The 72089-nt window shown below is 38.6% G+C and overlaps 1 protein-coding gene, 2 long non-coding RNA genes and 1 other non-coding gene across 7 annotated transcripts; 2 read left to right on the top strand and 2 right to left on the bottom strand.

The window, feature by feature from the left end:
* The first annotated feature begins 25 nt into the window (after nt 1-25).
* trnal-aag lies at nt 26-107 on the top strand. Its single transcript has one exon. It is a non-coding gene; the product is annotated as a tRNA-Leu (tRNA).
* Nucleotides 108-8537: 8430 nt separating this feature from the next.
* Nucleotides 8538-9942, top strand: LOC121901690 (general transcription factor II-I repeat domain-containing protein 2B-like). 2 transcript variants are annotated; one of them, XM_042418605.1, is made up of 3 exons: nt 8538-8667; nt 8760-8853; nt 9122-9942. In XM_042418605.1, the coding sequence occupies exons 1-3, from the start codon at nt 8632-8634 to the stop codon at nt 9595-9597; spliced, it is 606 nt and encodes a 201-aa protein (XP_042274539.1). In that variant the 5' UTR covers nt 8538-8631; the 3' UTR covers nt 9598-9942. The 2 variants fall into 2 exon arrangements, with proteins under 2 accessions (XP_042274539.1, XP_042274537.1); XM_042418603.1 differs by having other exon boundaries at nt 8538-8853.
* A 21557-nt stretch (nt 9943-31499) lies between these two features.
* On the bottom strand, nt 31500-58477 carry LOC121901695. 2 transcript variants are annotated; one of them, XR_006097359.1, is made up of 3 exons: nt 54554-55106; nt 33197-33334; nt 31500-33042 (listed from the first exon to the last, which is right to left on the bottom strand). It is a non-coding gene; the product is annotated as an uncharacterized LOC121901695 (long non-coding RNA). The 2 variants fall into 2 exon arrangements; XR_006097360.1 differs by lacking the exons at nt 31500-33042; nt 33197-33334 and adding exons at nt 47762-49003; nt 58022-58477 and having other exon boundaries at nt 54554-54730.
* Nucleotides 58478-60997: 2520 nt separating this feature from the next.
* Nucleotides 60998-64775, bottom strand: LOC121901696. Of its 2 annotated transcripts, XR_006097362.1 has the most exons (7): nt 64741-64775; nt 63466-63551; nt 62839-62945; nt 62616-62683; nt 62451-62500; nt 62301-62379; nt 60998-62054 (listed from the first exon to the last, which is right to left on the bottom strand). It is a non-coding gene; the product is annotated as an uncharacterized LOC121901696 (long non-coding RNA). The 2 variants fall into 2 exon arrangements; XR_006097361.1 differs by lacking the exon at nt 64741-64775 and having other exon boundaries at nt 63466-64104.
* Nucleotides 64776-72089: the final 7314 nt, after the last annotated feature.

The following is a 72089-nucleotide window of genomic DNA, read 5'->3' as shown; positions in this document are numbered from 1 at the left end:
AGCTGTTAAAGAAACCTTCCTGTAAGGTAGTGTGGCCGAGTGGTCTAAGGCGCTGGATTAAGGCTCCAGTCTCTCAGGAGGCGTGGGTTCGAATCCCACCACTGCCAGTCAGATGTTTGCACTTCATCCTTCAGCTAAGTGTCCAGAATGGTCTTTGCTAACTGAAAGCTTTGTCTCAGCCTACGTGCAGTCTCTACCAGCGTGGGTTCAAAATCCACCACTCTGACCTTCAGCTCTTGAAAGTTTTCTAGCCATAAACGCAGGAAGATGGGAAAAGTCATTTAAAATTCTGAGCAAGGTCTTGTGTAATTGCTTGTTTGCGCATACCATTAAAGGGAAGCCGATCAATTCTTAAAGCACCTACTCAGAGCTTTTCCATCAGTATCTTCAGAATGAAAGAATCTACGTTCTTATGACAAGGTTATATGTCAGATTGAAACATTTCCACTTTGGGGCATTGCTTCCAAGTAGATTTGCATAGGAAGAGCAGTTGCCAATCTGTTCCTCCTTTTGGGAGGTCCACTTGATTAAATGGAAGTCTCCAGGTGCTCTGAGATTGGTTTGAATTCAGCGATATGTTGGTGAAAGCCATCACATTGTTAATGGAGAGCAGAGTGGCGCAGCGGAAGCGTGCTGGGCCCATAACCCAGAGGTCGATGGATTGAAACCATCCTCTGCTAGTTATACATTTTTACAACCAGCAAGGCTCCATGCAGTCTTCATGTTATGCAGTCCCACCGTTGCCAGTCAGACATTTTGTCCTTCGTTGTTCAAGTAAACCTTTCAAGTACATCTCCTGGTGATCATGAACCCAATGTCAGTGGTGTTCAAAGGTGAATATTTGAGTTGGTAATTGTGAAGAGCAGGAATTTCTAAATCATGAACTTAATAATGTTCAATAGCAGCAGTGCACATTTTTGATGTCGCTATGGACAGTCGGACACACGACAGTCGGACACATGACCGTTTAAATAACATCTCCGTACACATGAGGACACAAAAACGAGTATAAACGCTCAAACAAGCATATCGGGCCAGTGGGTGGTGATAAAGTTTACATCAATGATATGTCAAACACCAGAGAAGAACGTTCTGAGCATGCGTAGTGAGTTTATTTTCCTTTGGCAGTAGTCTTAAAGGTCCATTTTACATGTCCACATGGATACACAGAAATCAGAGTTTTAAAAAAATCTGCATTTCAGAGGGCATATTTTTAAAAAATCTGTCTTAGTGACCTAAAACACCATTTGTGTGTGGATGAGAGGCCAAAACTTGAAGGAAAGTCTGCATTAGTGTGGACAGGGTCTCAGGCAACGTATTTAGGCTGCTGTCTCTATGATCTTCAGAATGAAGGACAGTAAAAATTCCAACTATTGTCTCATATTATGGCTTAACTATGCATTCTGTGAATGGGAAGGCAATGGATTCCTGAATTTCGCAGTGCCACTACTCTGTGGTTTAGCCCAAAGCTCACCCGACTTGCCTCCAAGTGGGTTGCAGGGATGTCTCACTGACTGTGGCCAGCCTGTGACAACCCCCCTTCTCCTGCAAACAAGCTATGTTGTGACACTGAACTCATGTCTGTGCTGGAGACCAGAGAGAAAGATGTTTAAACTCCTCTGTGTTTTCAACTCTCAGTACTTTTGTAGCTTCTAACTGAATCTCTGCTGTTTGAATTTTAGTTTCTCCTCCTGTTTGTACTTTCATGTATCTGCTTCTTTTTACTGTTTCCTGGTCACTTTCATCCGTGTCAGAGCTGTGTTAAGTTACTGCAGATGAAAACATTTCCTGCTGCTGCTTCATATTAAAAGCTCTTGAATAACAAAATAACAGGGACTTTTATTGTGAGGAATTTATAGGAAATGAAATGTGTTTATCCACCATTTTACAGTTGCTACTTTGACCACTAGTCATAACTGTGATGTATACAGCATGCTGCTTTTCAACTCAAGCACGTCATCAGTTAAAATAAGTTAAAAAAAAAAAAACACCCATCTCCATAATGGGCTGCAAAACAAGACATGTGCCCTCCTTCATCTTGCATTAGCAATGTCTTTTGAAAAGCAACCATCAAATAAATAATTGTAATTTATTTTACACTATGTGTTATTCCTCCATTACTGCATGATTCCAGTGACAGAATGTTCATGTGGTGGAATATCAATCATGCTGTTAAAGAGAAAGATGTATGCACACATCTATAAACAGTATTTTATACAAAATCGTTGATAGCCATCTTCCATTTGCCACTTTGTTAGATCCCACTCAGCTAAAGTCATTCCTAACAGTCTACTTGGTGTTTGTTTGTTTGTTTGTTTGCTTTATTAAGATCAGTTTATGTGTGGACAGTGTATTGTGTGTGTCATTCACAATATTGTCTTGTGTCCCAAACAAGTGAAATATGGACATAGTAATAGTGTAACTACTAATGCAGTTGTAGTACAGCTGAACTTGACGTGACATAATTTATTGTTACTTTTCTTTCTTGTGACCAGTTGGGTTGAGATTAATGCATGGATAACTTTTTACATAATCTAAAGACAAAACCTAACTTTTTTTATAGAAATATTTCATTGAACCGACAGAAGCAGGACTGAACAAACTTTTTTGAGTCATTCATCAGAATTTAAATGAGAATCAAGGTTGCTCTGTGTCCTCTTGCAAAATGTTTTACATTATAAGTTAAGTGTAGAGGGAGAGCACGGGAGCAGAGAAGGAAAGCGAGAGACAGAAAAAAAAGACAATAAAATAGAGCGAGGGAGATAGTTATTTTGTTTCACATTTGAATTCTAATAAACCCCACCACCCACACACACAGAATAGGCCAGGGTAACTGACTACTCTGAGGACACAGTGTCCCTAAAATTACACTCTAATCCTCAACCCACACATCTTATTATGGTGCTGGAAAATACTCTGCACTACTTCTCCTTTTTCTCTGATTTGTTGTCTTTCTTCTTCCTCTTAACCCCTCAGTGTCTTTCATGTTCAGTCCTGCACATAATATTCTTTCCTCTCTTCATCTGTATCACAGTCTCCTCCTGTTTTCAGTATGCTTTAATACCACTTTCAATATCTTTCAGAATGCATCAGAAAAGAGAGGAAATGTGTTGATACGCATGTGTAAACTTATTATGTGAAGATTTTGTGCAAACTTTTTATGCTGTCAATATCTGTTTGGTTTCACATAATAAAGTGTCAATCTAGAGCCAACTCAATTCAGTTTTATGTTTTTCTTTTGTAAAAACAAAATCCTTTGGTACACGATTAAAGAACAGGTTCACAATTTTTCAAGTCTGTCATAAAACAACAGTCAGGTGCATAAATTAACTGTGAAATAGGTTTTTCCTGCCATAATAATCCTGTTCATACTGGCCATTAGAAGATCCCTTTATAATGCACTTACAATGTAAGTTAATGGGGACAAAATCCACAGTCCTTCTGTGCAAATATGTATTTAAACGTTTATCTGAAGCTAATATGAAGCACCTGTTGTCCAAATTAGTCAAATCAAGTAGATTCAATCTTGCAGTCTTTTTAATGCCAAAGTCCCTCTTTTTGTTACTATACTTCCACCACTGCTCAACAGGGAAACACAAAGAGGGAATTTGATGCTAAAAAGACGGTAAATGTGGCAGATATCCACTTGATATGACTAACTCAGACTGCTGAAGCCTCATATAAGCTTCAGATAAACTTTTAAATACATTTTTGCACAAAACGACTGTGTGGCCCCTATCACATACATTGAAAAAGCATTTGAAGGGGATCTTTTAACAGCCAGTATGAACAGGAGGAATCATTACAGCAAGGAAAACCTCTTCTTTCAATGTTCATATGGGCATCTGACTGTTGCTTCAACACAGACTTGAAAAACTGTGAAATGTGTGAACTTATCTTTTAAGGAGAGATGTGTTTATTAGTGTCTCCTTTACAGAGCTTAGAAGAAAGGGTAGTTAGCACGATAGTGATAAAAAAACTAGCAAAGATGAACCTGAATTAGCTGCTGGTGAAACTGTAGCTGGTGGTGAAATCGATGCAGCAAATAGCAATAAATGCACATTGTGATATGAGGGTGGTTAGCATCTTGACATACAACTAGAACTACTACTACTAATTCTACAGCAACTATTCAGTGTTAACATGCTGACATTTGCATGCTAGCATGATAATATTGGCGTTGGCACAGTTAGCATAGTAACATACTAACATTTAGCGTGTTAATTTTAATGGTCGAATGTTATCATTCATTTCAGAGTACAGCTGAGGCTGATGGGGAAATAAAGTTTCTTACACCTTGTCCACCCTGGCTGTGTAGCCAAAGCAGCACAACAGTCACTTTAACTCTCCTTCAGTATCCACACTATCTCTGCCCAGCCACAGTGCTACTCCTAGTGCTACTCTCTTTCCACATCTCATGGTCTTCATCAGTGAAAGGAGTTTGCTCTCTCGTGTGGTTCAGTTTTCTGTAAATTCTATTAACTGATGAAGCTAAGAAAAAAAGCTAAGAAGTGGACCTTAAGTACTGAAGATTTCACTCTGGACTGATAATACATCCCTTGTGCCACTCTGCTAATGTGGCTAACAGGGCCCTTCCAGAATATCACTTAAGCTTGGTGAGTAGTTTCATTGTCCTCACAACTCATTTTAGGAACACAATCAGAAATTCCACCAGGGACATTGACTAACAGTAGGCTAGTTTAAATAACATGCAGGGAGCTCTGCACGCAACGGTCCATCAGTTTCATCTGCACAGTTGTCTTTAATCAGAACACATACTGTAGATTCACTGGCATAGATCTAAGCACACACAAATCCTTTTATGTTATTGCTTTTAGTTCTCCAAGTCTGTTAGATTGCACTTCTACCCTACTGCTGCCCTCACACTAATTTTCTTTCCCATATGACTCAGGCTACAACATCAAACTCTGCACATGTAAATTCTGCAAGCTTTCTGCATTACACATAAAGCAAAGCACTAAGTACTCAGCTGTCATTGTTGGCCAATTACAACTTTAAGCTTCCAGGAATCAGACTAAATATTACTGATTTGAACTATGCAGATTAAAAAAGTGAGCGTATTATGTTTCTTGTGCTTCACTCTATCTAAAGGAAGAGAACTTGTAATCCATAATGTAATATGTGGCTATGGGAGTTTGCATTCGTGTGTGTGTGTGCCGTTTTCTATATATAAAATCAAACTCATATCCCCACTTGCTCTATTAAGCCGGTGATTAGCCTCTGTGACAGACAGGAGCAAGCTTAGTGCTAACTCTGCTCGCCTTGATCAAAGACACACACACGCATACTGGCAAACACGTACATAAAAGTTTGTGTGTGTGTGTGTATATATGAATATAAAGTAATGACACTTGGATACTAATATAGGCACACATTCACACCATAAATACAATGATGTGTGTAATTACGTACTTGTACATAAACATAAAATGGACTGTAATTGCAGGAGTGTGTGCTTGCATTAATGCTATTTCTTTGTGCGTTCGTGCAGATACACTGGTGTGATTCCATGCCCTTGTGTGTGTGCCTCTGCATATGAGTAACATCTATGGTAATGAGGTTGGACTTTCCTAACAAGTGGTTTTCCTTCCTTCTGTCGCCTCTAAAAAAAAAAAAAAAAAAAAAGATAAAAAAATCTTGAATCTCCATCCTCCCTCATCAAAGAGCAAGGGATTATGGGGGGAGGGTAAAAATAGCCCACATGAAGAGAGACGGATAAGACCTTTTAGCTGTGGGCTGATAGCAAAAAATCTGGCCTCAGTCCTTCCCTTTTCCCCTCACTTTTATCCCCCCTTCATCCTACACTCATTTCTTTCTAAGCTTTGAGTATTTCTTTGGCATGCTGCAGAAACCTTGTAGGTCCAATTTGTGTTTTATTACTGTATTTGGAATCAGTAATATAATCCACCGAATCAGTCAAATTTAGCTACATAATCTTATTATATTATCACAGCTGCCAATGAAATGCATCGACGTCATCTTTTGTAAGGTGTCAAAGTCTGGCTTCTATTCTATCATTTTCAGCCTTATTATTCTGTACTGTAAATACACTGAATATTCTGGATTCTTCTGGGGATGTTAATGAATATAAACAAATTTTTCAGATATGAACGGATAATGCGCTCTAAGCAGAAACAAACAGCATCCCAATACCACCTGACTGACACAGTTTGCCACAAATGTTACAGGATGTTTCTTCTTGAGTCAACTCAAAACACATAGACATCATACACACACTGGTAACTCAGTCTTTACAGCAGGACCAGGATCTCCAATGCTATCCAGGATCTATAAATTTGTTTAGAAGTTATAAAAAAGGCACAGTTTAAACTTTAGACCTAGGCTCATAATCATCAGATTCAGACTTTTGTTAATATTAATCCATCAAATGTAATCTAGGTGAATGTTGTCTCTACAGTGCAAACAGGAACTGCTAGCAGCCAAATCAGTGTGGTTGTCTGTGATATATATTTGCCATAATGTAAACAAATAGGCCATAGGTTAAAAACATGGTGGAGTAAAACAAGGTCATTGACTTAATCAGTTTTCACCAGAATAGTGGTGCAGTGCAAGATAAAGCTTGACTGATGTTGAACAGGTATGATTTTCACTTTTTACTAGTACACAGGAGTCAAGCTGAAGTAAGGGACTGCTCTCATTTTTAAATCATAGGCATGTTGAACCAACTTTATTTTCATCTGGACCTCCTTCCACTGCACGCACAACCTCTTTTTTTTAAATTATGCAATATGGTCCAATGAGCCACTGTGGCCTGTTTCTTGTCAATGTCTTTCTCTTTATACTCGTAAACACTTTCAATCAACCTCACATTGATGTGAGCCTCCTCTGATTGTATACACAACCTCCAGAATTCATGTTACTTTGCATACTTTGTTGGCAGCTAAACTTATGAATGCATGAGTATAAATGGCAGAAAATAACACAGTCTAGACAATTTCCAACAACTATACAATGGTATAACCCCTACTTTTAGTATAAATCTGAATACAGATATTTTTCAGTGAACTTCCAAAAATTACTATTATTATTATTATTGTTATATTATTATAAGGCATCCAGCAGCAAAAACATATTTGGTACTAAAATGTCACAGTGTTTCATCATTTACTCAGTGTTTTATCAGTCCCTGTGAGTTTCTCATTGATTTCACCATCAATGCAACATGGCAGAGCAATATGATGAATTGTTCATTGTTCATAAATAGCTTATATCCTCACTTTTAAATGGCTAAATCTCTCTATTCCAGTAGAGAAACTACCATTTTGTTTGGTATTTTGCCCTTCTGGGACTACTGAATAACTGTGTAAAGGAAAAGAGCACTTTTGTTAGAAGTTTAAACTCTTACTTTCATATGTAGTGAATTGAACCTTCAATACATAGGCCTTTGAACACTTGATAACCTGATGGAGGAGTGAATGGACAAGGTCTAAAGAGGACAGAAGTCACCTCTCAGCTTTGTGAGAACTTAAAGATACAGATAAGGAAAAGAAGTAAAATGAAAATCTTTCACAGAAAGATTTTAGTCCCTGTGAGAAAGAGAGGGATGTCACATTTGCAGAACTGTACTGATAAAGGTGCCCAAAACTGTCTGGTGGACACAAATAATAAAGAACAGCAATATGGAGGGCAAGGTATGATACAGTGTTAGGAATTCAAATTAGACCTGCAAGGTCTAATCAGACTTTGTTCACTGTGTAAATAAATTACACATGTAAAATTAAGATTAAGGGAACCAGACAAATGAGGCTACATTTGTGCAGGTGTGTACATAGTTGCATGTAATCAAGAAAGTATAGTTTAGGTGATGGAACAAAGAGTTTGAAGGCTAATCAGACACCAGAACACACAACTGTTTATAATGGTGTCAGGCTGGATTATCTAACTTTGGAAAGTTATCCAGTGACAGTCATTTTGTTCTTCAGAAAGATCACAACACAAGTAAAAGTAAGATTACACCAATTTTGAAGTAATCTGACAGGAATGTGATTTATCCAAATTTGATTGGCCAGGACAGCGCATTGCCGTATGACATTTCTTTGTGTTGTGGCAAAGTTGAGCCAAGATCAACTTTTTGCCAGCATGTGGACCCAGCTGTGTTAATGCAGAGGTCACATTGAAATGAATGAGAAAGGTGTGGTTTTTGACGTAGAGCCAATGTTGGCTTTTCAATGGCCTAATGCACCTGGACAAAGTTTATACATTTTCAGTTTTTGTTGACATTGTCAGAAAGGTGATAATTCCACTTAATGTTTATTATTGAGGTTGTCGTGGGTGGTGGTGGTGTGCTGGACTGCATTATATTGAAAAATGTTCCTAATATTTTACCCTCCTCATGTATGTTAATGGAGTGGACAAAATATTAGCAACACCATTCAATATAAAGCAACCCTTTCTCTCACCTTTCTGACAATGTCAACAAAAACTGAAAATGTATAAGCTTTGTAAAAGTAGAATTTATATGGCGGAGCTGTTGCATTGGATTGCATTAGATTGCACAGGTGTACCTAATGAAGTGGCTGGTGAGTGTACGCTCCAAGGAGATGAGATGGCTGAGCCGAGGGAAAGTTCTCCGCTGGTTTTTTGAGCTGCATGATGAGATCAGGATGTTTCAAGCAAGAAAGGAAGGTAATGTTCAAGTGCCCACGGATAAGCAATGGATCTCTGACCTGACTTTTCTGGTAGACGTCACAGAGCTGCTCAACATTTTGAATCTTCAGCTCCAAGCGAAGGACCAGATAATCAGCCAGCTGTCTGATCGTGTCAGAGCCTTCAAGCAAAAACTACTACTGCTCAGCAGACATCTCTCAGCAGGTGACATGCCTACTTATAACATTCAAATGATCACAAAAAGTAATTATTAAGCATAGTATTATTAATTGTGTTTAGTATGCATTGAGTTGTGGGACCTTTTGTATTTTTGTTAATCAAGCTTTTAATTATTTTATTATTTATATTTAATTACCATAGTTTAATTTATCTCCTGGGCAGTTTATCCCCCATCAGCTTTTATATACTTGTGTTTTTTATGCTCAAATTCTCTTTCACTGGTCTTCTCTTTTTCTCTTGTCTCCACATTCAGGAAATTTGGCCCATTTCCCCAGTCTTAGAGAGGTAGGCTTGATGGAAGAGAATGTACCAAAGTACATGAACATTCTCAGCAATCTTGTGCTGGAGTTTGACAGGCGCTTTGAAGATTTCAAACACAATGCAACAGTCTTTGAGCTATTTGCTGAGCCCTTTTCTGTTAATGTGAACACAGTCAGTGAGGAGCTTCAAATGGAATTAATAGAACTGCAGTCTGACTCACAACTTCAAAACAAGTTCACAGCTGTTCCCTTACTGGACTTTTACAGATGTGTTCCAGCAGACAGGTATGCAAAGATCTGCAAACATGCACAGGTAATGTTGTCCCTCTTTGGAAGTACCTACCTTTGTGAGCAGGCTTTCAGTCTGATGAAGTGTAAGCAGAGAAACTCACTCTCTGACTCTCACCCCCATGACATCCTCACTCTGTCAGTAAGTCAGCTGGAGACTAATGTTGAAAGACTTTTGTAAAACAAAGACAAGCGTCATGTCTCCCACTGATACTGTAAGTGATAAATGACTGGACAAGGCATTGAGGAATGTAATACAAGGTCTGTAATATGTGGACATTTTGTGATGATGTGTAACTGAAATGATGCTCAATGATATTGATTTGTTATCTAGTGTTGTCACTGTGATGTTTAACTTTATGATATATATATGTATACATGTATGTCAATTTTTCAAGCTGAAGTCAAATGTTCACTCTTGATCACAAAGGTAGACAATACAGCTGTTTCGATCTTAATTTTCTAAAGCGCCTGAATTTACATGCACTTTCTGTAAGAAATGTATCTTTCCTTTTAAATATGTTTATGCTTCCAAAAAGAAGCATACAGATAATTTATGTTTTAGACAATCATCTCTGCAAATTAATAAAATTACTGTTAAGCAGATTAAGGAGTAGTGTTTTTATTATTTGCGATTTTACTTTAGATTTAGAATTTTAATTTTCTATAAAATATAATACATTTTAATGTAATGTTATTTCACATAACATCAACATTTATTTTTGGCCCGCGACCATCCCTCCAGATTATTTGTTGGCCCTTCATAGGAAAGACTTTGGGCACCTCTGATCTAGTGGATGGCTGAGTGAGAGTAAAGAAACACAGACAGGAGGGAGACTTAATGTGAGTTGAACTCTACTTTCTGGACTTGCTGTTCCATATACACTTGCCCTCTGTGTAAACGAGGCCGTGGGGACACATAAAGACAGATATGTGGTCTATCCCATTCTGCAGGAGAGAAAAGGGGAATGAACAAAGTGCTATATAAGAGACTGAGCTCAGAAAAAAAGGCGATTTACACACACAAATCCGCACAAATAACCTACAAAGTGTGTGTCTCTCATAGTTCTGCAAATCTGTTTTTTTCTGTGTGTAGAATGAGTTGTTGCTGTAGCCGCTGGAGCACAGAAGCTGTAAGGTGAAAACATTTTTTTTCTCATAGATCTACTCACTTTAAAGAACATAAAACCACACAGATATGCACAGTTCCACACACACATCCACACCATCTTCATATTGATCAGTAAAGCTGAAGAAGCAGCTTCCATGTTCATTAGCTGCTGAAGTTTAAGTCAGCATGAAGGTGAAAGAGATGAGATTTGTGTGTGTGTGTGTGTGTGTGTGTGTGTGGGTGTGTGTTTGCATGTGCCTCTGTGTATTGTTAGCCTGCAGAGTTTCCATCTCTCAGTTGTCATCTGCATCTCATTCTTTCAGAATCCTTTAAGAGGCTTTCACGCCAATCACTCCCTCGCTCCATCTGAGCTTCTATGTGTCAATCTCTCTCTGCCACCTCTTCACCTCTAGAAAACACAAATCTACAGAGTCATGGAGAGGACTTTTTCTTTGCATTAGCACATCATCGAGCTCTCTTCAGCATGCTGCATCCAAAGCTAAAAACTCACAGGTGAAAGCCAAAAAAAGACTACCTGCATCTACATTCTCCAGCAGTGAGAAAAAATGTAACTGAAACAAGACAGAGCCAAGACAAGTCACCACCTACATATTTGTGAGTTCAGAAGGCGTCTGGTAGCATCCTGAACCTGCAATGTTTGTGAGTAGAAAACAGTATGGACTCCAAGAGTCAATGGCAGCCAGACATTATAATGAGGCCACAGTGACAGCAGACATAGAGAACCCAGTTGTTGTTATCTGCTTTGTCTGTTTTTTGGTGACATTTTGCATCTGGACTTGACCTGACCTGATTGTAGCTGATGGTGGAAAACTGCTGTGTGGCCAAGGAGTTTGAAGGTTGCAGGTACAGAAAAGCTCTGACCCCAGTATGTTTATGCTGAAGATTAAGTCAGAGTTAAGGATTAATCAAGGTTGATAAGATGTCCATTTTTCTAATGATGGTTTTAATATGCGGTTTCATTAAAAGACGTCTCCAGTGTTCTACAACTGCACTTCCATAAAGTAGCTGAGAAATAAATGATCAAAGGTGAAGCAGAAGAAGCCGAGTTATCCTGACTTTTAGTCCCTAGTATGGGTCAAGCTACAAAAATGGGATCTCACACTTCCCATAATACACCTTGAGAGTTTATTTTTAATTGACCCTCCCTGCCTGGTAAATGCCCACATCTGTTAAATACCATGCCCCCAATTTGTAACACAGGCTTTCTGTTAAACATTCTCTTAAACCAATTTGAGATTACTCAAGTTCTGTCCCTTAAAGCTGCTCTAATCATTTTTTCATATTCACAACAGATCAAATGATTACGTGTAATGTGAAAGGTACATAGAGAGGAACCCACCAAGAATTATTACCTTAAAATGTATTGCTTTGGTTCAGTTTCACTGCTCTTATCAACCTCGTTTCCAGCTGTGACAGGCTGCACTTTTTAGTGGAAAAAGCTCAATAAACCCACGGTTGGCTACTTGCCCAACACCACATGGCAGACAGACAAAGTTAGCAACTAGCTGGTGTTGAAAGTGGAACATTGAACAGCTAAAGAGTCAAATATATCCCTCAGGATTTAGAGGAGACAAAAAGAGAGCTAAAATGACTATGACTAATGACTACCGTGAATATTAGCCTTAAATTTCACATCAGGAGTCAAGAAACATGACTCTAAATGAATGATAATGTTTCTCCGTATCTGCTGGATGTGTCAATAGGCAGCTGTTTGCTGACACATTCAGCATTAACAACTTAATAGGCTGACAATATATCAATGTTGTTTACTGCTTACAAAACACAACAACAACAACAACAAAAATGAGTAATGAAGGTTTAAATAATTTCCTCAGACTTGACAAAGATCCCCCACAGTTGCAAAAGACAAAAAGAAGATTAAATGCCCCTTTAAAAGAGCTCAAACTAAGGTGAATGCCCAAAGTGAAAGTGTACAGGTTTGGACATCAGCAGCACTGGGAATGCAAACCAAACACACTATCCTTTCCAACATATTCATATCAGGCTCTATCTACTGATGTACACCGGGAATTGAACCCTCAACCCAATGATTTGCTATTAAAGGTTGCTGTTTTTGCATTAGAGCTTTGGTGGTGGATTAGTACTACAGCAGCAGATGAAGTCCATCATGTATCAGTCCTGCACTATGTCTACTGCAGCTACCCATAAAGGATTTGACATTCACTGATGTACAACCCAAGTGGCCTCATTTTTAGGATTTTTTGGTGTGATGAAAAAGTATATTCCATTATCTCAATAATCAGCTGAACAGTGAGAGAATTTAGCCAAATAGTTTCAATTTTCAGGTTGGTGCCTGCACCAATGTTCCAATCCATATTGTGCCACAGTGTTTTGAATATTTTGAAAACTGGTGCAGACAGGTGTACCAATATTTATTCAATGTCAAAAAGTTTCCTGAAAACTGAAAAAGTGAGAAAAGAGTGGGAAAGGGGAGAGACTGTGTGTCATAGAAAAACAGAGAGAATGTGACACAGCATTTTTACACTAATTGAAATGTTTGGTTTCATCTACATCTACGTTACATGAGGACCGTGATGCTGTTTGATCACATATTTATTAACTAATTTATTTATCTAACTTGTACTATTCAAAAGACTTTTACTGTAGCCACTGTTTGTTTAGAAGCCATCATAAACGCTTTTTTATTGTCAGTGCTGACTTTTACAGGGGGTATTCATTTTACTCACAGAGGGAAGTCAAATAAGCCCTCTGCCTTTATTTAAACATGCTCCAATCTCCCAATATATGATTTTTCAATTCTACCAGAGCAACAGTCTGTTAGAGCAACAGTAGGTACCTGCTGCCTTTAGTTCATGCAGTACAGTGTGGCACTACTGTGATGGATTGATCTGCAGTGTGTCAGGCAGATATGTGCATTTTTGTGTGTGTGTGTGTTGAGTGTCTGACTTCCTGTGATCAGTCTTTATGATGTTGGTTATGGCTTTTAACTTTATGACCCCACAGAGGTCAAACACACCATCTTATCCCTCTCTCACACACACACACACACTCACTCACTCTCATTCCATCAGACGCTGACATGTCCCGTGATGTGTTTCATGTGACAAACCGGACATTATGTTGAGTAATCTTTGAGGACATCGGCTCAGAGAAATGACTATTGATCTGAAGGATGAGACAATTCCTTTGAATTTGAATTCCCTTTGATTCTGGTATAGTTTAAAGGATTTGGATGGCAATTTTCTATATTTTTCTTATCGTCAACACTTAGCTACCCAGAGCTGGTGGACCTGTCAACAAATATGTTGCATCCCAGGTGAAGGAAAGTACTGCCACAAACAGATGATATTCATTTCTAAACAGTGTTAATTTTGTCGGCTATTTTTTCATATAGTCCTAGTCCTGTGACAAATGTCCTTGTTAGTTTTTATCATATTTCATCAATCTCATCCTGCTTTTTTTTGTTGTTTTTTTAGTTAAGTTTTAGTTGACTAAAAGTCTGGGCAACAACTGTAACTATGTTAGTATAGTTTTAGTCAATGACAATTGTTGACATTTTAGTCTTCTTAGCCATCAGATTATTCTGAACATTTCAGACAATCTAGTCTAACAAAAACCAATAATTTGTCATTTTAGTCAAACTTATTTCACATAAGATTTTATCTTGTCATTATCTGATGAAAAACACAGGTTGAATGATTAAGAATGAAGCTTTGCAGAGTGTCTGGTCTGATGGTATCAATTTAAAGAAAACATCCAGACATGGAACATTTATTTTGAACTAACATGATTCAACAACTGGGGCCCAATACTCTCTTTAAAACTATTATAAACAACGAGAGCTGTACAAACAATAAAATGTTTTGAAAATGATTTTTTGGTTGCCCAAAGTACAAACTTACATAGTGGGTGTGTGTAAATACTGTACACACACAGACAGCTGACTTCCGGTTAGCTCTCTGCTAACTTGGAGGTGGATAAAATAATTTAATTGTGTGGCTCTTTTAGACTTTCCAAATCTTATTCGACCGAATGGATCAACTTCCGATGTGAAACGAGTCATTTCGCAGGACTTGTGTGACGCTCAGAACAATTTATCCACCGTTTTACAGCCGCAACAGTAGTGATGGAGTAGGCTACGGCGGAGCCTATGACATAAGCATAGGCAATGTTTTTGTAATTACTCTCACTGCCAGAAGGGGAGACAAAAGTCCCGTACTCCAGCTTTAACTTTTCTTTTAAGCTTCTGTTGTTAGACTTTATCAGCACCTACCCTGCTTTCAATGTTAATACCACCAGAACAAAAGTTTATGCTCAGCTTTGAATTTGTAATATTCTAAAATTAATGAAGTGCTTTCTTTCCAGGATATCAGCTAAGTAGGAGGTCAAATTGAGTTTCAGGTTATTGACTACGCAGAAGAAAAGCTGCCTTTGTTTCTTTTTTTTATACCAGTTTGATTCCACTGACCTCCATTGCCAAAGGGCTTGGATTAGTGAGGCACTGGCGCTTCATCAAACAGGATTTTCCATCAGCAGTGGGCTGACAGTGACTCATACAGGAGAAGCCTGGGTAGAAGAGCAGCTTCATGGCAATGATTTCCTTATCCTCTTTGTCATTTTGTGTGTCTCGTTGTCGTTCTGCAATTTCTTTTATTCCCTCTTTGAAAAGCCCTCTTGCTCACACCACTATCTTGATCTGTGTCTGCACTGAGTGGCACTAATACTATTACCTTTCCAATAATGTGAAGTGTGAAGAATTCCTTTTTAAATTCAACTAATTATATTAGAATTACTATTCAAAGGAGGTAAAATAGTTTCGAAACTGTATGGATCTCCAGACTAATTTTCAGCTTCTCTAGCACTGAATCAAAAAAACAAACAAACAAACAAAGTGGTCTTACAACCTGTCTTGATGTGTTTGAGAGTTGCTGGAGTAGCTTTAGGGGTGGCAATGTTGGTCTGTTAATTGGTCAGTTGAACAGTTAGTTAGTCCAGACTGAAATATTGCAATAACTATCAGAAGGATTGTCATGAATTTGTTACATTCATGCCACCCTTAAGGATGACTTGTGATCCCCTGACTTTTCATCTAGCGTCACTAGCAGGTCAAAATCTTTATTTGTCCACCACTTTTGTTTGTGACCAAATACCTGCAAAACTAATGGCATTCCCAGCCTCAGCTCTGCTTTGTGTTTAGTGCTAATTAGCAACTGTTAGCACGTTAGCACACTAATCTAGGACAGTGAACATGGTAAACATTATACCTGCTTAATATCAGCATGTTAGTGTTGTCATTATAAGCATGTTAGCATGTTGATGTTAGCATTCAGCTTAGATATCGCTGTGCATAAGTGTAGCCTCATACAGCTACTAGCATGGCTGTAGACTCTTAGCTTTTAAAAAAATTAATTTTCACATAATTATTTGTCATCTACAGAAAAAAATGTGATGCCAAATGGCAGAAAAGTTGACATTACTGAAGTTTAAGAGACCGAGTATAAGGACAACACATTTATCTGCTTTCTTTCTGATAGTGAAATGAGCAGATAGATATTATCATGTGCATGAAGTGCAAAGCTGGAGTCAGGTTATGTTTAGCTTAGCTTAGCATAAAAAATGGAAACAGAAACAGTGATAATAATTATAAATTTAAATAAATAAATATAAAATAATTAATATATAAAAATAATAATAAAGAATAATACTCAAATCAGCATATTTCAGCATATTTCCCCAAATAAATATGTTCCTTGAGGAACATTAATTTTAGAGAAGATACAGTCAGCAATTTTGCAGATATACTCCCTTTATGAAAATCAACATTATATGAGATGTAGTGTGATAAAAAGGTGACATAAGTATATTATTGCAAGTCATTTTCATTAACACACCCAGCTCTGGTCTTTGTGTCCCTCACTGTTACATATTTCATGTTATTGTAGATTTTGAGTGAGAGTAGAGAAGGGATGGTTCTGCTTACATGTTGGATTTGAACAGACAGGTGTGTATATGTCTTGTGACAAGGCCTTGTTTTTCATCCATATTTTTGTGAGATATTTTCATAAAAGGTCACCGGCAAAAAAGTCAAACTCTTACTGCACTCTCAGTAATGTCATTTCCAACGTTTTCTTCATTCTTGTAGACCAGATTTTAAAATACTTACAAAATACTTATAACTTATAAATATTTAACGCGCCCCTGATTTATTCCAGGTAATGATATTACATATAGTAATATGGCAAAACCCTTTCTGTCTTCTACTCTGTACCCTTACCTGCTTTGTAACCTCAGACGTTTACTGGAGGGAATGTTTTTCTGTGATTCACTAACTGACAGAGTCACAACACGGCTGTGAAAAGCTGAAAAGCTGCGAGCAAGGTGACCTGCTGGCTAAAAGGGTGAAAAACACAAAAAAACACCAGAAAACTGCATCTTGCAGAACATGTAGAAGTGTTACTTTGTAGCTACTGTAACTCAACCATGCATGCTAAAGTGTTAGTGATAAGTGTTCTCAGCATTTAATGGCCAAGTTGACCAAAACACCAATCCTCCAAAAACTTTTACAGTAATACATCCCCTCTCTCTCCTCCATCTTCTCTCTTTTTTATGATGACATTCATAATTCTAGCTGTCTTACATTATTTATATATTTGACTGGAAAAAAGAGAAAAAAACAAAGAAAGAAACAATAAACAAAAGAACTAGTGCATAAATGAAAATAGGGGGAAAATATAAAGGGGGTACAAATACAAAAAACAAGAATTACCTCATACAGAAAAAAGAAATAAGCAAACTAAACTAAATTTTGATTGTATTTTCAGTGTCATAAAGAATCTTGTATATTTTCCACAAATGTCAAATTTACGGTTTTTTTCTATTGCTTAATATATATTTTCCCAGTCTTCTTTTAACTGCCAACTGGGTTCTGAGTTCCACTTTGACTCAAATGTATTTTGTATTTTTCTTCCTTTTTCTATTTGTTTTTCCCTTATTTTATCATAATTATTGTTAAGGGATGCTGCTCCTCTTGGTACCCTTTTCTTTTTTGGAACATTCATGACAACATTTGTTAACATTTATCTATGAGTTGTAAATATTTATAGAAATTTGATTGTGCCAAGTTAAATTTAGTTGATATGGCTTCAAATTAATTAACCACATTCTTAGTTAAGTTATTTGTGAGCACAAATTAAGTAATTTGCATGCAGAAATTAGTCATTTGAGAGCACAGATTATCAAATTGTGCACAAACACCTCCTGGGCTCTGTATATGTATGCATAATGGAAAACAGCTACCTGAAATTCTTTCATTCTTCTGGGCATTGACTGCCTCTGTCTCTGTCTGCAATCAATGATATGATAATATGATATTTTTCATTGTAATGCGAGCTACCTGTTGTGTGAAATAAATAAAGCCTTGTCTGGCAAAGTTATTGAAGATTTCCAAATAAAAATACAATGTCATCTTGAGATCTTTGCTCAAAATATTGACATGTTTCTGAGGATAGAATTGTGTCTTTCAGGAAACAGTGATGGGGCGAATTTCCAAGAACAAAGCCTCTTCGAAAAAGGACATAGCATTTTTCAGAATGAAATTATTCCTGGTTTGTTACAATCTAAAAAGAACATCCAGGATTTGTGAGATTATCCAAAAGCTGTATTTCTGATTAAAGTTGATTGTGCATGTTATTAAAGTTCAGATTGTGTTTCTGTGCTTTTACCTGAAACATGAATTGCAGCTGGGGTTGTTTAGATTGTGGTAGTTCTTACCTTGGTTGGCAGCCTGATGTACCAGACTGTAGCACATAACACTAAATCTGAAAATCTGTGGCAGCCTGTAGAGGTTGCAATACTGTTGCGCCCTTTATATATCACAGTTGTAAGGAGCACACAACATACTGATGATTGAGCTAATTCTGCAGCCTTACCAGTATTGGGGTTAAAATATCAAATTTGTCCTGAGAGTGGCATTAGAGGAAAGGCCATGCGGTCATTTAGAAGAGTTTATCCTATTAGAAGAATTAAAGCTGCACTTATCAATATTTTAATATTAACAATGGATCAAATGATTACATATAATATGACAGGGGTCTTTCATAATTATGAACTCACAGAGATTTATCATCAAACTCTCTTTGCTCAGAGACTGTCTAAAATGGAGGATGGTCATCCTCTGAGAAGTATAAGTAATATCAGTTATACAGCAATATCTAACATAAATTTGCTAATAAGCTGCTGGTCATACCAGACTAAGTAAGGCTGTAGCAGCAAAACCCCTAAGTGCGTTGACCTGAGTAAGGGCATGACTCATTGTTTATGTATTCAACTTTTTATTTGTAACAGTAGGAATGTGTTATGTCCTCTTTTGAAAGTTACATAGTCTCATTTTAAGGTCTGCAGTCGGGGAAAATCAGCTGTTGACATAAACAAGTGATGGAGAGGGGCAAACATTCTTCCTGTAATCTCTATGTTTGACTTGTTCTCTGGTAGAAACACAAAGATGTGTGTGAGACACAGTTCAGGTAAGGGAGAGGAGTCCATTCATCCACATCTGCTATCCTGCTCACACTCATCAATCACTCCTGCAGGTTTGTCCACTTACACAAAACCAAATTTTCAGCTTAAAAGCCAAAGCTGCTGAATTCCAGCAGTGGCAGTGCTCGGGGCTTCTCACAGCACCAGAGCAATTCAGAGCACCACAGGGGACATCTCCACCTTCCTCTCCGGTCCAATGAGTGACTGTTTATGCAGGCAGAGGCTGATTAGTGATTGCTGGCAGCGCTGCAGCAGTGCGGTGTGGTTGTTTGTTACCTTGCCCAGAGACCGCCCACCTGCCTGCAACTGACTGCTGTGTGTGTTCCTCCTTGACACAAAACACTCTCCACCCAGCTCTCTGTCACTTCAGATTCTCCATTTGTACCACAGTTGATAATTCCCAAAGATGCTAAGGCTTTTTCTTAAAAAAACAACAACTTTCTGTCTTGTTCTTTGTCCGCTTTTCACGCTCCCATGTTCCCTGTATCTTCTCTTTTAATCCTATAAGATACAACAGAAAAAGAAGTTCACAGATGCTCCTTTCTTGAAATAAAGAAAAATGTCTATTTCTCTGATGTGAAAACTTTGTTTGTAGTTACTGTGGCATGTAATTATACATCACAATGAATTCTCTTTTAATTTATGTCTTTCCCCCTCAATTTTCTAGTGAAGCCTGCGTTGTTTTTGATACTGTCATCTATCAGTGTCATCATTAATCACTTCTGGAATAATGGATAAATATGGGCACTGGATCAGAACTGAAGCAGAGGAAGTGGGGATGCCATCGAATATAAACAGGCCTGTAAACAGTTCTGAAGCTGTCACACTCCCCGCCCTGTTCCCTGACTAATCGATCAGTTCATTACAAACTAATTGCATACGTTTTTGATAATCAACTATTTTTTCACCTGTGCAGGAGGAGCATATACAAAAGTTGCATTATCCTTTAAATATTGTATTATATTCTTGCATTTGAAGATACAATTTTTCTGCTGGTGACATCTTAAAAACAACCTGCACTCCTCTGAGCAAACGTCCTTGGAAGCATATTCAGTACAAGAAGTAAAAACAGCACAGCCAGCTTCAAACAGGTTACTGTCCACAGAGTAGCCTGAAGAAGAAGAACACTTCTTTCTCCCTCTGCATATTGTTTACCATTCAGCTTTGCCTCCAATCTTGTAGGTCATTAGAAAGTGATTGTTTGATAGAGTAGATTTTCATTGAAAATGTTACATAAACTCAACACTGAAAGGTGAAATATGTTGGAAAGAGACCCACACATACATCTTGACCTTGTCAGAAAAATCAGTTTGTAGAGGAAGTGGCCAGTGACTCATTCACCTACAATATATAGAGTATGTGTTTAGCCTTGGATGAACATACCACACATAGACACAAACTAAATACAGATACTTTACATAACATCCATGCTTTGGGGAGCAGTGGCTTTGGGGTTACAGCTTAAATTGACATTGATCAGTGAATGTAAAGACACAAACGGCAACAACATAAAGTGATTTCACTGATTCACTTGAATGCTACCAACTTTAACTGTTACAGTTAAAGTTAAGAGCTACAATGTGTGACTATCTCACATACATTGCAAGTTTCAAGAAGCTAATCAATGAAATTACTCTCTGTCCTTGATTATGAGTACCTGCAGGCTCTAGGGTCTACATAAAAAAAATAGATGGCAAGTGACTTGACTTGGACCAGAGTACTTTGACCAAGCAATAGAACACAGCGACCATCATTGCCATCATGTGCTCCACAGTGTTCACCATGATGTTATTTAACTAATTCATCCTGTACTTATTGATCGACGAGACACAGAGCCAGATTTACTAAGAAAATGCTACTGTGCAAATGTGCAATGCAGTTTCCATTGAGTTTGCGGCAGCAATCTGCCCGTCTTCAGCATCCGATTTACTAAGACAGCAGCTCATTACACAGTCAGCTCCTGGACTGCACCTAGGAATGATCTCCAAGAAAAACTTTGTGAGGGAAAGAGAGCTTATAGGTTCAGTTCAGCAGTAAACACGTTCATGGGAGACAAATAAGAGATATAGTGATATAATAAGACAGATCAAAAACACATAAAATATACAAAAGCCACCACAACTGGTGGAGAGAGATTAAGAGAGACAGAGCAGCAACAGTTTAGAGTCGAACAGGTGAAGATGCCGTTGATATGGATGCTAATAATGAGGTAAATGCAGCCAAACACACACTTTAATATCTCTACAAAAGAAAGAACAGGGTTGTTGCATTGTGTGTAGTGATTTTACAGTCCATTGATGTTCAAGTTCAAATTCAAGTTTTATGACCACAAATCAGAACCCTCGTCCCCCACAGCTTGCTGCATCTACTTGATAAACACAGCATGTGTTTGTGGCAGAATGTGTCACACCTGTGTCTGAAAAAACAGTGCAAAACCCCTCAGTGGCCTTAAGAGTCAAAAGCCATGCTAGCAGCTCCGCAAGGCTGTACTTGCTGTACTACTTGTTGACCTGCTGATGTTTAGCAGTTAATGTTGACCTTGCTAGATCTTAGTTTAGCTTGCTAACATCTGCTAATTATTACTGAACACAACGTAAAGCTGAGGCTGATGTTAACATCAGTAATTTTGCAGATAGTTGGTCATAAACTGCATTAAAATCCTGATGATAACCCACCTAATAGTTTTTGAGACATTTGACTAAAAAACAAAAATTACAAACTGGTGGTGCTACAGAAAAAGACAGATCACCACAGTTGTATAGTTAGAGATGTTTCAGTTTGGACCAAAGTGGTGGACTGACTTTTAGCCTGACATTGCCATCCCTTGAGCCAGGCCACCAACGTGGTTAAAAAAAAAAACAACAGTAATGTACACTGTACAGTTAATTCAGTTATAGACATACTTTCAAGTATTAATAAGCAATCCAAAATATACTGTATATTTGTATGACAAATCAATCCCAACCTAATGTCCACTTATTATTACTATTTACAGTGCTTCAACCATGATCATACGATCTTTAAGAATGAATTTTCATGCTTAACTTTAAGCCAACATTAACAAGAGGTCAAAGTGCTATGGATGACTTCGTATCGGCTACTGAGCTCACATGTCAACAGATCCATCACTATGACAACTGAGCAAACTCCATCTATTGATGAAATTGTGTGATATGGTCTAAAGCTCTGGAAGAAGCTGGTAAATGGACCTTGAGTTGAGATTGTTTTGTCAAACTAGTATTTCCAAGGTCAGGAATGGATATTCATGCCTAAACAGTATTGTGTAAATTTTATCCAATATTTGAGTCAATACTTGACACATTGTGAAGTATGTGTTTTTTGGATGGGGCTCTCAGGGATAAAGAAGCATCTTGTCCATTTTATCTTAAGTTCTTAAGCCAATTTTGTATATAAGGGGCAAAAGAAGGCTGGAGAGGGGGAGATCCAGTGAAGAGAGATCTGGGATCTAACCGCGGGAATCAAGCCGGTCCTCTTCTCTCCTGTCTTCTAGTCCAGTTAAGGATCAGACACCAAAGTTTGAGAGAATGAGGAAGTAAAGGACTTACAGCAGAGAATATAGCAGCAGGTTGCTGACTGAATGAGTGAATTTAAGATTGTAGGGAAATATAAGAACCTTCAAATGAGTGAGAGGAAACATGCACAGAGAGAGGGAGGGGAAATAAAAGAGCTTGCTCGTCTTCTTATCTCTTGCTTACAAATCCACTTTCAAATCAGAGACCAGAGAGAAAGAGAGAGCGTGAGAGAGATCCAGGGCAGGGATGAAGCAGTAGGTAGCAGGCTGAAGCTCTTATCTCCTGTCTTCAGTTGAGTTTGAGCGCCAACAGACGGTATTGTAAAGCTGTCATCACTATAGCGCTAATAGAAAAACCTGATCCCATCATGCAAAAGAAAAGATGCAGAAAAGAATAGAGACCTTTCCTTCTCCTCTGTCTGTTCTCTCTCTTTGGCTTGAGCCCACTCCATCAAATTTAATCATATTGTATTACTTCCTTCCTTAAATCATATTACATCCTTATTTCATATCCTCGAGCTCCGTGGATTGAATGCCTGCTAACGTGGATGGCTTCTGTAATATAATGTGTATTTAAAGGATATCATCTGCTGCTTGCTACAGTAAAGCACACCCACACTCCGTATCTCTGCGTGCAGTGAATGAATGGAGGGCTATTGTGTCGCGTGTGAGAGTTTACTTTAGAATTACATTTTCATGGCAAGATAAGCTGCTGAATCTAATCCCATCATATCTACTTCAGGCTGACCTGCATTGAACGGGTATCACAGTGGATCGCAAGTCTTTACAAAACTATTATTCGTTTGTGTGTGTGTGTGTGTGTGTCAGAGTGTGTGAAAGTCCTCACTCACTCTACTTATAATATCTGTTTTTGGTCTTTCTTTCTCTCCATGAAATCAACTTTTAAATCCTGAACTACAGCTGTATTCTGAAATAGAGGTAGAAAGGTCATCAGGCACAGCTTGCAGAATCATCTTAAAGGACCGCACTGACTTAAAGAGTTTGACCCTTATGTGGTACCTTATCTGATAGTTGAATCATTCCACTTTAATAAGCCTCTATTGGCCTGTCTCTAGAAAAAGCATAGTTGCTGTTTGCACTTCAAAGCAGTTTTAACCGTGGCCTGCGTAAACTGCCAGTGTACCAAAAATCTGACATCTTTTGACCACCCTACCAACGAGAAGACGATCAGCATTAAGGATTTCGTTATCTGCAAAACTAAAAATGTTATTTATATGATACTGTGCCCATGTGTCAAAATATTAAATAGCATCACAGAACATAGGAGCTCCATTAAGAGGAGTGATATAACTAGTCCTGTTGCAAGACATTTGAATAAAATGAAACATCACATGTTGTGTGATTAAGGGCAGCCAAAGAGGAAGTAATGCACTTTTCTTAAAGTTTAATTCCAGAGGTCATGAATAAGAACTTCTCAAATAATGAGTATTTATAGTTTATTAGTTCTTAAACATATCCAGATTCATTAATTATGTATTTCCATAATGTACCTTGTTGCTCTTCCCCTGTTTATTGTATTTTGTCTTAGTTTTACATTTTTTGTATTACAATTTTAAGATACTTGCAATGACTATATAGCACTTTAGAAATTGTTTTAAGTGTAATCCACATTGAATAGATACCTTTTTGAAAGACCTCTTCTGTAAAAACTTGGATACTGCCCTGTAGATTAATTTCTCCTGCTTATGGACCTAATATGGCATCACCTATATGTCCATTATTGAGCTCACTCCTTGCCTCTCTCCACATCAAGGTCATTTGATTATGATCAAAACCAGAATAAGTCTGATAACCAGGACACTAGTACGTAAACACATTCATGGACTTGCAATATGTTTGTCTCTCCAATTTTTACCAGCATCCACCTAAATTGTCCTCAACTTTAAAAAGCTCTTACTTTTCCATCACAGGTTTTCATTCTCCTGACTCTGACTCCACTGGTGGCATCACTATGGTCAAGTGTTTCAAGTAGCACTAAATAAAAGATGATCTACTCACTTTTACTGTTTTAGTTTACAGCAACTTGGTCTAAAAGAACTTTTATAAGTATTGTATTTTATAGTTAGCTTTAGTGTCAATAAATACTTTCTTTTTCAAACAGCAAAGAAACACTTTTGCAGCTTCACCAGCTCCTCTACTACAGCAGTGGGAAGGTCCATGAAACCACCGCAGGCAGTTCTCTGCCTGTGTGCTTGTTGATTAATAGACTATTTTAAATTGATGAGTCGTGACAGAAGCATAAAGACATGTTCCCAGTAGTGTCCTTGGTGCTGAGCACAATACAATACAGCAAAAAATAGCCACTTTCATTTTTTTTACACTCACATCCAGTGTTCAATGTTGAAATGTAGAGAATAGTGCTGATAAAAGAGTGAAGAAAAAATTAAACCATTAATCCATTAACCATTTAAATCTGATTGACACAAATTGTAACAAGAATTGCACTCCTCCTGTTCAGAGTCACACTTTGGTCAAACATGTAGGTCAGACATGCAGATGTAAAACTCGCATTCTTGGAATCAGCACAACTTACTTTTTCTTTGATGTTCATGGGGGATAAATATTCATAAAGACACTCACTTCGTTGTAATATTTAGATGTTTTCTTCAGAATTGAGAGTAGTCAAGTGACAGCTGTCTGGACATTGATGGTTACAGTGCAAACAAAACTGTACTTAATGCAGCATGACATTTCAACAAACTAAAGAAATATAATCTAATAAACTGGGGCTAGACTAGCTTTGCTCTTCCTCTCCATGGCAACAACTTCCTGTTTACATCACCCAAAGACTGATGGGAAACAAGGGTGCTAAAATTGAACTGAATTAATAAGAAAAAGAAAAACAATAGGAGTGACAAAATACATGAAAATTAACTTTAGGTTTTACACTTCAATGTGTTTTTTAACAGGTCTGCTACCTGGATCAGACCATTTTGTTGTGTGAAGCTTCACTTTTGGTTATTTTAAAATAATAATTTATTAAGAAATTTCTCTCTTAGTCTTGGTCTTCTCATTAGCGCAGGTAGTCTTGCTTCTAATTTGACAAGTTTACATTATTAATTTCTAATTGACATTGTGGGCGTATGTGATGTGCTGTTGTGTGTAGCTTTGTATTTTGTATTTTTGTATGGTGTGTTCTGTGTGTTTTTTGCTTTATGCTGTTTGTTGTTGTGCTGTTGTATGTTTTGATCGTGGGAGACTGCGGATGTAAATTAGCTTTGACTAACTCCAGTGCAGTGCATCTTTAATCTTAAAAGCTGTACACTGTCCCAATAAACAAATACAATCAATCAATCTCTGTCTCAACTAAATGTTTTTGTACATGTGAGTTGTGTGTTGCCAGTAGATACATGATGCTCAGCAGGAAGATGGTAAAAGACCTTGTAGAGCGTAGCCAATGTGTTGCATTAGTCTGGTAAGTAATGGTTGAAGATGGAGTTGTATTCTGCCAATGATTTAGGGAAAGCGTTATAATGATCTTGCTGTGGGAACAAATAAAAACCCCACCTGGCTATATACAGTATGGAGATTGCACCGCTATTCTGACATATCAAGAGTTCCAAACCTTTTTGCACCACGGACCATTTTTTTAATTACAATACTGTTGCAGAGTAGCCTGATAGCTTAGACTTCTTTATGATATTAGGATAGTAGAACACTCAGTCTCCTTTATCTCCACTACCTCCCCCAAATAAACTCTTTAACTCGCTCTGCAATTCCAGTGTTCTTGGTTTTTACTAACATTAGCTATTTGCAACAGTAATACGTACACAGTGGTTGGTGACAGACCTAGTCACTCGTACTAATGACCTACTTTAGTTTGTAATCAGTGTCATGGTGGACAAAACAATCCCAACTTAAGGACTACAAACTAGATTAAGTTAACACTGGCTTAGGGTCTTTCAACTGTATCACAGAATCTTGTGTGTCAATTCAGTAAGTGGACAAAAAGGCTAAAGAGTGTCAACAAATGTACTGTACTTCAAAACTACTGTTAAATGCTGAAGACTTCCAATATGGCCACTAAAGAATGTGTTACAATGCATGTGTCAACTAAACCCCATAATTGGATTGACTTTTTTTTCTCTCTTTCCTTCCTTATTTCCTTTATGCTCCCTTCCTTCTCTTGTTATTTCCTTCTTTTTCATTGACTCCTTCATCTTCCCTGCCTTCCTTCTTTCATTTTTCCTAAATCATTGATTGTATTCGGCTGGTTCCTTTTCAGTTACCATGTATTTATTGATTCAAAACATCTCCCGTGTATTTCCAGGTAACCCTCTTTCCCTACACACAAATACTCTTTCTCTCTTTCTCATTTACCATTTTACAAACATGCACCATCTTTGGTATTGTGTTGAACTATGTCAGTGTACAACAATAAAGCAGTTATGATGTAGGCACTGTGAAACTGCCAGTGGAGACATAATAGTCTATGGCCTGTACAGTGTGTGTGTGTGTGTGTATGTGTGTCTGATTCTGTGCCTTTCTACCATCTCATTTCTTCTCCTCCTCTGCTCCACTTAGAAACAAGATAAGTTTGTTGAAAACTCTTTGCTGTTGTCTCCTGTGAGTAACTTCATATCCACAGTGATAGATATGGCTAGACCCTGAAGAGATGTATGAGTTAATTAACTTAATGGTGTGTGTGTGAATATATGGCATGAGTGAGCCTGTGTACAGTATGTGTACATGTACACTGTGCGTGCATTTAAGTGTGTGTGTGTGTTGTCTGGTGAATTGAGAAACATAAAGAAAGAGGCTCATTACCTCAAAACCAGGAAGACAAATTGGAACCAATGGTCTGATTATTCCTCAGCTTATAATTAATGATGCCGAGTGCTTTCAACCGGAGAGCTTATCCCTGGACTTCTTCATCACGGATCCACCTTTACCACACGATTTAACAGGAAGCATATTGTACAGGTGGCACCGCTGCTCTTTAGCTGACAGAAATGAGCATGCAAGCGGAAAGTTGCCAGTTTGAATCTTTGCACCAGCTGGAGAAAATATGGGGAGGGGAAGGGAATTAACAAAAAGGCAGACTGTAGCAGACTGTGGTGGTATTGGGCAGCTGCCAGCTGTGAATTTGTATTAGTGTGGATGTGGAACAGAGCATGACTGGAAAACAGTATGGAGTTTAGTTGACATTCATCACTTAATTATGCCAAATAATAATAATAATAATAAGACTGTAGCAAGTTCATGGAAAAAAGTTACATACTTGATTCTTCATAACCATTACAGCTGATGATGTTCCAAACCTGTGTCAAATGTGACAGGTAATGTCTCATTATTTTTTTTTTTTGTGTGTGAAAAAAACAGAAAGAGGGTGAGGGGGTTGTTTCTGAAACATTTTTATCCATGTAAATAAATGAGAACCACAGTAGGCCTACATAGACTCTCTTGAGGCTGTTTTTTTTTTTTTTTAATAAAATAATATAGTTATGAACTTAATAAAACAATAACAAAATTTGAACCTGACCACTCAACACACATTTGCAGGAATATTTTAATCAATTTTCAAAAATATATATAATTCATCACATTGCGCAATATTTTCCCTCTCAGTGATGTGATGTAAAGTTTATGCCTTGTCCTTTCCTCATGCAGACACATAGGAGATGTGATTATATACAAATGCTCATTTACTGTGCCATAATTAAATCCCCCGATGCTCCTTTCAGTATAAATATAGATTTATTTGACAAAATTGAAAACATACATGACATTACTGTGGATAGAACCACTCTGCCAGACGTGTCAGTACACTCAATGTCATTATTGCAAGTCACTGTTTAATTCAGCTCTATGCGCAGCAAACTTCAATACTGAAAAGAAAATAATAACAATATGCAACGGACCAGCATGTTGTCATCATAAAAATAAACAGGCTGCAGTGCGTGCCTACTTGTCAGACTAAGAAAACAGTCTGCTTGATGATGGACTCTGTCTTCTTTTCCTGCTTTCCTGTGGAGGGTCATCTGCAGCGTCTTTTACCCACATCTCTGCAAATCTCCCAGCAGGAAAGGAAGCAATCCTTAATTCATTAACAGAGTCATCATGTAGCCTAGACGCTGTGTCATCTCTGTTGTCATGCGAGCGCTGACAGTGAAAGTCCATTTCTGATTTCATTGTTGTTTGCATGAATGACTGTTCTCACGTTGCAGTATTTTACTTAGACTTTTTTTTAAATAGCCTATTTTTATTTTAGATATTTTATATGGTCTATGGGTGAAGCAGTCCCCACCAGGGATAAAAAAATAATTCAGCAGAAGCAGGGATAGATGGACCGGGGGGGGGGGGGGGGGGGGGGGCACACGACACCATTCCAGCCAATCAGCAGGGGGCGTTCGTGCTTGTGCACAGAATAGGGAGAAGTCATCAGAGCAGCTGTCTGTGTGAGGACATGACAGTCTCCCGTCTCCCGCACCTGCTGAGTGGTGGGGGAGAGCTGGTGAACTGGAGAGAGAGGTCATGACAAATTCACATAGAAAGTGATTTCTCACGGAACAGATAGACTTCCATTTTATTAAATGCATCAATCCACACTGAATCCCAGACAAGTCTCATTCTGTTGTTTAAATCACACAAATATCCTGCTGTATATGTGTTTTGAATGTATCAATTAATCATTAAATGCAGACGGCTGCTTCTGTGGACGGAGACGCTGAACGCAGGTCGAGTGAGAAGCGAGGAGGCTGCAGAGAGGAGGAGAGTGTGGATGGACTGTTGTGCTCACATGAGATAACGTTTTTTTCCACTCGTTATAATGTGTGAGAGGAACAGAAGTGACTGACTCTACCTTTAAAGTCCAATGTGAATGAATACTTAGCTGCTGGTTCTAGGTCTTGAATCCTAGAATCTTGGTATCTGGTTTGCTGCTTCTGTGTTAAGAATGGAGATACACAGATCTGATACATTGGATCAGTATCGGCACCAGTATAAAATGGATGTGGTATCAGCCCAAAGTGACTGATACAGTTTCTTCATCAATGCCATTATACAACACAAAGATTTAAAATCTGGAAAAAAAGAGCACTAGTATGGGATTGGTTCTTGGTATGGTATTAGCATTGGTATTGTGGAAAAAGCATATTTAGGCTATTGAATACATTGTTTTTTGACTAGGACCCTGATTGAAATAAACAACTTGACAGTCAGTGTTGGAATGAATAGACAATTTAAGATATTTATAAAGTGACAGTCAGACAAGCATCCAGTGGGAAATGCCAGGATTCAACTAGATGATATTTGGCTCAATAATGGGCTGAACTGACATGGGGTATTGCAAATGAAAATAAGAAGTGAGCGTGACAATTGGACACTTCTGCAGTGTGTTCTGTGACACTGACAACTATGAGCTCAGAGCTTGTCTCACACACAACTGTAAGTGTAAGGAAGGAAAAATGAAGTATGTTTTGGGTGCTGTCAGGTGGAACAGTGAAGTTGGTCTCTGGCATCTCTGACTTCATCACTTATGTTTGTCATGTGAGTCGTGAGAGATGGCAAGCTGTGATTGGTCGGGGGCCAACATGTAGTCTATGTCACAGCAATAATTTATGATTGCCTACGACTGCCTGTCACACAGTGACCATCTTGAGAGGCAAAAATATCACCTGATCCAAATATAAGGCACAATAATAAGGTATTCAGATGACAAACAGGCCTTCGGGCAAAAACAGTGTGACCTTGTAGGGGTGGAAATTTTGTGTGTATCAACCAATCACACCTGACATATTTACAATAAATAAAAGTTTCTTATTATTTTAGATAAGCTAAAAGGGTTTTTTTTAAACTGTGTTTTAACTTAACTACTCCAATTGCACCACAAAAGAAAAAATAATTTTCAAAGTCTGATCTTATATGAGAAGATCAATCTCCTCAATACCTTAAAATGGTCTCTATCACAGTGTTTTATACCTGCATAAGAAATGATGAATGAGATATTACATTTATTACAGGTGTGTTACAAGGTGAAACAATACGTTTAGCTCTCTCTGCATTTTTTTTATCTTGTGCTGTTGCCGCCTTTATGTTAATCTGATGGTCTTAAATTCAGACTTGTGTGGTGTTGAAAGTGACACAGAAATGTTACTGGGTCTGAGCTAGTAATATTGCCGTTGTGACTTTTACATAAGAGTGACCAGAGTGCTTATTCAGACATGGAACATGGTGTAAATTGCCATCAGATAAAAGGGTGCATGTCTGAAAAAGTGTATAATCTACAACAGTATGGAATAATAAACAATAGTTTAGGCCACACACACACACACAACACAATCACACACAAAAAGGTTGTTCAGTGGTGCTACGGAACTGAAGGGGATTCCCTTTGAGTCTGGAGAGTTGTGATTAATGAGAATGTGAGTAATGGAGACTGTGAAGGACTAACTGTCATTCTGACTTCTCAACAGCTGTGAGTAATATATCTGTATCTCATTCCTGTCCATCCTCCAAGGACTGTTTAGTATATGTTAACTATGAGGGTTCACCAGTCAGTGAAAAAACAATTATATTTCCATTAATAGTTTTTCTATCAAAAGAAATTTTACAGTTTATTTTTTGTGGACTCTTTTTCCTGATAACATTACGTGTGCTTTTTAAGAACAGAGTGTGCATACTGACAGAAGATAGGAGAGATCCAAATTAAGATTAAGATATTGACATCAGCAGCAGATTGTGGTCTGCTTTGCAAAAAAAAAGCAAAAAAAAAAAAAAAAAAAAACCACCTCAATAAGTAAGTGAATCTCATATTCAATATTGAAATTGGATTTTTATGAAAGCAATAGAGGGTTTCTTGTAGGGGGGTGAAATAATTCCATTTTGCTTCCGATACAGCTGAGCTTGTTTTTTAGAAGAAAGCACTAGAGTCCCACAACAATAAAGAAGAAAATGGTGCTCAACTTTATTGCTATTAAGAAAATAACACCTGAAGCAAGAAAATGAGCCATACAACTTAACTTGCATTCAGACCAAGTGAAATGTAGTCACATAACAGGCATATGTTACAAGTTTAAGCAAAATAAGATGATATGATACTAAGATATATAGACTCAACATTCTTTCGTCCTTTGTTTGAGTCACTTTCTCCCTTGTTTGTCATTTCTTTCTTTGCACAATGTGTGCCTACATGCTTCAGATAATTGTCTTTGCTCCAGGGACGCACTGAGACTAAAAAATGGCCCTGGAAATTTTTACCCAGACCAGCCCACCACAACCAGCCTGTGGATACTCCATGACCCCTGCCCCATCGACACACATACAAACACACCAGCCCTTAATACCATCACTTATAAGCAAAAAGGATGGATACTCTAGGCTACTGTAACACTAATACAGAGCTATTTTAAGAGCAGGTAAGAGGTTTGTTGCCAGCAGGTCACCACTGTGAGGATACCATGATACATTCAGGCTACCATATTGTGCAGTCAGTAGCTGTGTTTCCATTAGATTAACAAGAGAATTTTAAGCAAACTTTTGAAATGCCACAAAAAGTGAAATGCAAATTAGGTGCATTTCCATCAACTGGTTTTAAGCGAATATACTAGGCTATGCAATGCATAGTTTCATCAGAATATGGCGGTGGAGAGAGGTCTTCAGGAATTTGTTTCAATTTGGCAAGTTGTAATTGTTCTTTCATGTCAGCTAGTATTGACCATGCTTAATGCTATCTGGAGACGCCAGAAGACACCACGAGTGGAAACAGCTGGTCAGTCATGTTAAGTTAAAGGTTCGCTACATTTATTCAACAAATGCATTTCCACTCATTTTGCGCATAAACTCTTTTTCAACATTTCCATAATCCACCTCAAGCGAGTGTAAAAATTTTTTTTTGCAAAATTGAGGAATTTTTTTTCGAGGTTTGGTGTTTCCATTAAGCTTTTTCAATGCGATACTTCAAAATGCACATAAAAATAGGTTAATGGAAACACAGCTATTGTTTCATGATGTCTATATCTGAATAGACTGTATAATCTATTTCAACACGGGAAATAAGTCAGATAATGCCATTGCCAATTTGATCACTTTAATCTTGAAACTTGAAGGACTTACTCTTCAGGGTTACTCTTCTGGGTATTGCTGGTCTATAAACAATAAATAATAAGTGTAAACATCTACTGTACATATTTCTTCTTCTGTTAAAGTACAATTACTCTTTGGAATTGTTGGTTTATAATCAATAAATAATATTGAAATAAACACCAGGTATTTTAGACCTTTGTACTAGTGCTACGGTATTGGTGTCTATGAACAATAAATAAAAAATAAACAAAAAAGGTGGGGTAACGTATCCTCACTCCAGGATGGAGGAAGGAGGTGGGAATGACGGAGAGAGGGGCACTGAGGCTAGCGTCGGTATCCTCACTCCAGGGTGGAGGAGGGAGGTGGGGATGGAGATGGTGGTGGTATTGATAAGGGGCAAGCTAAAAGAAAGAAAAGACAATATAAACAATTAATTATAGGTGAGCAACATTTGGGTTCAACAAACATGTCATCTAAGCAAGTTGTAGAGAATGTTTTATCTTATTGGATGAGCAGTTTCCTCAGCAGCTCGCCTTCTGTGCAACTGTCAATCACCATGTCAGTATCCAAGGCCATTAGGATGTCCTTCTTCGTGGCCATCAGCATGAAAGCCTCTTGATGTTCTTGTGAGAGGTTGCTCCTGAGTCTGCCTTTGATGTACTTCAAGGTAGAGAACCTCCACTTACAGGTTACCTGGGTGATTGAGAGGGTGAGTAGAAACTTGTAGCCAAGGCCAAGGATAGGGTATGCATCAGTCATCATGTTGTACCGTTTCAGTATTTGGTAATCATGGGCATGCATGTCGGATCCCTCTGCCTCAAGAGGGCACCAACGCATTATTTTCTGCACTTCTCTGTGTACGTGCTCATAAGATGTATGTACAAACAAATGAACCCCAATGTCAGTCCTGCAGTACAGGAAGTGCATTGAGCCTGACACTTAAAGCAGTTGTAAGAAAAATGTAGGCTAAACCATTATAACTTAACTCAACGAACACAGAGATTCAGCCTTCCCTATGGCTATCACCATGACCCTCAGGTAGCTTAGCTATGCAAGTAGCTAATGTAAAAACACATACAGAATTGCAATTTATAGCTATGTGTTATCATGAGCTCCTGTCAGATTCTTACCACTGACGTTGTGCTCACCCTCACCCTGGATCTCAGCAGCATTGTTGACCTTGTCCCTAATGTTAGCACTGTCAGTGCTGCAGCTGCTAGTGCTCGCAATATGAAACATATAACTTATCTCCATACATGAGGTAGCATCAGCTTAAAGTGACTTTTTATCTCTAGCCTTTTCAGTGCCACCTTTCCTCATTATGCTCGGGTTCTTGTCCATTTCGACCGACTTGCCTGCTAGCTCACTTCTTCTTGCAATGAATCCACTTGTTCATGTTTGTTTTATGGGCTGCTTAGGCAGCCCACAGAGTGACCAGTGCGCCCAATGGCCAGTCTGACTATGCTTTGCTCTATGTAAAGCACCAGTTTATCATGTTCCACTTTTGAGTGGCAGGCAGATGACTTTGAATGTGCACTGTGAATGTGGAATAATGAGACATGTATTCATATTAATGCACTCCGGTGGCTCAAAAGAAGACTTGAAAGGCGCTGTGTGCGCGTGGGCTCTGACGAAGGTGTGTGAATGTGTGGGAGCAGAGGTTCTTCAATGTCCAGCCTGAGCAGCTGTAGAGTGAAGAGAGCAAAAGCAAGAAAAAGTGGAGGTGGGTGGGAAGGTGTGGGGACGGAGGGAAAGGCCTTGAGAGTGATGGCAAAATGAATGCGGCAGCAGAGATAAACACAGAGATAAACAAGAGGGAAAAGAGTGGAGGTGCACCTCAATTGTCTGTTCACATGAAGAATATGGGAGTCCCTCTGCTTATTGGTTGTAAGGTCACACGCATCAGTGTTCAATAGCTATTACAAAGGCCTGGGTGGTCACATCACCCATGGGTGATGGAGGGCTGTGGCTGGAATGAAAGCTCTCGAATGCACTGTAAAAAATGTCAGCCGTAACAGGAAATTACTTTTTTTTTTACAACCCAGTTCTTGTTTTCATTGTTTTATTCCCATGAGTTGTGCCCAGGGGTCTAATGGAGGTAAGACAGATGTAAACACCATTTATAGCATTTATGGTCACTGGATTTATCCTCTTCTCTGTCATAGTATCTTCATGTTTGCAGCCCCTACCAGCCCTTTCAGTTTCAGTTCCACAAGTCCTTGGGGTCAGTCGATATATGAAAAGGTAGGTAGACAGTAAAAATTGAAAATGAAATCAACAACAAAACAATAAATTTGTCAAAATAAATAGACAGTAAAAACAATCAAAAAGGTTTTAAAACAGAGTAAGGTTGAAAGAATATTTACGTGAGATTTATAAGTTTTGGTTTTTGTGACTTTTTGAAAGAAAAGCTACTTTTGATCTGGAGCAGGAGCATATCCCAGGCAGGAAAAGCTCTATCGTGAACACTTCTCATCATACAATATGTTCATGAACAGATGAGCAGTGCTCTCTAAGCATGTATTATACCTATGACATATTCCAATATATTCTAGTTTTTCATTTGCACTCCTTTTAGCCTTATTTCACCTGTTACAGCAAGAAAAATGATACCCTGTTAGTAAAGAGGTGACTTCACTTAATTCTCAGCATAGTTCCACCTAACCTCAGTGTGAGCTGAGGCCTAGTGACAATAAGTGAAAACTTGTGATGACACGCATTGCCTTTAATGTTGAGAAGTCCAGAGTGCACACCATGTACGTGCACCATGTATCTGCTTATTCTAAGAAACATAAGACTCATTACTGGCAAACATATACCAATTACAGTTACTTTTATTATTAGATTGACTTTTCATAGCAGGAAACGCACAGGTGGAACTAATAACATTAACAAGAAGTCTGTTCCATTAAGGCGTACCAGTAAATGATGATTGTGAGCCAGAATGCACAATAACTGGACCACTTACACCTAAATGGAATGCAGCCATAATTAATTAATTAATCACACCTGTGTTTAACAAATTAAACTGTCTGCTGTGAGAAAGGTCTATTGAAGTTTTTATTAATAATTGTAATCAGTATTTTGTCAAAGGTTCATTGACTGCTGATGTTGTTTTTTCAGTGAGGAGCTGCCTTCACATTAATGCAGTTGTACAAGTTTAAAGGGTCAATTCACCTAGATTACAAAACAATATATTGTTCCACTTACCCCAAGTAGTACTCACACATACACAGTTCTCGACTTCCTTTCATGTTTCATTTTTATCTTCTGATATTTGCCTCTGTGACATCCGCCCAGAGCTGGTCCTGACCTCCTTGGGGCCCTAAGCAAAAATTCTGCTAAGGGGCTGTACTACCTTAGCCATGACAGCCAAAATACACCAGACATGGATGCCACGCGACTCATCTGTCGCAGCACGGCCATAGCAGAGCACGTCCATTGTAATCAACTGAAGCTGCTACACTGACCATGGAAGCTGCACGCATCGCATGGCTCATCTCTATTTTTGTGAAGCTGGTTTATTTTGGTTTTCTGTAAATGCGGCTAAACAGGCCTCCAACAGGTAAAAACTACACAGAACATATATGTACATCTGTGTAAAAAAGGATTAAAATAAATACCTGATTGTACCAGAAGCAACGCAATGCAGCAGTGCAACCTTGTGGGGTTTTCTTTGCAATACAAATTAAAATAAATCAATCAAATCAATGTCTATCCATGATCCTGTAGTGAAAACGGTGTTGTTAATTAATGCAGTACCAATTAATATAGTCTACACTTCCAAATCTTGAATAATCAACTGCATTCTCACTTGGCAAAACTCAATATGCATGCAGTGATGGAGACGGTGGTGTAGCAAGTAGAAATCCCCACTCTGCCCTGGCTTCATGGCATGTTGCGTCCTTGCTTGGTGTATTTCAGCTGTAAGCCATGTAAATCATTTGCCATTGCCACAGTCACACCTGACACCCCAGTGCTCCCACTACAATCCTCCCTCTTTTAAAACAGTTTGCTCCATCTGTTAGTCTAACAATAAATAGCCCTATACAGATTAGTGTTAGTACTGGATGATGCTGTGGATCTACTGAGTTTGTGCTTGTACTGGCTGATGATCCAGCATTTCCTCTACTGACAAACTTAAGCATAGCACCTGTAAATTATAGATAACAATACTATTATTTATTTTATCAGCTGCATAAGGCCCATTCAACCTGGCTCCTCCAGATTTCCTTTTATACATTTTCAAATATAAAAATACTATTTATACTATGGCTTGGCTTCCTTGAAAACTTGGTTATTATTTGCTGAGAGATATGCATCCATATTGCCCAGTATTCCCAGCTAATCAACATTCTAAATTCAATATTTAATCAACAGTCAATGTCAATCCATTGCTTTCCATCTTGCATTAGTCCAGAGTTGTAACTAAACCTTGACTGAGACACTAGATAATCATTATCTTATTTTAAAATTATGAGGAGTGCCATATCATGCCATATATTGTCTGGAGTAGTTTAATTTTGTGCACACGCATATGACTACATGTTCATGTGCGATGTGGTTATTTTTTCCAAGGTGCAGTTTATATGCACTGTTTCTCATTGACGTTTATCAAATGAAATAATTAGCTATATTTCACTCTCACTTTTGTCAGGCACGTCACAGAACACAGAAGTGGCTGGCAAGCAAGCAAGACACAGACAGACCAGGAGATGCACTACCCAGTTAGGTTAGTGAGACAGACAGACTAGAGAGAGATGCATTGCAAGCTAGCACATCAACTTCATGTTACTGTTATTTGCTGACATCAAACTTCAAATCAAACAAATTCAAACAAGAAGAGAGAACACAAGTTTACCTGATTGCTGTTCCCTCAATTCACTCTCATGGTGTTTCTTTTTTCTCTGTTCGTGACCAAAGGCATGATTCTGCGTCATCCTCTCATCGAAGTTGTAAACATTGACACCTGCTTTGACACAAGGGGGAGACAGGGCTCTTGCATAATTTGCGGGGCCCTACGCAACTTGCGTAGTGAGCGTATAGGTCCCCCTGGCTCTGCATCTGCCACCAACCCAATACAATAGAAGAGACTGAACTGCTGAAGTTCTGTGCTTTCTCTCTTGGTCCTCTCACTCCTATGTACATCTTCCTCTCTGCACAAAAGCAAAACCTCTCTGTGTAAAGATAACCAGAGAGGGTGTGTGGGAATGAGTCGGCATTTACAATAAGGAAATACATTAATTAACTGAACTATAAAATCAATTGTTACAGCATTTGGCAAAGAAAAAAACAAAAAAATAAAAAACACCAGCAACCACAGTTGAAGTCAAGCCAAAAGGGATTTTAGGTTCTGGGAACACTGATAAAGCATTGATCTAACTCGTTTTACTCCCCTGTTTATCTGTTTCCTTTTCCTTTGTGGGCTTTCCTCATTCTTTTTGGTATTCTGCCTCTGCTCATGTTCATCTGTCTTGCTCCTACTCTGGCCTGACAGGCCAGAGCTTTGGGTGTTGTGTCTCTTTCTGTGTTTTTTAGCTTGTGGTGTGTAGCTATTGGCTGGGAGTTCCAAACATGAAGTGTTTACTGATATTTATTGGTTGGAAGTGTTATTTTATGGCAATAAAATAACTATATCTGAGGTCTGTTATCTTCTCCTCACATATTTTCCTTCCTTCCTTTTTCATTCTGTCTTAGCAGAAATGTCAATTCCTGTCCTGTAACATTGTTATTTATTGCTTCACTGAGTGGTCCCATTGTTAGACTTACTCTGTGCTTTATTTTGAAAGTTTGGCTTTGTGTTTAATCACTGTCTCCTTGTGTTTGTGTTCCTTAAGCTCAGGAGGAAAAGGAAGGAGCTTTCTTTTGGCCAAGCAAAACTAGCTATCAAAACTACAGACAAGTCTTCACACAAGGAAGAGATGTCATTGATCTTCCAACTTTGTTCCAAGCCTTTGTAACAACTAGAATTTCTATTGACCTTATGTATGACTTAAATATATCCTTAAACTGTACAAAAGAGAACAATTATATGCGCTAGTCCTAGTTCCTCTCTTCCCATACCCTTTCTTTTTCTGTTGGTCCTCAAGTATGTACAGTGCTTTCTCATGGAATCAGCTGGATGTGTATGCAAACGACAGCCCATTTGTTAGCCCATTCAGGTGACAGCAAGACACTTGTACCAAGGTTATCTGTATGGTACATTTGAAAGGACAGAAATAGAAAAAAAATGGATTGCAAGATGAGGCTCAGGAGGCAAGTAATCAATAAAGTAAAGTGGAGCGTCCTTGAATATAATACTAGAATGTTTAACTCTTAGTATGGCTACACTTAACTGTAACTGTAACTGTAACTTAACAGTATGCAGCTTGTGAAGTTAATAAAAAAATCAAAAATCCATCCATTTTCCACCACTTATCCAGGACCGTGTCGCGGTGACATCAGACTGAGTAAGGAAACCCAGACATCATTCACCCCGGCAATGCCCTCCAGCTCAATGTGTTGAAGCCAACAGAACCACATCATCTGCAAAAGGCAAAGAAGCAATCCTGAGGTTCCCAAACCGAACACTTTCCTCCCCCTGGCTGTGCCCTGAGATTCCTTCCATGAAAATCACTAACAGAATCTGTGACAAGGGACAACCCAGGTGGAGCCCAACGAGTCTGACTTACTGCTGAGAATGCAGACACAGCTCTCACTGCGTTTATATAAGGACTGAAATCCTTGCAGCACCCCATACTACCACAGCAGTGCCCACAAGGTGCCCTGAGGGACACGGTCTTAAACCTTCCTCTCAAGTATCCTTGCAAGGGTGAAGAGCTGGTCCACTGTTCCACAGCCAGGATGGAATCTGCATTTTTCCTCTTGAATCCCGTTCAGCAATCAGCCAGAGCCTCTGTTCCAGCACCCTGGCATCAGCACTCAGCCTTGGGAGGCTGAGTAGTGTGTTCCCCCAATAGTTGGAGCATACCCTCCTTCCCCTTTTTTGAAAATGGGAACCACGACCCTTGTCTGCCAGTCCACAGGCACTTTCCCCAATCTCCATGTGACACTGAAGAAGAGGTGTGCAAACCATGACAGCCCAACAATGTCCAGAGCCTTCAGCATCTCAGGGTGAATCTTATTCAGCCTTGTCACTGAGGAGCTTTTTGACTACCTCAGAGTCCTCCGCCAAGGATATGAGTGAGGCTTCCCCTGAGTCGCCCAACTCAGCCTCCTTCAAAGAGGGAATGTCAGTCAGGTTTAGAAGTGTTCCTTCCACCGCCTGACAATGTCCCAGTTCTCCACCCACTGAAAACAGCCTGAGTTAAGCCCTGCTTCCCCCTCATGAGTCCCCTGATGGTTTGCCAGAACTTCTTGGAGGCCAACTGACAGTCGTTCTCCATGGCCTTCCAAAAATCAAAAATATATATATATATAAAAATCAATATAAAAAATAAGCCATTACATTTGTGATTCCTCTAAATACCAATGTATTCAATTATTTTATAAAAAAAATAAAATCTGCCATTCTCTAATTTGTACTCCTCATGATAAATTGTTGTCCTTTTTCCATAGATAAAAGCCAGTAAAAAAATGTACTCTGCAGATTATAGCTGGGGTTTCCAATATCCCAGTTATATTTAGGTAGCTCTCTAAATCAACTTAGTTTTAATTTATTTTGGATGTTGTAAGGAATAAAGCTGGTGTTCAAACAGTGCATTTGTTCATGTTTACAGAAAAGATTTGACGCTGTTCAGCTGAGAATGTGTTAGTAAATTAAAACAGGAATGAACCACACAAACAGGTGTAGAGTAATGACAAACTACACAAGATGAAGGTTGACATTCTACATGTACAAGACAGTTTGTATCTCTGCTTAAGATAAACATAACAGAAAAGGGAGGGAGTGTGTATCTCAATAGTGTGAACTGCAATAACCATAATTCATTGCACCAAGAAATGATGTTTACGAATTATGTTGAAGAGTTCATGCTTTTGTAATTATGTGGCAGCACTGATGAGTATAATATAGTACCACAGTCAGTTAATTGTGCTGCAGCATGTATGTTGGCTAATAAAGTAGCCTCATTGACTTAAAGGGCAAGTTCACATTTTTTCAAGTCTGTCTTCAAACAACACACACATACATATAATTTGATGAAGTGGAGGTGTTTCACCTCACTTCAAGATTTTCCTCTTCATCTTTGCTCTGCCAGCTCTTACCTCCTCCTCCCTCTCTCCCCTCCAGCCTCTCACCATAATCCAGCCTGTCGCGAGTAGCCACTGACTGTCTTACTAATGAACAATTCTGTCTTTGACAATAACCTCACGGCAGCAAAGCTATGGGAAAGAACAATGTGACTCTGCCAACTTCTTAGCCAAGTTCAAACCTCCCAATGTCAAACTTTGGAGTACTGCTTTAAAGCCTGAGTCTAAGAGAGGCAGGGGACATAGTAGATTCTAAATGCTCAGGCACAGATATAGAAACTCAAGATTATGTGGACTTAATTTGAATTTCCTGTGCTTAATACAAACTCCTGGGCTTGTGGACAGAAGAAGTAAGCATGAGAGGCTAAGTAGGTGCAAGTACATGTAGCCCATTTTGTCTTTTTTAGGGGATGACTGGATCTTTAGGGGGAGATAGCAGGTCAACAGTATATGCCACATAGAAGTGGTATACATCATCTGAAATCCTGAAGATTAATTTGAAGTGCAGCTCAGCACTGTCTGTCAACTTTCTCTAGTCATAAATCTTTAATAAACATTGTGTTTTAGCCCCCTTCTCAACAAGTAAGCATGACATGGGTGGTACCAATAGATGCCTTAGATCATCTAGTTTCAAATGATAACAGTATCTTCACTCTAGCTTTAAAAGCCAGCTACAGCCTCTGAAAGACAGTAATGTCAACCAAGAGCGCAGACGCCATGCAGGTCTCTGAGGGTTAATAGATTTTCTCTCCTCACTCAGCCCACAATATTTGTTCATTTTCTTCTCTGTTTGTGTTGAAGGAAAATATGAAAAAGATATGTTAATGCTGTGTTCTGTTAAGGTCGAACATTTTGCTCTTCTAAAATGATATGAAATCTAAAGTTACTAGCATGTGATTAGCCCAGTGGTTTTCATTATGGGTGTCATTAAATATTGTAATAATTGACCATAAATGGAATCCAGTGACCCCAAAATTTCCAAAAGAAATTGTAAGTGGGACTGTTGCTTGGTGCCTCTACCAGGAATCTGTTTTTGCTATCTCATTAAACATTAGCTTCAACTTATTTTTAAAAGTTGTAGCTAATGTGTTCAGAGCCTACCTGCTGAAACATTAATATTTAGGTATCAAGCAGAATAGTTGTTTCCTGGAATAGTTGCTGTAGCTAGTTGGCTGCAAAGTTGTTAGCACTTAACATGTGGTTCCTGTATGGTTCTTATGACTTTTGGGGCAGTTGCTAGGGCCTGAGTGAGTGGTCGCTAAGTTGTTCTAAATGATAGTTACTTGGTTACTAAGGGGTTGTTTAAGTGTTAATTGGGTGGTAGAAATGGGTTTTCAAGGTTTTTGCTAGGAGGTTGCTATGGTGCCCTGGTTATGGTAATTGCACTGTTTGCTACTGTTTTTCAAGTTGGTTGCAAAGTGGTTGCTATGGTTTCCTGGACAGTTGCTAGGGCATTAAAAGTGGTTGCAAGGTGGATGCAATGGTGTTCAGGGTGGTTTCCTGGGTGTCGCTAGGTGGTTGCTAGGGTGTTTGGGATAGATGCTATGGTAATTCTAGGTGTTTGCTAAATGGATGTGAGGGAGTACTGTAAGTTGCCAGAATGTGATAGCAAACTGGAGACTTTTGGAGGGCAGAGACAAATGCTGTTATCCCGCCAATAGAGGCGTCATATCTGGAAATGTGTTATTCTAAAGGGCAGTAAAAGATGACATGTGTAGTCGTTTAATTTGGAGGAACTGTTGTTAAATAAGGAGAACTATGCGTAAAAGAAATAATCTTGCAACTATTGCAGACATAAGTGCCAATTGTCGCAACTGGGCTGAATTTAATTTTATTACCAACAACTGTTTTGTGCTGCTATGAGAAGGCAAAATGCTTTACATAAAAAAATGACCTATGAAAATCCAGCATACATTGCAGGCAGACAGGCACTGTCAGCAGAACAGCTGTACAGTATCCAGGTATCATCACTGTTATCAATAAAACCTGTGCTGTGCTACATTAAACCTGCTGTGAGATACAGTATGTAGCAGCACTTAGACAGAGCCGTCTATCAAGTTAAGTTTGATCAGATCAGATACGATAAGCAGTCTTATATTCAGCCAATCACAATCAGCTGTGTCTCTGTGTGTCCTCAAATTGATGTCCTATCAAGTTTGATGGCTGCACATTAATTGAACATTTTCACATATCAGAGGTGATAGATGTACTGTATAGATAAAGACCAAGAGTACTATTTTGGCCATGTTAATTCTGTGATCTCTGCATTCACATGTCTGAGAACTGAAATATTAAAATAATATGGTGTTGTGATTGCACCATGTTGAACTCCAGATAGCCTTTTATGAAAGACATTACTTTTATGACTTATTCAGTTGTATTCTGAAGGAGAAACAACTTTATCCAATTGCCTTTCTTACATTTGAGGGCCACACATGCTGTGATCCTCAAACACATCATCACAAGAGAGAATTTCAGATTTCTTTTTGCACTCATTCTGGATTTCCTTTCTTTTCTTGTCTTGCAAAGTTTTGTCTTTAATATTTTTCTCTGTCTTTTCTTTTTTTTTTTCTCAATATCTTTGCTCTCTTCTGTCTTGCCCCCCTTCCCTCGCCAAATCTTTCGCTCCGACATCCTTGGCGCTCAGCAAGAAAGATGTCGCCATTGGGAAAAAGTAGAGTTGCTGTTGCTCTTTTGAAGCATCACACAGCTTACAGCACAAGGGCACTGCTATGATCAGAAAGAAAGATAGAAAGAGGCAGGGAGACGAACAGAAATTGAGAGAGACAAGAGGAAGGAGACTGACGTGGAGAAGGAGGGGTAGATAGATAGATACATAGAAAGAAAAAGAGACAATATCACTCTCAAACATAGATATGAAGAGACATGAAGTAAGAGATGGAGAAAACATGCAAAAAAGATGCTGTATGTTTAAGGGAAATGAGTGAGAAAATTAGATGGAGAGAAAAGAGATCACGAAAAAAAAACTTAAAGAAGGAGATCATAGGGTTTGAGATTGAGCAAGTATGCAAGAAAACACCCTGAGGAGGGATCTACCTCCTCCACCACCTTATCTCCTGTTCCCAGGGTTTAGGAAAAGCTTAACAGAAGACCCAGTGACTCTACAGAACATTCACAACTCCATACAAGAGTGGGAAAAACCAGAGAGGAAAGTGAGGACCAAGGGGTGAAGAGGAGAGAGATATAGAGAAGTAGAGGAGTCAAGAAGATAGGAGAGGAGAATAATGGGGAGAAGAGGGCATGGGATAACAAATTGGTGGGGATAAGGAAGGGAAAAGAAGAAGTGGAAGATGTGAGGATAAGAATATAAGAATAAAAAGCGTGAAAACAAAGGAATGCAAATTAATATGGGATAAAACAAACCAATAAGTATAAACATTCAATGTTAAACATTTTGGAAAAGATGCCTGTTTGCTTTCTTCCTGAGAGTGAGATGAGGAGATTGATATTGATCTCTGGGGTCAGGACATGGTTAGCCTAACTTATCTATGAATGACATTCTATGTCAGCATGCAAAGATGCTCACAATGACAATGCTAACACGCTGATGCTCATGTCACGTTCGAGTCATATGGGATGGATGGTAAAGATGGGAAAGGTTGTCATTGTAAAAATGCCAAAATTACATAATAACCATTAAATTAGTTCTATTCAAGTGTGCCAGTAAGACATGACAGTGTGACAGCATGCACAATACCAGGACCCTGAAACTGAAGCAGCTAAATGGAATTCAGCCATTGTTCATTTTAGTTTTTACAACTGTGCTTTTCCTACTAGTTCCCTTCCTAGTTAAATGGATTCCAATGGAGTCACAGCAACTAACATTTGAAAACGTCCAAAGAAAGACAAACCACCCCTGCAGCATAATTCATGTCTCCGCTGTGGATCTTTATTTTGTTTATTATGTTCCAAACACAGTTTTTCCCCATTTTATTGACATACACGACTTCAGTGTTACACTATCACGTCCTCTTACCTCCAAACTCCACCAGCGGTATCATATTCAGCGCATTTATTGATGAAGTGATGATTGGTTGGAATATACAGAACAAACAGATACACAGAGAAATGGATTATGCTGCAGAAACACAGTTTGACAAGTCTATGGACATTTTGATATGTTTTGACATGTTTTGCTGTGACTGTGGGTTGCCATTGAAACCCATTGTGAATCCAAGCTGACTACAGCTGCCATCCTCTGCAAAGAAACAAGCTACAAACTTTTCAGAGCCTTCACCATTCAAGCTAACATTGGGGCTAGTATATGATTTGAAGAAACTTGTTACCAAAAGTTGGAAAATTAATCTGTTTATAGAACTTTTAGTCTGTAATTTGTATTCTCTGTCTTACATTGTATATTTGGTGTGTCTGGTTAGATGGATGAATGAATGGAAGTTTACCTGTTTGAAATGTCAGACACATTTCCGACTGGGCTAAAACACCACCTGCCTGTGTCCTTATAGAACGAACATGAACTTGAAATGTTTTGTAGGAGGAATTAATTGACAAAGCATTGACTTTGTCAAACTTTATCATCATTTCTTTATCCAGTTTGACCCCAAACATCCACAGCCTGAACACCACAGCAGAGAACAGCTCGGGTATATATTCTTTCTTCAACATTGCAGAGGTAACATTGAAACCTCTGTATCTCTCTAATTAAAAAAAGGAATTAAAGTGGTGGGTTCGATTGGTGTTTAAGTGACTGATAAGACCTCGCCAACCTCTGCAATCACAGTTATTTAAAACCCTCTTATGCTGAAAGAAAACTAGGATCAGAAGCCAAAAGACAGAAATCAGGACAGAAATGTTGAAGAAAAGACAAGAGAGAACATAACAAAGAAACTGAGAAAAAAGGAGAAGGAGCAGACATAGAGGACAGAGCTGTCAACAGAATGAGTCACAAAAAAGACAAAAAGAGAAAGAATGAGAATAAAATATTAGATGGGGAACACTACTCTCCTCTAGTATGCATCACCTAATGAAGGGGAAATGAGGAAAAGAAAATGTAGAAAGAGGAAAACAGAGAAAGTGAAAAGGTACAAGTGTTCATATGGAACTCTATTTGAAAGAGAGAAAGAGACAGATCTAGCCCGATCGTACAGTCCAGTGGCTGACTGCTGCTGACAGGAGGAAGGGAAAAGGAGGACAGAATTTTCCACTCTCTGGGAAACAACAGAACCATATAAGTATAAATGTGATGGGCTATCTGCTCTTTTTCTGACCCCTTGTCTAAGCTTTGAAGCCTCAATTACAAGCAGTTTTATGCTGCCCCCTGCTGAAATGATTTTGCCACCAGCCTTGTTTATTCAAAGTGACTTCTTTGATTCACGCAACTTCGCTGTCCTGGTCACTTCAACTTTTCTGCCTCCAGGCTCCTCAAAGCGCTAATGACCTTTGACCTTTCCACTCCAGTCAGAACAAAGCCCTCACTTACCACTGTAGACTCATTCTTTTGTTGAATGCCCTCATGTCACCGTGTCCAAAATAAATTACATTCACTCACAAGCCCTCAGAAATCCTCTGCCTCCGTCCTCTGATCTAATCTCATCTTCCGAGCACTTCTCACGAGTATCACAGAAGTACGGCCACAATGGCACCCATCCATGTGTCTACAAGTGCTAGTGTATAATGGGATATAATGGGATCTAGGAATTGAATCTTATTCTGCTGTTGGGCTCATTGTAACATGGAGCGGTATATATCAGGGAGTACGTGGCAGTTATAGGCTAATCTTGTGAAGTAGGCACAAGCTGTCAATGGCTTTGGTGGCATCACTTGTAAATTTGCTCACTGAAGCTGTAGTATTTGTCGGGGACTTTAATTATTAATCCCTTTTGTACAACTTCAGGCAATAAATATGCTCAGGAAACTCTGTAGAATCTTAAACCAAAACAACCGAATACTGCAGGTTGTTTGGAATGAGAGAAATGTCTATACTGAAAGTTCTAACTACTAAAATGCAGAGGATGCTGCAGCAAAATATGCCAATAAAAATCTAATATAAATAAATAAAATCTAAAAAACATCTCTGTAAAATGGCAGCCATGATGATGATGATATGGTGACCAGAATATTAATTTTGCCTTAAGTTTGTCTCAGTTATATTTTATTTTAGTAGATTTTGGTATCATATTTAAACTCCAAATTCATTCATATTAATATTCATATTGTGTGCTTGTTTGTAAACAAGTGAGATGTCTGTTTGCAATTTATTTACTGAGGTGTGCATGCTTCAGATGTTTTTGCTTTAAGACTGTAGTTTTTTAATAGAGTGAATGTTTTTTTTACTAATTTGATGATCATTTTTTTATCTTAGGCCAGTGTCTGCATGTGTGTTCTTATTTACTGTGTTTTTTCTTTGATTTTTCTTATTGTGATGTTGTTCTTTCAACAATTCCCTTTGTCCACGACGAATTTCTCCTGAGGGAGACAACAGAAGTGACCTTGTCCTTGAAGTGTTTTCCCCTTATGAAGAAAGGCAGACTGTCTGTTCAGGACTCGTACGATAGGTCTCGACCACTCATAAATTCATTTCGTACCTCAGAGAAAATTCTCAGTACAAGGAAATTGATGAATGAATAAATCACTTGTACGTGCCTCTTAAGAACTAATCTGTATCTCTGGTCATGCTGCTTTGATTTTAATTCTTTTTGTTACTGTCCACCAAGAGTGCAACAATATTAAAAGAGTGCAATGCTATTTTTATATTAAGGTCGGCGAGAGAGCGTGGTCATGGATAAAAGAAAACAATGTTCAAGTGCAATCTATGGTGTTAGACACCACCTCGAGCTCTTCATTGGAGAGTTCTGAGGTGATAGAATAATGTCACAACACTTCCACTATTGATCTTGAAAGACAACAGTGATAATTTACATAATCACAAGAGGTCACTAGTTGTGGTTGTGGTTTAACAGCCAACACCTTTATTGTACGCTACGTGGCCAGTACCAAACAGCAAACAAAGTTAGCGACTGGCTAGTGAACATAGTGAAACATCTAGCAAGCTGAAGATCCAGATGTTTTTGCAGGAGTTGGTGGAGACAAGAACAATTTCAACCATTTATCCATTATTTTTAGCTTTAGCTTTAACTTTTAAGACTTTTCTGCTTACTTGTGTATAGGTTTTCACCCACTCTTTACAACATGTGGTGTTCAATGTGCGTTCAATTATTTTTGTAATTCCAATTTTATCAAATTAGATGATCTACAGAATCTTTCCATGTACCTCTTGGCGACGGCAGAAGTACCCCCTGGTTGGGAGTCACTGCAAGGTGAAGACATAATCTAGAAGAAATAATCATACAGTTTTATTAACCATACACAGGCGACCTGTGTCAGCACATGGCCTGGGATGACCGACGCTGTATTCAATAGATTGTTTAAGCATTTTAACAAACAACCAGTCCTGCTGTTTTTCTGGTGAAGTCTCGTCATATGTAAGATAGACATCTGAAGACAATTTTCTTTTCTTCAACAAACTTGCACACTACAAACACCATACTTGTATAGACTACCACACTGTGATCCTTAATTGATAGGCAGCATGAAAAAAAACAATGAGAACAATGTTGTAAGATGAAAAGTCTCTTTGCTTATCTGTGATTGTATGGAGCCAAAGGCAGGTTTTAGATAAGGAGTTTAACATCTCATCTGAGAAATAAAAATATGCTGCTTTCCACTGTGGAAGATTAAATTTAGGTTTTCTGGAAAATGACAACTATACAAATCACACAGAGATCAAATCATAGCCCCAAATTACCTCATCTGTCAATCATTCCCTTTCCATGTTTATACTCTGCAATCAAGCTGTGGCTTTTTGCACAGCTTCCATCATTAGCCAATCTCAGCGAGTTCCAATATTTTCCCAGCTGCTCTCTGCATATATGTGTTTGTCTGTTGTTGTGTGTCGGAGTAAAATTCCTCCCCAATTCATCCCTCAGGCTAACAGGCTGGTCTTCACTGTTCTTTGGTTTTATTTCATGTCACATTTCCCACCTGCGGTGACCATTTTACATCCTTGCCAGCATGTATCGAGGTTAATTAAAAGGGGATGCCAGATGGTGCAAGTGACAGAAATCCATTGGTTCTGGTGTAAACAGGTGGTTGTTCATAAGTAAATAGTCTCTGGATGAAATCACCAATTTTGCCCTGAAAACAAACAAAACATCAACATGTGTGAAACAAGACAGTTTTAAAAACCGTAGTATTGATTTGTTACAGGACCAGAGTGTGTTCTCTCACTAAATTGAGTTTTAAATGGAGATTGGGAGGGTTGGAAGATAGTACATACACTCAAGTATAAAAAAAACCACTGTGAACCATTGCATATTGATAAATTACTAATGATATGAATTAATTCAAAAGCTTAATCTAAGAAAAATGTAAATGGATGTATTAAATAGACAGACCGGGTTAATCAAGGTGAAAGCTTTTATTCATCATTGATTTTGCTCAACGAGTCCAACTTCGTTTGCAGCGGGGAGGTGATGAAACAGAAGGATGAGAAGACAGATTTTTATATTTGAAGAAGGGGGATAGGCCAGAAAATGGTACAAACGGGCTCTCAAAAATCAGACGGTATTTTTCTGTGCAACAACTGGTGTTTGTTTGGTGCTCATATCAAATACAGCGGGAAAACAGAACATCCACAAAAGCCCACAAAGTACAATAAATAAGTTGGAATTTGAAGGTTTTTGATGTGCAGAATGCAGGATAAAGAGCACTGACCTTGAAAACACGTTGCTATCTGAAACAAGACTGATGATTGTGTTTTGTTTTGTGACCACTATTGTTCATATAAGTGCACTCAGAAAAAATATATTTTGACATGATTGAAGGATCCTTTTTTTTGTTTTGGTACTTCCCTGAAAAAAATAGGATAACATCTTTACTGCTGTTTGGGTAATTTCTAAATTTGAGGACGTGTTAGGGGCATGTTCACTTCTTCAGGATGGGGGAAAACCAGACATTCACTTTATCAGCTGTAAACGAACTGATATGACTGGTTTGTTCTAGTCCCAGGGGGTCTAGCGAAATAAACATCTGGCAACGCCTCATGTTTACCTGCTGTAAGGTCAACTCACTGTACCCGAGTAGGATGCAACTGGTTCAGGAGGAAGTCCCCTTTGGTCAAACATACTTAATATATGTGGCTGGAGTTTTGTATTTTTAAATGTTTTATTTAGTAGGTAACCCCAATGAAAAACGGACCAAAGAAACAGAACAAATAACATCACGTTTCATCTCACTTTAGTTTCACCTTGATGACTAAAACCCATTATTATTATTATCCCGTAATGTGCAGTTCTGTGCTGTTCCAGTGTGTGTACTGATGGGGTCTAAAGAGAGCAATTGTGCATACAAATGGACAATAATAATTTCTGACAAATCATCATATAATGTGTTGAGCTGCAGTGCTGCACTTTGCCAAGTGCTGCACTGACCTCCGTGGATTGAAAGGTATAAATCTGGGTGTTTCACCACTAGTTGGTTGTGTGGGTGTGGTTACTTTTTAAAAACTAATAAAAGACTCATTAAAAACAGCCTAGAATAGCTGTCTATGCAAAAACCACTGCAGTCAGATAACATGGAGAGCAGTATTGGGCAGTAGCGCATGACTTCCGTGTTACGTGTTACAGTAATATTATTACTTCTTTTCAGTAACAAGCAGTGTAAGGGATTAAAATTTGAAATTCAGTAATTACATTACAGTTACTAAGCCCGGTAACGCTCACCGGTAAAGGTCACTTTTACACTTGGGTTCAACGTGCTCGCTGTCTTACCTGATAAATGGAGGGTTGATATCTATGTGGTCTCTGCGTTCAGCTGACAGACTCCGGAGGATAAAAATGCGACTAACGGTAATTCCAAAGTTGTGTTGTAGCTTAGCCAGCTTGCTAACGTTAGCCACGGGTACGTCTACATTCAGGAGTCACTTGACGCTGGTTTGATTCAGAATTGGAGGGTGTGTGAGTCGTGCAGCTGAGGTCGGGACTTCTTGAGTGTTGTGTGCAGTCACTGAGGCTACGCTAATGCTAGCTGTTGGATGGTCAGTAAATCCTTCCAAACTGTATCCTGCCTGCTTGTTAAACCATGATGTCTCATTTTCTATTTATACATGTGTTAAACACAAAAGATGGAGCGTGCGTGTGTTGTGGATTCTCAGTTGTTTAAAGGCAACATTAACAGAGCTGATGGCTGAATAAGTTCAGTTTCAGTTGAAATGTCTGTCATTTGAATTTTGTCTTCTCAATTCTCCCTACATGATACTGTTTTAGGATTCCTACAGCCATATTTTTTATTAAGTCCTCTTTGTCCACAGTGTGCAATGTCACATGGTCTAAATGCTCTTTCAGTAGGGTTTTTCACACCAGCCATGAAATGTTTTCCTGACAAACACTGGTTATGTTTTGATGTACGCAGGGATAGGCACGAGAGGCTGGATGAGCTGAGGATAGTGTGCAATTTGAGGTTAAGCATGTCAGAGCTGAATGCCTGAGAAAAGGCTACACCTGCTCAGGAACAGGAAGCCAGAGAAACATGAGAGAAAGAGTGGTTTCATCTCACTTTTATTTTTCTTCTCTCCTCTCATATCTTCTACTTAAAACAATGGTTTAAATTTTTGGGAAATATGCTTAGCATAAAGATTGGAGGAATGCTTGTTTTAACCTGCATATGAAAAGAAAATTTACAGTTTTAAAGGAAGTAATAGCCTATTAATTATTTCTTGAGAAACAACATTGGCACAGGTTGCCATATACGAGAGCTGGTTTAGGTCTCTGTTAAGGCACAGTGGTACCACATGTAGCAAGCTCTTCGTGACAACACACTCCAGAATACCGACACACTACGCTGTAAATGGTTCCAGCACAAATCGCAAATTGTAGTTTTTACACTTGTCTTTCTATAGACAAGCTAAAAAAGATGGCTTAATAAGTAGTAGGTATTGGTAGATGTATTTTTCGCCACGCTACCTGCATGGTTCTATGCAATGTCAGTCAGTCCACCACTTTCATCCAGACTGAAAATCTCAAAAACAATGGGATGAACTGGCATGAAATCTGTATAGACATTTATGGTCCCCAGAGGGTGAACCCTAACTATGTCGTAGGCTCTGCCGTAGCCTACTCTTGCTACTGTTGCAGCTGTAAAACAGTGAATAAATTGCAGAATTTGATCAATTCAGTCCAATAATGTTTGGAGAGTCTAGTATGCATTCATTCGTCCAGCACAGGAATGTCAAACCCGACATACTGTGAAATACAGAGAGATTTATCTGGTGGTGATGGGCTTAATCAGCATTGTGTCAACTCATTTGGCAAGGGCTTGAATGTAATGGTCATTGATTTAAATGTAAAGGTTCCGCACTGCGAGTTTAATGTCAAAATACATTGTAAATAAAAGTGAGACATGGAATGTCTTGTTAGCTCTGGAGGGCAAGGCTGTGTTTTATTCTCAGGTGTACACTTAGGTCGATATGTGCTCAATCCCATGGTTAGACTCCATTTGAACGCGAGACACATGTTTATGCCAGGTGGAAAGGCCACTTCAGTCTGGCAGCCAGCAGAGTGTAGACCACACACAGGGCAGGTGTGTCATCTCTCTGTGTACCGAGCAGTGAACCCCCTGTTGTGTATTGTGACTCATCCAATGGTCCCTGTAACAGTAGTGTAGCCTGAACTTATTTGTTTCAATGCGCAGTTTTCATGTTGCTGCAGAAAAGCTGCAAAACATCACAGCCGCAAGTGCCACATACATATTAAAGATAACAGGAAAACATAGGCAACAGGAGCAGGGCTTGAAAAGTGTGTTGAAGATCTCACAGAGATCTCTCAGAGAGTTTTAACACCATGCCGGGACAGTATCAGTGATGTCAACTATAATTAATCTCTTTTTTTGGAGCTTACCCCTTAAATGTATATGAGTAACAGACTTTATCTCATAGACAGTCATGCATTCTTTCCCCACTAGTCCCATGGTACTATTTTCAGTGGGTAATAGGTTAAGTCAATTATTCATTTATAAGAAATTTGTTTCATTTCACTCAGATAACTCAGCATGACAACAAACGATAAACTGGATGTGACTTCTATAAGTGCAGATAATATTAATGTGACAGACACCCTGGTGAAACTGCAAGAGCTTAGAAGATGAACATGGGGATGTAATATTGAAACAGTTTTTCACTTTTTGAAAAATAGTCATGAGATGATGAACTCTGCCCTCTTTAATGCCTCCCCAGCAGGTGATTGTGTTGGAACAACCCATTCAGCTCATAAAGCATGACCAGATCCCTCTGTGCTGAACACCCGCAGGCACTCTAAGGTTTATAGCGGTTAAACTGAGGGCATTAAAAATTAACGAGAAAAGTACAGTATTTCTACCCAATGTCTATCATACTTGCATTTCGCACTGGAAATAAATTCCCCCTGCCTCTAAGTTGGAGCTCCAAAGAACAGCTTCCCTCCAGTGAGAATAAAGTAAGCCCACTTTCTGCCATTTTCTCCTCAGCCTGCCAGTACATATTGAGGTTCAGCGAAACATATTGTTTAATACAAATGTTGGTGGTACAGTATGGTTGTAGCCAATCTTCTTTATTTCTCCAACGTGTTTCGGTTCAGGGCCTTCATCAGGATGATTTACAGAATGTGTAAAAAGACAGACAATATATAGACAAATCAGGGTTGTAGACCGCGATGGCACCTCACTTGCAAACCCACACACTTTAAGAGGATTTCATTTTTAAGCACTTTTGTCAAAAACTCTCTGTTCTCTGGGTCTCCTGGTGATCCTGTAGAATCAGTGATATGTTGAGAATATACTCACCAAATGCCATTAAAAGTTTAAAATTAAGAATTAAATTTAGCTCATGTTTTTGCTAAACATCTTTCCTGCTCTGTGGTTTTATCAGCTGCTCAAGCAACAAAATTAGACCTTTTATGAAAAAAAGGGAATTAAAGTGTCTGCTCCAGGGAATCAATTTTACCTCGATAAATCTCAATTAAATCCTCATGTTTTGATCACATTCTGAGCAGCATGCCGACAAAGAAGCGTCAGGGACCATTAAGCAGCCATGAACCCAGGCGCTACATATCTCTTGCTAGCTAGCTAGGTACTTCACAGTTAGATTGAAAGATAAATATCAATTTTGCAGAATATGTTTAGCCTAGCTTAAAATGAAGACTGGAAACAGAAGGAAATGGATAACCTTGCTTGGTGAGACATTACCAAAACAAAATGCCTTAAAACAACTTCAGAGTCTGAGTGTGAAACATTCTTGACCTTGTAAAAAGTTAACAATTTTACATCTTGAGATCTCTGCTGGTAAACCCAGAATGAAAAGAGAAAGTAATGGTGAAATATATGAAGTATAAATTAGCTTAAAGAGAAAGGACGTAAAAAATACTGTTGATTTTAGCACTCTATCCACATGTTTCTCCCTGTGGCAAGAGAATGGGATGTAGGGCATTAACCAGTGTAATCAAAGGAATCCAGCTACACCATCCTGGGGGTTTTACCTAAGGACAAATGTTACCTCAGACCAGTACCAATAACCCAAGAGGCAATCAGGTTTGTTATACTAAGAAGCAGGAGAGGAGAGAATTAAACAATAGCAAGAATTAGTAAAAGAGTCATTAAGCATACCATCCACACATGTATTAAAAAGGAGCAGGGAAATTATTCACAGCTGAGGCTTACCAGTGGAGGGGGGAGAAGAATAGGTATCCAGAAGAGAGTCACCCCGAACCACATGTGCGCACACATCCACACAATGGTGAAGGGCCAAACCCAGGATGCTCAGATGAACACAACACACAGGAAAGGAGGTACCACCACCTACAAGCACCAACCCCACCAACCCCAAGCTCTCAGCTCCTGAAAGATAAAAAAGAGAATATATACAATTAATGAAGTTATTCAACCAAACAAAAAAAACACAATATTACAGTTGACCTGACGCTTAACATTGGTTATCAACAGTTAAAGAAAAAGGGCCTCCTGCCAGTGGTGTAACAAAACAAGGAAAAGAGAAAAAAATAAAGAAACAAACAAAACTAAAGAAACACTCTCCAAAACAATATCAGTTTGTTAGATGGTTGAACATAGGGATGCATGATATTATCGACACTACATCAGTATTGGCCGATAAAAGCTCTAAAATGAAATATCGGCATCAGCCATTTCTGCCGATTATGAGATTTATTGCCTTCTCTTTGCTGCCTGACTGTGCTTCCCTCTACGGACTGTTTTTCTCACTTTAACCTGAATAACAAACCGGGGCTCGGTGCTCTGGTTGGATCCACGTGGAGAACCGGGGCTAACGTTAGCTGGGAGGCTAGCGAAGGCTTGCTAGGCGTGCTTCCCTTCGGCCATGCTGTGGCTAACACTCTGCTAGCCTCTCAGCTAACGTTCTAGCTCCACCTTCTGCTCCGGAGGGTGGACCAGAGATTAAATCCTACACATTAATCCTGTCTGTCTAATATACTCAAAGAAAACTCTACTGCTCCACCCACTTGGTAAGTTCATTAAAGTTTTAAGGCTGAGTTTCTGAACTCCAGTCTTCCTAAGTTATTCCTTCATGTATTGTCTTTCTTGATCATACTTAATACAATATATGCTTGCATGCGTAATAGTCTCCTCAGCCATCTGGAAAAAAATATGTACATATATCGGTGTCAACAATCAGCCACAGTGAGTTGGAAATACCGGCATATCGGATATCAAAAAATCCAATATTGTGCATCCCTAGTTGAACACCACACAATATTCATTGCAGGACATAATCAGCCCTGTGCTGGCACATCAAAAAAGAAATAAACAAAATAAACCATGGAAAAAATATTACCTGTGTAAAATCATCACATAAGCTATAAAGTAGAGACGAATGAACTATACTAAGCAAAACCCGATCACTCATGGTCAGACCCGTGATTTACAAATTGGGACCCCCAACCCCCAATCACAATGCACATTCACACAATTAAAATGGCTCAACTAAAAGAGGACTAATGACAGTACTGCTGGCCCACCACGAAGTATGACCCAACCAAACAATTCAAGACAAAGGCAATGGTTATTAACACCAGCTGGTGTAAACCTAACCAACAGGATTAAATGACGTGAAAAGACATGACGCAAAATGTGTTTAAAAGTGGTGTGCTATTTATACGCAATCTCGTGAGATCACGTCGAAGAGAGAAATTGAAATTAAAATTGCAGTTTGTTGTGTCCTTTGGTTTGAGTGAAAAACGATTCAGTAACAAGATATTAAATTAAACGGAATTATTGGGAAGCTGAAGGTCAAATACAGGCCTTCTTCAAATAATGCAGGTATTTGCTGATGAATGAAACCAACCAATTTTTAAATGTCAAAGATTTCTTTAAAACATTGGGTAGGATTATTGTGGTACTTGAGGGAATTAGTCACACAGCAAGCATACTCAGCATGTAAGGTCTGTGAATGTGAATCATACATTGTATTCTGATCACGTACTTCAACACAACACACAAACATACTGTACGTACCTACTATCATAGTATCCCCAGGTGCTTGAATTTTCCCACTGCCCCATCACCTACCAGTACTGGATAACCCCTACCTCCCTACCTCCCTGCCCTTTTCTGTTTACTGTAGCTCTCTCTGATGTACATAAACTAGCCTTTGGATATATTGCATATACCTTTTTTCATGTACACACATCTCACTATCTTTCTTATGTACACACACATGCAGCAGAGTGTTATGATGTTCTCTTTAATGTGAAACTGAACTGTACCTGAGGTGTGAACTGACTGGGAGTGAACTCTGCATCTGAACCTCACATTTGATATTCTAGATCATAAAGCAAAAGCTGCTGTGTGTGTGTGCGTGTTTGTGTGTTTGTATGTGACAGAGCTAGAAAGGTGGGCTCATACCAGCGGGCCAAATATATTTTTTCTTCCTCCCCTGAGTAGGGGGACACTCAGCACACACCAGCATCATCTCCCACCGTGTTTGTGTGTGTGTGTATGTGTGTGTCGGGACCAGTGCAGATGTCTGCTGTGTATTTGAATCAGTCACAGCACACTGCCTCCCAACACAGCTGAAAATCCCTTCTCACGGCCCACTGACGAAAACAGCCCTTTTGGACAGCAAAGATCACAGCACCAGAAGCTGTAGAATAGCTGCTGCCTCTGCCTTTCATTTTAGAGCTCCCTAATAAAATAATGATGAGTCAATGGCCTACTCAGAAAACTATAAGGGAAATCATTCTGAGGCAAAGATAGCCAAGTGAATTAAGCACAAGGGCATCAATTCCTTATATCTGATACTAGATATTTTAACACTAAGTCCACCATGTGAATTCCGTGTAGCAATGATTGATGAAGAAGCACATAATTAATGGAGCAGAGTGATGAATTATTAGAACTATATCACCAAAATTTCACTCTGAAGGAGTCATTATACTGGATGATAAAAGTTTGTCAGAATTAATTTTCACAACAATCTGTAATACACCATTTTTCACACAAAGTCAAGGATGTCAGTTTAAACTAATTTGACTTCAGGTTATTTGTTTTGGTATTTTGCAATAAGGAAAAGAGGCCAGAATTGTTATTAGCAGCTGTTTACATACCGTGTGAGAGGTGCTTACATTGGCGGACTGAAATTAAAGAGACGCTATGGTAATGATTTCTTTGAGAGGGGAAAACTCTCAACAGTCCTGTTGTCTAAAATAAGGCCTCCAAATCTGGGTTTTCATTTTCCACATTGCAGTATAAACATAATAATGTTTAAGTTTGACTCACTTTGTCTAAAGGGAGGTGTGTGCTGTTTCGTAACCGATCCCCACAGGATAGGAAACCCTATTATTTCCCCTGATACCATCAATAAGCCATGTAATCAAGTAAATGACATTGACAGTGACACAAATGGAATTAAAATATCTTGTCTCATTGGCAATATTTTTGTAACATAAAACCTACAAACTGTCACTTTTACATTTCTGTTTGTGTACGGATTAAACAAACAAGATACAACATGTTAATTATTGAGTTTAAGAAGTGGTGGTATGTTTTAACTTTGGACAGAGCTGGGCTACCTCTTTCCCCCTGTTTCCAGTCTAAGCACTAAGCTGATCACCCCCTTGTTCAAGCTTTGTTCTTAAAGCTACATTTTTGGCTTACCTGATAGCAAACACTTTCCTATTTACACATCCAGCAGGCACAAAGGCAACATTATCATTCATTTGGAGCCCTATTTCTGTTTCTGGCCACATGGTGAAAGTAAAGCCGAAATTATACTTTCTGCATCCGCGAGTCCACGAGAGTCCGCTAGGGTCCGCATGACGTACATTTCATCAACAGAGGGAGTATGCGTAGGCTCTGTGCGGACACTCGTGTATCTGCAATTTATTGTGTCACAACACTGTGTTCCTGTAGGTGGCGATCTACTGTGCATGTGTAGAATGTGTCCTCCAAGCGGACCCCAGAAGGTATTATAAACAGAACTGTCCATGTATGTGTCCACTTGGGAGTGCAAATGAAGCTTCAGTCCACTATCCACTCTCCTTTTTCATGCTGTTTTTGTTCTCCAACTATTCCTGAGAAAAACAGCTGCCACTTTAGCTGCTAAATGCTTCAAGTTCACCAGCTAATTGCGCACTCTGTCTGTCTACCTTTTATTGCTGGTCTGGTAATAAAGCTACTTTATTAAAAAAAACAACTAGTTTTTTGCTACAACTAGTAAAGACTGAGAGAAAAGAGTGAACCAAAACAGTAAAGTTGCGGACCATGAAACCAAAACAATGAGCAGAAATGCACTGAAACACTCTGCAGAGCTGAGGGCAACTGCAGAGTCTAGTGATCGATGGGTTCACCACAATGACCGACCCTTTTCACGTTATTATCCATTTGACCGATGTTAATATAAAAATGTTGTTAGAAAATAGAGTGAAACATCAACCTCTGCAGTAAATGTAATATTGTGCCCACTGTAAAAACGCATTGTTCAGTGAATGTGGGATGATGAGAACAAAATGGAAAATATTTCTGAATGACCTTCACTGGCCAGGATTTCACATTTTCTTTTCTCTTATTGTTTCATTATTTCTAGTATTTTGTCCATCTATTCAATTTTAAATACAAATCAGATTCCTCTTTGTTGGACAGTTTGGATTGATGGTCCACTCTCGTTTTGTGTTAAGGCTCAGTGATAAATCTATCTTATTAGTCAGTAGTTATTGGATTTTTTAAATTTCCAGCTCCATGTGTGTACTGTCACCACCGGTCCCTGTCAGTGTGAGAGAGTGAGAACATAGATTCATGCCGTCTAACAAAGAACACCTATAGGCTGGATATATAGATAGATAACTGCAATGTTATAGATGATGAAATGATGAAATAGAAGGATGAAAGGGTGTAAATGGGGTCTTCAGCATGGTTCCTACAAAGGAACACTGCCAGTCCTTATGATTACTCTACACACACACACACACAGCCTGATTCTTCCTGTCACATTCCCCGCCCAGCCAAGGCCAATTAAGCTGGCACTCTCTTCTGGCCTTAACTAAACACACATGCACATTTTCCCTGGGATACGAACACACTCCCTCTCTACCTCTCCGTATCTCTCTACCTCTCACTCTCTCTGACAGGGACAGATGGACGTGTGTGGCTGATAAAGAAAGGTAGTCTCAGTTCTCCTGCTGAAAGAGCTCAATGAAGATTGATAGCAGCACTTAACTGAACACCAACACGCACATGACGTGATTGAGCCAAGTAGGACATGCTCCTAGATCAACACCCCACATTTTGTTCCTGGATCAACATTGCGATCAACCAATCACAGCCCTCTGACATCATCAGTGTGCTCCTGTGCGTCTTTCAAAATTCCTTTGTGCTTCTTCGGAGGAAAGCTTAAGTTTTCAAAATTGAAGTGAATACAATTGAACAAAATCCTCACCAAAACTGAACAAAATCCTTAACAGCATGTCTTTGAGTCATTAATATTTAATCTTTATAGTCTAATACCTACCTAGAGCTTTAGCTATATGAGCTACTGCAGGGTTAGCAAGTTAGTTTGCTAACGAGGTAGGCTATGCTAACAAGTAAGCTTGCCAGTAAGCTAAATCTTTTTTTGCTCTTTTCATATAGGACATGCTGACAATAACATAACTTTATAGAAATAATAAAAAATACACCAGACTTATCCTTTAATACTGACTCGTTTACTGTTATGAGTCACACAAAGATGTGTCATGAAAACATTTTCCTTCCTTTTATACAGCCTGTTCAAAACAAGTTTTTTTTTTTTTTTGCAAGATTGAAGCACTAGTGTTGATCGAGGACCATCACTGCCATGTTGACCCTGTGCATGATCTGATATCACTGTGTTGGTGTTGTTCTTATGTCATAATTAATGTTGCTCCGGGACCATCATTGCAACTGACCGATCATGTTATTGTGATGTCATAGCTTTACGACTCGCTTTACGACAAAAGCGCGGCTCCTTGCCCACTCACATGCATACTGTATGCAGAGGGGAACAAGGTAAGCGTGCAAAAATGCTTTCTTTAATAATATGATATGACATTTTAATCCAGAGAATTATCTTCTTATATCTGCCTTTTCCCGTGGATGCGTGAAGTTCTAACTCCGTTGGTCTCGCATGGCCAGCTTTTGGTAAGACCAACTCATTTATCTTTATTTAACGTTAATTTACTGCGTTGTTGCTCCCGCTGCTGTCAGACTGTTTGTTCCAGCCGTTTGAGTCCCTGACAGCCGCAGTGTGGACACCGCAGGGACATGAGCACAACCAGCCACGCATCTCCACGCACCCAGTCATCCGCTCTGTTCCGCTCATCCCTGGCTCAACATCCCATCCCTTCAACACTGCAATAAATATTCATCTTTATCTTACTCCAGTCTCCTCACCTCTCTGTGTCATGCCCTTGGGTTCACTAGCTCAGCTCCACATAACAGAAGTATTCAATGACTTTGATGATTTATTAAGTCTTTGAACTGTTTACTGCAAGTTATAATTCCATCAACTCACATTTTACAATTTCATTAAGACAAATGTATTAAAGATGAATAAAAAGTTGACAATCAGATGTTTTTGTCTTTTTAATCAGTCCTTTCTCTCTATTGTATAAACACATTTAAAAATTTTAAGAGAACATCTTAATAATTTTAACAGAACAGAAGTTTATATGATGATGCAGTACACACTGCAATTCAGAGATGTACAAACTTCGGCATTCAGAAACACATGCAGATAGATAGTTTGTTCGTTGTCTCCAATGAAACTCTTCATCCTGTGGATCATAGTGAGTATCCATGACATTGGTTTTGGAAAGAGCTGTTGAGTTTTTCCTCATGTAATTTTTCAGTTTTAGATTAACAAAACAATATCCAGTTCCATTATATTCGGGTGAAGGCAGAGTGACTGGAAGCCTCACCAAACCACACAGAAACTCTCTGGATTGACAGATAGGGTAAGTGGGAAAGTATCTTTTTTTGTATTTTGTAATATTTCTTTCTTTCTTTTACTCTCGATCAGAAATCCTAGAACCCCATCAACTGCCTCGGGGCCAAAGGTGTGGGTCAGCAAGCTGAAGTCAGATTTAGAATGCATGCTCGTAATACTCAGCATTTTTCCGAAATTAAAAAAGTAGGTGGCAAGAGGGGTGGTGGTGGTTGCAGTTTCAGAGCCTGTGATGTCAGATCATGTAGCAAAAAGGTAACATTACATTTATAAAACTTGCCTTGTAACATCTGCATTTTCATCACTGATGTGTTTACGTACCAACTCTGGTTCAACTGTGTCTGACTTTCATTTAGACCGCTGGCTAAGTCAGAAGCCTCCTCCACAGTGAGTGCGCTGAAAATGCTGACCTTTGTTCTGGCCTTTTTTGGTAGATTCAGCACAATTTCAGGGAGAGTTCTCCTGCATTTCTCCTATATTTTATCATTTATATTTTATAAAGATTCATATATCTATATATATTATTTCTTCCTTCCTCTTTTCTTTCTCATATATTTTCACCTCATTTTTTTTCTTTCTCTTTTGGGTCTTGCTTGCCCTGTTTCTGACTTGTCTTTTGTTCCTTGTCATTTGACTGGTCTTTCATATCTTTTGGTTCACTCTGTCCTCTGTCTTCTTGCATCTCCACAGTGTCATTCCTTGCTGTGCTTGCTCTTATCACTTCAGTTTCCTCTGTCATTAGTTGAAACAGGCAAACAGCAAAAATTAATATAGTTTGGTTTGAGATCAATATAAGTTACTATTATGAGTAATACCACTTATTCAGATTACTGCTTAACACTCTTATTGATTTATGTGTGAACAGAGTTGAACTTCAAAGCAGCACCAACTTTGCTTTACTTTAATTTTTTCACTAGACACATCCTTTGGTTTTACTGAGTAAGGTAAAAAAAAAAAAAAAAAAAGTAATTTCCTTACTTTTCCAAAGTAGACAGATGGCACAAGTTGTTTGCCAGCATCTTAGATGGCATTGGCCACCGCATCCCTGACACTGAACCTAAAAATATTAGAGTGTCTCTGCTTATCTGTATTTTTTTCCTCAGATAGTCATGTGTTCTCACTAATTACCTTGTCTTTTCCTAAAATGGCCCAGCATACAGTGCACCTCTTGGTGCAATCTGTGGGAAAATAATTAAACATGTCAATTATTTTCAATGAAATTGGAATTATACAGGGACATTTTCATGAATGTTAAAATTGAAAGCAGAAAACAGCTTGTAGCAGAGCTGTGACCTCAGTGTGGGGCTATCCTGTTCGTAATCCGCAACAGAAGTGTTCCCTTCAAGCAGAGCCTAAGCAAACTGAAACATAAGTCAGGTTGAATCTATTAACAAAATATTTTCCCATCAGTGGAAATCAAAATCTAGGTTGGCATCTGAAGATCAAAAAAGGATCTTTAAAATTACATGGAAACCATAATGACCACAATTTCTAAACAAAGAAGGACATAACTAACCATTAGCACATTGATGCCCCACAAGTGTATGTCCTGCTGACAAGGATTTGGTACATCACACCATGTCCATGTCAGGGTGCTTACCTTTGCTGAGGCAAAGACAAGAGCTGCAAAAACAGTTGTATTGATAAGTTAAATTTACAGCATTCACTTTTTGAGTAATTTAGAAGAATTTTGACATAGCTAATATGATTTTCTCCTAATATTTACAGTGCAAACACACTCTATTCAAACTGACTCTGTTCACATACCAAAATGTAAAAATCATGAGCATTAAATTAAATTAGTTATACAGATGAAACATCATAAAGTGGTGATATAGCCATTGCAGTAACATTGCAGAAACACTGCCCTGTTCAAAGACCAATAAATGGTACAACTCCTAGAGACCATATGTTCACTGAAACTGTACTTTTGCTCCCTGCTGAAAGAGGAGGTCTTAAAAGCTCCTCTTTATATTTAAAAAGCTCTTACTAACTTGGCAGCATGCCTTTTAACATCTATAAACATTTGCAATGAAAGGTTGCAGTCTGGAAAAATGTAAAAAGCACCATCTACACTGGTAAACCTTAAACAGATTTCTTGAACATTTTTAACTCCTTCAGTTTTATTAACTGAATTCATTACCTTCAGTTCTTCATGATTTATGTCTTCCTTTTTTCAGTCTCTCCCAATGAGCCCATGTACAAGTTGTCTATTTGATATGCTGCTAACTAACAAGAAAGAACAGTTAGTATTGCATAATTAATCAGCTATTAGATAATTAAACCAGACATTTTTAAGACAAATTTAATGATGTTTTAGAATGACTTTTTGGACAAATCATCTTTTTCTTCTTAAAATAGGCATAGCAGGTAAGTATAAAGATAATTACTATACATTTGAGGTCAGATTTAGGTATGGATATGGTTGACTATTCACAACACCGGTTACAAGTGCTGTGGTGGAAAATACAGACCAAGGTTTTCTCACAATTTTGCAAAGGACAGACTACCCACAAAAAGGGTCCAGCGATTTCCATTTTCTAGGACAGCACCAATTACTTTTGTGAAGTTTCTGAATATGGGGCAGGAATTATACCACACCCAAATGGCCAGAACCGTGGATGCCCTGGAGTGTGGCCATAATGCCCCTTCTAAAATTGACTACCTACACGGCCAATTTGGCATGCCCTGTTTGAACTTGCCATTGTGCCCTTAAAAGACGGTTTGTCATTTAAAACTACATGTGACCCAGCGAATAAACAAGACTCAACATTTCCCAATGTCGCCGTCATCATGCTGGACATCAGCAGTAGAGCAAGATTTCTCCCATTCCCACATATATATGTGTAATGTTAACATAAACATTAACAGTTAAGCCACTAGCCACCATTAACTAACAATTTATGTTATGTGATAAGTTTCTGGACTATGACAAATTTGGGGACATTCATATTTGATTTAAACCACTTGGTTAAGAATGACTCATCAAATTGGTCTCCCCATTTAGTTTTGCATTGAGCATAAGGGAAAATGGTTTTTGCTGTGTTCCATCATTTATTTGTTTTCTACTTTATACCACTTCATGATCTCGACTAACAGTGTTTAACTGGGGTTATGTTAAGGTAAGGAATAGGAATATACCATAGACTGTAAAAAATTAATGGACGTAGCAACTATGATGTCACCCATTGGTTTATGGACTCCTGTTTTGAAGCCTCGAGTTCAGCCATCTTGTTGCCATCTTGTTTTTTTGGAGCCAGAAGTAATCATATTTGGACAAGAGGGTGGAGCTGACCCTAGCGATAGCGTTAGCTGCTAGCTTAGTTAGCACAGTGCATTTGCAGTCTATGGCTAACTGTGATATTGCTAATGCTAATTTTGGCTAGCAAGAAACAGGCTTAAAACAAAATGTACTTACCAGATAAACTGAACAGCTGATTCCTTAGAGGGTCTTTTAGTACAGCCAAATGCTAAACAAGACTTTTTAGGCAACCAAAATGTTACAATTAACTTTCATGAACTGAAAACACCAAATGGCAACAGCTACGCCTATACTCCTATTCTTGGGTTACATTACATCACATACGTAACCAGCATTGTTGCAGAGACAAGATGGAAAAGGAGAAGCTGGATAGAAATAATAGAAAGAACCAGAGTTTCCAACGTACAAAATGATCATGTCATATCTTGTCCTTGTCCAGATGCTCCATTGGACAAAATTGGGAGTGTGTAAAACAGCAAATATGCACCCTGAAATGTCTATTTTAACCTGCAATATTCTATTTCATCGTCAAAGATTGTTCTTGTGACACAGCTATCATATTTAAATAATACAGTTACAGCCATGTCACTGCTCAAGCATGTCATGTTGTTTGTTACAACCAAAGGCCTCTATCTCCAGCAATTACACATAGAATACTTCAGGTGTTACTCTTTTGGGAAACCTTTCAGAAATGGACGGTCCTATGAGAAGTTCAGCGATGTTTAGTGAAAAGAAAACCTTGTATGAAAACCTAGCCTGTATAAACCACTGTGGCCACTGTGACCCTAGAATATCATTGCAATGATTTGACCTCTACAACCTTGGAAGTTATGTGGAATACAGAATTATAACCAGCAGCTTGATGGGCACAAAAGCACAGATGTTCCTGTACTTTTTTTGTTACAGCCTGGTGCTGGTTCTGTAAGATTTAATCAATGTACTCAAATTGGATGAGGTGTTGCAGATGGAGGGGACATACCTGAGCTGGTGTCTTTGCATGATAATAAGAATTTAGTCAACCAAAAAAGAAAAACTTCAAACTTCCGGAAAGAAGATGTTGGCACATTTAGGCGAATTGCTTAATCTAGCCAAGTGCAGACTGTGCTTTACTTGTTTCATTGCCTTAATCACATTAAAATTGGATTTCTGATGTGCATGTAAGTGTTTCTACTCTGTAAAAGACCCATATCAAACAGAAACGGGAAGGACCAACAGGCATTGGATGGTTTTATTTGATTTTGGAGACTCTGAACTAGATGAATATATTAACTCCAGACACAAACACAGATTGTTCCCTCTATGCTCAGACCTGGTTTGAGGAAGTGCCCATGTTGTCTTTGACACCTAAATTGCATTGCACTCTAGCTGCATTGAAAATCCCTCCCCTGTCCATTTCAAAACAAGTAAATGTCAGAGTGAGCAACAAAACTCAGGGCTACGGAGGGATGTATGTAACAAAGGTTTCCAGCTGGAATCAAACCAGGGACAATACACTTTACATCTCACTGTGTGTTCAGACAGAAAGTGAAGCGAATTCTAGATGGTGCAATCACGTACAAAGTCAATACAAAGACAACGTAGATGCAAATTCACCTAGGGGGACACAAACTGATGTGAAGATGCATTTTCCAGGGCTTTATAAATCTACTTCATAAATGTACAGAGACAAGATGGAAAAGGAGAAGCTGGATAGAAATAATAGAAAGAACCAGAGTTTCTTTTGAATTCTGAGTTTAGTTAGAAGCTGAACTGAACACAAACACACAGGCAAACTCCCACAGACAAGGTTGGTGCATCCGTTACTTGCTGGCTTACAGCTAACATATAATGGGTACATTGGATTTTGGGGGAAATAAAATCATGGTCCACTTGCGCAAATGACACAAGGCGAAAATTCACTTCACTGCATACACCATTTGTTCAGTACGTTTTTTTTTTTGACTTACTGAGTGACTCTACTGAGTAGTCCTCACCAAGTGTCTTTTGAATATGCAAATTCCTCTCAAATCATATCGAACTTTTCTCTTTTTAAACAACTATTGGATACTTCAAGGTAATAATTGTTTTTTTACTCTATATATAATTTGAATCGTTTTAAAGTCCAAATCATTACATTTTAGAGCCTTTAATTTAATAAAGAGTGAGTTTGTTGCTTCTCTGTAAGTAGTTTTGTTTACAGTTAATACGGCTTTCCTTTGAAGAATGAACATTGGATTAGTAGTGTTTTATATGTATTTCCCCACACTTCCACACAGTAAGTTCTATATGGGGCCACAAGGGAACATGAGAAGATCTTTAACTTTATGTAATATTGCAATTGACTTTGACATTTTAGCTTTGGTATAATTTATATGTGGCTTCCAGCCTTCCATAATTTATATCTATTATCACTCCAAGAAATTTAATTTCATTTTCAACATAAATTTAGTTTTATTCAGTGTTAGTTTATTAGAATCAAACCAACTGTTTAGCATTTTCAATTCTTTTTCAACTGTATCCAGAAGTTCTTACCAGAACAACATAAATTTGTATCATCTGCATATAATATAATTTTTTAATATTTTAGAAACCTCACATATATAATTAATGTACAGAATAAACAATAATGATGTTTTTGTGTGTGTGTGTGTGTGTGTGTGTGTGTGTGTGTTTGTGTCACAAGGGAGGCACAGAAAGCCAGAAAAGGTAGAAATAAGAAAATAAAAGGCTGGGGGATAAAATGACTCAAGAGAAATAAAAACAGTCTTATGTCTTAGCAATAGATAAAGAGTGAGCGAGACTGACGGAGGCAAAGAGAAAGAGAATTTCAAAAAACAGGCATAATATCAGCTGGATATCTAATTTGTTATTAAGATGAAGACTGATGCTGCATTGCTTCCGGTGGCGTTTCCCCTGATGCAACAAAGCCACTGGCTAAATCAAATTAACATCTCCTCTGACTTGGTGTCCCCACTAGCACAAATCAAGGTGCTGAATTGCAAACAGGACCAGAGCAACAGAGCAAATCAATGCTGCCAGGCCTTCACGAGTGTGTGTGTGTGTGTGTATGTGTGTGCACGTGCACGTGTGTGTTTGTGTGTGGTTAAAAGCACTCTCATTTGCTTGTTTCCAAGGAGGCTGCAGACTCCAAATGAATAGACAGACAGAGGTAGGGATAGATAAAAAGGGTTTAAGTGAGGTCCTGGTTAAAATAGGTCTCACTACAGGACTAATGGCATTCTTAATAATTGTTTTGTTCTTACACAAACACACACACACACACACACACACACACACACACACACAAACACACAGTCTGACAACTGTGTTATATCAAAGAAGAACAAAGGAGAGAAACATGCACAATTTGACTGACTTCAACATGCAGGAGATCACAAAAATGTCAAAGTGCTTTAAACACTGTCTTTACATTAAGTTACTACGAGGAACTTTCATTTTGTGTTGATTTTGGACAAAAAAAAAAGTGGCGTTTCCCAGAATGAAGACTGCATTTCCCATGAGCACTACTGCCTCATGTCGTAAAGATCTGGGTAGCTTGTGCATTGTTATCTATGTACAACTGGCTGTGAGACGAGTGTGCAGCACAATATTCAATAACTTCACTCTGTAAAATCACTTCACATATCAATGGTCTCGTGTTGGTTATACTACAACACTTAGTTTGGAAAAAAAAGGTTTAGGGGTTATTGAATATTGTTTAAGGTATCTCTTTTTGGTGTTGCACTTTTTATACGGTCCCTGCGCCCTTGTCTCACAGCCAGCTGTACATAGAGAACATTGTTATTTGTCCAGCTCGGGGGAAGGCTCATTTTATAAGGTTGTAGCGTGTTGTCTACCTCACTACAGTAGGAAAGAGGCATCATTTGTGTTTTAACAACATTTCACTTATGAGTTATTGACGTGTTTATCACTATTAAGTGTTCTCTGGAAACACACCTGTTGTCGTTTCTGTAATGTATTGTGTTGTAGTATTTGCTGTGCATTTTCTAAATACTGTGCATGTGTTGTGAAATTGATGAAGATGTTTACTTAATTAGCTTGTGTTTTGTCTATTTGCATGTGTTTTCTTAAGTTGCAGCATGTTTCCCCTTGTGTAATGATGGTGGCCAGTGACATGGTAAAAAGATCTATATCTCCCATTGTCACAAAATCCAGCAGGTAGTAGCTACTGTTGACTTGGAAGTTTTCTTTGCTTTTATTTTTGTTTGACACAGCTAGGAGTCTCTTTTTGAAGCTAGTGCAAGGCAAGTCAGCGTCTCCACTTCCTCTAATTGTTTGGTGCAGACTGAGAAAACAGAAAGATGACATAAGGAGAGGAGGGATAGTGTGTGTCTGAGAGGGAGAGAGAGAAAGTAACAGGATTTTCATCCAAGCATTTTGAAGACAGACCAGTATAATTGGTTAGCTAAGGCAGATAGGGCCATTATATCAAATCACACATGCCTTAGAATAAGGAATGAACAAGAATGAAAACATATTGATTGTGAATTGATCAATATCACTCTGTGTATGGGTAGCACATAACCTGAGCTGATTCAAATGCAACTGTTTTGATTAGATTCAACACAAGGGGTTTTTTATGAGCAACACAGAACATCAGCTTCCTGCATCTTTCCAGAAAAATTATTTTTGTTGTAAACAACATTTACTTTATGAGCATTTCTACTTCAAACAACTAAAAGTGATGCAAAAGCTGGTTTCCCGTGTCAAAGTCACGCTTTGCTTACTCATTCATCCACCTGGCACAATTACATACAAAGTCAATATAAAGACGCAATAGACGATTACATAGACAGATAGACAATTATTTGCATCTTACCTTCTACCAGCAATTTTGTTTTCTCTGAATTGTCTTTCCCTGACTTTAACATAGTGGTTTTAGTTGCTAAAACCTAAACAGACCTTAAACATGGAGGTGGCAGATCCAGATTTGGGAGGCAATGATGATGTCATCCTGCCATAAATGCATCTGATTAGAAAATGCTAATAAGGGTGTTTCTTTAAGGCAATGGCAAATGATCTCTTTTTTCCAACAAAGCCAACTCAGTGTCCACTTATGAGCTTTTTCCCAGAGCTTTCAACCATATCAGACTGTTTTTTATTAGTTGTCATGGAGATGGATCTGTTGACCATTGCATTTTTGGGTTTTTTTTTTTTTGGTCTGTTAACCTAAAAAGTTAAGCATGAAAATTCATTATCGACCATAAAAGTAGTCGTATGACACAATGTCAAACTGCTATTGTCAACAGATCCATATCTGCTAATGAAGACAGACTGATACAGTTGAAAGCCAGTAGAAAAAGAAAAATCCAATAAGATGACCATGAGTAGGGATTGTTTTGTCAAGTTACTATTTCCTAGATCAAGAATGAACTTGCATACTGGATGTATTTTGCCATTTCATTTGGAGAACTTGTAAAGTTTTGCAGTGGTGTAACATCACACTACTTCCTCCTTTGATTCTCAGAGAGGACTGTCGTTAATTGCATTTCCACAAGGTTGCTTATCGGGAAGATGTCAGCATAGGATATTTAAAGTGTTTGAACAAATGTCATTTGCCATTGTTTTTTCTGGCAAGGACACCTGTACAAGTCACACCCTTATTAAATTAGACAGCAAAACAGCAAATATCATCATTTTCTGATTATCATAAAAGACTTGTACTTGCTTGAGGTGGTGGCGTATTTTGTCCGTAAATTCATTATGCCATAAACATTGAGCGACGCATTTTAAATATCTGCCCAATTATAACTCTCGGAAATGTCAAACCTTCTCTTCCCCTGCATAAATCTTCACTTCATGACGATTAGTTGGTATACTAAAGCATTACCAGGTTTGTTTCATTATCACCTTCAGTATAAAATATCACATTAGCTGACATTTAACAACAGTAACAAACTGCGTAATGCAAATATGTTTCTTTTCCTGATGCAGCTCCAGCCTGCATTATAAAAGGCTTTTTATTCAAATCAACTCTGGGTGTAACACATTTATGTAATTCTTGTTTTAGTCTTAGTGGCATTTCAAGAGTTGTGCTGAGTTCCCCTGACAGTTGGATGGAAACATAACAAGTGACAGAGAGAGGATAGTTGGTGTGTTTCATTTTCAACCCTGCCTTGTTCATTTAGCACTAGGATGCTTTAGTCTTTATTCTATATGTGCTCTGTCACAGCCTGTCCTCACAACTTCTGTCAGAGCTGGGTTCATCATTGGGACTGAGCTGAAATGAGAATTGTATAAAAAATAAAGTTTCTCCTGGCACGGACTGAAAACAGGGGCAAAACGGGGACACCAGAAAGAAATATTACTTTCATCAGAGGAAAAAATATATATCTAGAAGTTTTTAGGATTGAAGGAAAGAAAGTTTTTCTCTGATGCCTGATGCCGTGGATTCTTTGAAATTTGATCTGGTTGTTAACATTTGGAAGGGTCCAGAGGAAATTCAGGCATGTCAGGGTAAGAGACCAAATGAATAAGAATGGCCCGTGATGTCTCAGTTTGTCAATATAGAAATGTAATATAGAAAAAAATCTATTACATATATTTCCTGCTGGCCCTCATTCACAGGAAGGTCAGAGGCCAAGATCAGGACAGAACAAGCATGAATTCTTGAAATCAAAAATGCTTGCATGTACACTTTAGCACACTGTGGACTTATCTTTTTTCTCGTTTGTGAAATAACAATGTTCGGTAACAGTCAAGGTTGAACAACTATGAAAACTTGCAGGGTTTTAAGGATTGGTCATTGTCAAATAACCCTATCACCAAACAAGAATGTTGATGTTAGACATTTCTGCAAATCCCACATTAAAGATAGTGGTCATGACAAATAAACTATAGTTAAAGTAGCCCACTAGATTCAAGATTCAAGATTTAGTTTATTGTCATTTCTTGTGTATTTGCAGGAAGGATACATTTGCAGAAAGGATAAATATATACTGTATAAAGTTCCTTGATAAAAACATATAAATCCCAAGAGAAAAAACAATGAGCAGTTAGCAGCACAGTACATTAAAGTGCATTTAGAAAGAAAGGTATATGTCTCTGTTCTATATAGACAACCCTTGCATGTCAACGAGTAACTGGCACTGATGGGAGTCATATAATCCATTCTGCTGTCCAGAGATCAAACATTAGGCAGCATGACTGTTGGAACTGCCGGTTTGTATGGGTTAACAGTTAGCCTAGCTTGCACTCCTCCACGCTACCACATCCTTTCGCACCACTTTTGATGTGTCCTCTCCAGAACAGCTCCAGGCAAGACCGTGGTCTTCTTTGGGTCCACTGGGTGTAGCAGACCAAGTACGCTAAGCTGATTTAGCTCCCAGCCAGTATTTCTCATGGCAAAAGTTACAAATGGCTGAAAGAAACTGACAATCATAGACATATTTCCCTTGCACGCCACACGATGACATGTAGACATGGACAAAGATACTGCATAGTTGGAACTAGGAGAGGCTGCTGCAAACGGTGGTTGCATGGACAGAGAGAGAGAGAGAATACGA

This window comes from Thunnus maccoyii, chromosome 8 (assembly GCF_910596095.1).
Source record: "Thunnus maccoyii chromosome 8, fThuMac1.1, whole genome shotgun sequence".
NCBI lineage: Eukaryota > Metazoa > Chordata > Actinopteri > Scombriformes > Scombridae > Thunnus > Thunnus maccoyii.
This window is presented reverse-complemented; position numbering and strand designations above follow the sequence as displayed.

Bases quoted from the DNA above. Each gene is read 5' to 3' on its own strand.
- LOC121901690 (XM_042418603.1), top strand. From the start codon at position 8,550: ATGAAGTGGCTGGTGAGTGTACGCTCCAAGGAGATGAGATGGCTGAGC. The intron at 8,854-9,121 runs GTGACATGCCTA...CTCCACATTCAG, and splicing joins CAGCAGACATCTCTCAGCAG to GAAATTTGGCCCATTTCCCC.